At 41.1% G+C, this 72089-nt stretch overlaps 1 long non-coding RNA gene across 1 annotated transcript; it reads left to right on the top strand.

Annotated features, from left to right (window-relative positions):
• Positions 1–20551: 20551 nt before the first annotated feature.
• On the top strand, positions 20552–54169 carry LOC143261877 (uncharacterized). The gene is made up of 3 exons (XR_013035889.1): positions 20552–20716; positions 25460–25601; positions 53640–54169. It is a non-coding gene; the product is annotated as an uncharacterized LOC143261877 (long non-coding RNA).
• The last annotated feature ends 17920 nt before the right edge of the window (positions 54170–72089 follow it).

Here is a 72089-nt window from a genome sequence, read left to right on the forward strand (position 1 = left end):
CTCTCCAGTTTCGTGTTTCATTGATATCATATACACGTCGCGCTTGTCCTTCCACCTCACAGCTATCAAATTATTGCAACATCTTCATATACATTCTCCTTTCTTCAAAATATGCTTTTGATTGGCGTTTGGCATATTTTTCTTGTTCTTGCGCACTGTCTCGATTACGTTTGCCTTTTTCTGGTGTAATTTTTAAAAACAGATTTGGTGAAGAGTACCAGTTATCCACAGACAAAGTATATTCCTCGTTTATTATAAATTATGACAGCTCTATCACAACGTTCTCTAACGCACTATCATTTCGATCAATTTTGTACTGGCCAGTATATATTTTAAATCCGTGACAGAAACCGGTACTTGCCTCGTACAATTTGTAAATTTTTAATACAAATCAGGCTCTTTTGGATGGATTGAATTGTTTGTACGCTAAACGCTCTTTATATTTCATTAAGGATTCGTCTATACTGACATATTCATTGGGTGTGTAAATTTCTTTAAATTTTTCATTCCAAAGGTTGATGATAGCTTTTATCTTTAGAAGTCGGTGATTACTATCAGCAGTTTCATTATCAGAGAGATGTAAAAATCTCGAAATTTGCCGAAATCTCTTAAAAGGCATCGTTTGTCTAAATATTGGCGTTTCTACTACAGCTCTTCTAGTTCAATACAGTTAAATATTTGATTTTTTTCACTTGACCCATCAAAATTCACAGTGCATAATGGGCCTTTATTTCATCTAAGATAACAGGATACCAAGTGTCGTCCACATGCCGTCTTTTCGCTCGTCGTGAATTGTCTGATGTGCGAAGCGATTTGTTTTCATGGTCAGCATTTCCCGAAACTTGTTATCAAATGTAATAAAAAATAGGTCTAACATTGTTGGATTCTCGCTTAAATTATTTAAAATAGACGCTTTTTTTCCATGATGTTCAGAATACTTCCAAACTATTGGTGTGTTTTTTACTTTCTGGCAAATCCATGATTGTCGTACCTTTCTCTTCACTACTCCCAACTATAATCATACGCCTTACACGCTTTGTGATTGGCGCAAACACATTACTATCACTGGATTCGTTATGATTGCTTTTATCTAACACTTTTGTATTTTGCATTTTGTAGGGATTTCTTAAATTTTAATAACTAAACTGCTTTGTAACAACAATTATAAGAATCGCGACTAACTCTCGTTCGCGAGCCTGGCTCGTGATATTCATTTTTGATAAGCGATGGTAATATACAACGAATTTGTACAAGAAAACTGTTGTGGAAAAGACCAAGAATCTTTTTTTCAGGTTTAACGTCGCATCGACCTTCATGTCATTAGCGACGGTTTATTGTCCTGTTTCTTGTTTTTATTTCTTGGGAGATGTTGGTTTCCTTTAGGAATTTTACGACGGGTAGTATCTTGTATTTTTGTCTTGATATTTCGTATTTTCTGCATTCGAAAAGGACGTGGTTGGTCGACATAGTTTGGTTGCACGTGTTGCAAAAGGGTGGTTCTGTTCGTTTGATTAATCTTTTTTTAATGTTATTGTAGCAGAGATCTTGAAATTCAAGTCGCTAATTTTATTGGGTTGATATGACTTTCTTCTGATGTTATAGATAGCGGTCTCTTATTCTCCGTTTTGTTTGTGTTGGATTCTTCTGGCTCTATTTCCATTGTATTTGTCCTGCCTTCTTGATATTCGACAATACGTAGACCGATATGAATATATCATTGATGATTGATACGTTAATGCGGGGGGAGGGGATTTATATTCGGATCGGTTTGGGAACCGTTTTCGTTCGTGTTTGTATTGTTAGGACATTGCTTATAGCTTGATTGATTACATTTGAAGCAGATCTGTTTCTCTGAAGTGGTGAATATTCAGAGACTTGTTATAAACAAGTTTGTAGACTTGTCTTCTTCTGAAACTTAATATGTTTGCAAAATCTGGGTCTGTGATTACTGCTTTCAAGTACAGTGACTCGCATTAATATTCGGACACGATATTATTATAAAAATTATTACTCCCTTTTATTATTTATGATAGTATTATTGAATCAATAGTTTTCTCATATAATAAAGCACTTCTTATAGTTAGTAGAAACATAAATTTTTTGTTTATTTATTGCGCATATTCTTTTGTATAATAAGCAAATCTGTTTGTCAGTAGAGGCACAAATTCTGTGTAGGGTATCGTCAAAATTAATTAAGAATGTGCTTGGAAATTTGTTCAGGACGTCGATATCGACGTATACTTGACGTCTGAAGCTGCACAAATTCAGGGTCAGATATCTCTGCTCTGATCGGTTATTCTTGAGCAGAGTTTGATGTTATTGGTTCTAAATGCATCTTCAATTACTGAATTTGGGATGATCGATGCTACATTTGACAGCTCGATACGTTGGGTCGGCGAAATCATAGGACGGATTTCAATATTTGTGTTGCTGATGGTAATTGATTTAAATATTGCTGTTATGTTGCTGACAGTTTCTTTGTTATCTAGGTATGTGCATACCCTACCGTTTGAAATTCTCGATATGTATTTGATAGATCTGGGGCCTATTATCTTTCCTATGGCTAATGCATAGTCCCTGACGGTAATACCATCTACAGCATGCAGTATTATGGCTTGGTCCTTGGTTGGGGCGTATTCTCGTTTGGCATTTTCGTAGGAGGTGACTGATATAGTTTTGTTTTTGGCTCGGTTTCTTGAACTATTGGGGAGTTGGGAAGGATTCCTGTAGTCAGGATCTCATCCCAGATCTGGTCGCTCTACATTTGTATCATGATACTGTAGGAAATGAATCGGCAAATTTATTATTCTGAGTCGAAGTTTTAAATTGTTTATTTCACAAAGGCTCGGCTCGAATAAACATCGTAATGTATTAAACAATCTTCTTATCGATCGCATCTCACAGCTAACACGATTCATTCTACAGTTCAGCCAATCCTGAACTGTAGAATGACCATCCATGGTCACCAAAGAATCACAACTTTATTTCCAAGAGTTAGATCTTCAAAAATATACAATTCATATTACACAAAACGTAAATAAGAAATAATAAAAATAAGTCTTACGGAATGCAACAAATACGCATACAAACACACACAAACTTAAACTTATTCACAATCCGGTATCGTTTTAGTTTTCGAACAATCTGACACAATGCTTCATTTCAAACTCTGTCAAATTTCGAATCACTTATTCAGATCTTGTCGATCTACAAGCAAACAGTTTAACGAATTTGGTATAAACCCATCCACTACTGCCAAAACATATATAAAACCTTTTCCACACTTCTCCGTAATGATCCACATGAATTGTCTGAAATGGTAGGTCACCTTTAGGTAAACTATGCAAAAACCTCTCCTGTCTACCACTAATTAGCTAAAATTCAATACATTTCAAACAATTGTTAATATATTGTTTAATCTTTTGTCGCATTTCCGGAAACCAGTATATTTGTCTTATGTCATCGATGACTTTGTCAATACTTACATGCCCCAAATTGTCATGAGCCTAATAATTTATATATATTTATATATATTTATATAATATATATATATATATATATATATATATATATATATTGTCATTAGTCTAATAATATTATTTTCTAAACACGCGGGTACGTAAAATAACAATTTATCATTATTAATTTTTCTATTTTCCTATAAACTAACCGTCCCTTAATTCATAATGTTTTTCCTCGCTTGTTTCCAATCTATTTCTTAATCCACGAATCGTATGGTCTTGATATTGTTTAATTGACAATGTCTCTTCTAAAGTATTAGGTTCCAATACTGCGTCAAGATATCTTAGCTCGCAACTCATTTGAGTCGCTCGAACGTCCCGGTGAAATGTCGGGACGCACATTGTTGTTGTTAATCCTGAGCTCCTTAAACCGGTGGAACATGCAAACGTTCGTGAGTAATATCCTATCACTAAGCTTGTTCGACCACGGACCGTAAGTCCACAATGTTGAATCCTTCGGCGATGATGGATCGTGCACGTGATTTCTTCTGCATCCCTGCCTCGATGATGAAATGCTTTCTGACAATGAATATGGGTTTGAGATTTTTCGAGCATTTCTTGCATAATCTTCATTTCGTCGACTCCTGCGTTGCGCATCATTTTTGATCCTACAGCTTGTTTACTTCTGAAAAAATACAAACATGCAAAATATATAAACATGTGCTAGAAAAGAACGATGTATTGCGTAGCAATTTTTAAAAAATGCGGATCTATCAGGGACGGTGGTGGATTGTTGTTATACTAATTGACCGCGAACTAATTCGTAGCACACGATCCATTTTTTTATTCGATTGGATTTCACACCTCGTACCCAATTCATAATCGATTCGATTTCATCAAAATTCAATTCATGGCCGATATAGGTGTACTCTATTATTATCACTTTTCTTTTACTCATTATATCATTACCAAGTGTATTCAGAGTTAATAGTACATATATTTATTAAAAGGACAACCAATAGTAGTAGTAGTAGTAGTAGTAGTAATAGTTGTAATCTAAAATTGTTGAAGAAGTAACTGTAGCCTCGGACAAAAATTAATTTATACTTTGCTTGGGACTGAAGTTCGAAATTATCAGATTTCATTGCGCCGGTTTCTTAAGCGCGCACAGGCGGTAATATAAACTGTAATTTATAAATACACACCGCGATACACACCCATTATCGCCGGTGTCGTTAGAGCACACCAGCGGTAGCATACAATGTAAAACGCGATAAATGACCGTCTTTAATTGGTGGAGAGGATCACATCAAAAAGGTATATACGCGGACGAAATTCAGTCGCGGTCTGTTAGTTGAAATTGGGCAATCAGTCGTTCGTGCATAACGTACATATATCTTCTTAAAAATAAAAATTATAATAAAAGTTTTAGTAAAACTTTGTACAGTAAATAAATAATCCAAGCCATAATCCCAATAAAAATAAATAATTAAATAATTAATTTTTAAAAACAAAGTTACAATTTTCTTCCTCTGTCATAATTCTTCGTCATCCTTATTATACAATAAATAATCATCTTTTCAAAAAATTTGTGTTTCCTCCTCCTCTAACATAACCCAGCTTCATCCCTTCCATGTGTTATTCATTTCTGTTCGGGGCTGGAACTATCCCAGAATGGGAGACTGTTAGTCGGAATGGTTGAACCTAAATAAACGATTAAATACATGTAAACACGTCGAGTCTTTATTACAGAATCGCAGACGCGATCAACAAATAAATGGTTTTAAGTATACTTGATGAGAAAAATTCTCGGTCTACGTGGATGGCACAAGGTGGAAAAAAACAATTGGTCCCAAATGGTAGTAGCTACTTTAGCATAAACGAAGTACATATAGGGGAGGGGGAGGATACTGGCCTAATTATTGGCACACGTGTATTGTGCTGTGATCAGCGAATTATGCCTCGTATTTGCATGTTACTTGCGCGGTTTTATTCAGTAATTTACGTATGTTAGCCGTGGCGTAATAATACAGAGCTAATAAGTAAGGTAAGGAATGTATTATGCTTGATTACCAATGAACGACTGTTTTATTACTCTTTTATACCTTTTGTCATTGTGGCGTACGTGATCGAATGCATGTACAATTATAACGGCGTACATGATAGCGCAGGTAAAAGGGATCGGATGTCCGAAAGATAGGCTGGTCGAATGCGTCTCAGGTGGGCTCGCCTGGCACTCTACCCGAACGAATTTTCCTGCGTCATGAATCGAATTCCCGAATATCGTGCATTATGTCGGGTGGTCTGCCTAGGAGCCTGTAAAATCCCGGAGTTGGCCTCATTTTCCAGCTTGACCACCGGTCAAAACGGGGACAACGTCAAAGCATTTTTGTTCCATATTTAAAGTGCCTTATCATTTCGTCCACACAAAATTTCACTTTTTTGCATAAATAACAAATGAATCGAACGATTTATTTCATTTCTTCATGTATTACGTCAAAAATACTACCATATTGTGACGTGTATTCATTTTCCATGTATATGAACAAATAGGTGTTCATCCTCAGAAATATTGAGGTTCCTTATCATTGTCCGCCGGAGTATTTGTAGGATTGGGATGGGCGTATTCGAAGTATAACTTTAATGACGAAATAATTTAATAAAAATGTAAAAATGTTTCGGGTAGGGTCTGTTCGTAATTAATAGTACTCTCGCGTGCGGTGGTAGAAAGTTCTTTTTATTTCGCGGACTATGTCTGTGGACGAGTCGTGATACAGTGATCGAGTTTGATTCTTCGTTTCGCCGTTTGCTCTGGTAAAATTCTTGAACAACCCTGATTGGTCAACCCCACGCGTTGGGCCTTTCCAATCAGCGTTGCTCATTTTGTCCTTTTTACCGCCCGCCCCTTACGCTCTTTGCGTATTTTCGGGATGGCTCGGTAATCGGAGGGGATGATGAGTTGTACGTGACAACGTGTGGAAATTTTCCTCCGGGTCACCCACGTCGGACCACATGGCCTTTGGGTCGCTGGGCCCGCTTCGAGTACCCTTCGGAAACTCTCCTAATTTATGACGGTTTCTTTAGCTATTGAGGAATTTCTTAAAAAGATTCTACTGTGCAAACATGTGCTATCAAGTGGTGAGCTTGTCTTCTCAAAAATAGCTTCTTCGAAGGAGTGTCATAAATTACGTTGGCCGTTTGCACGAGGACTGAAGATCTTATTGTGCGCACGACTGGTCGCTACAAATGTAAAGATATAAAAATGGTACAATGGTCATGTGTACATTCACGATCGAAATTGATACATATCTGCGGTGTCTCCGCGATCTTCTTTTATTTCTTCCTGGACACGTTCCTGGAATGCTGGAGAATGATCGCGACGTTCTGTTTCTTTCAGTTCAATATTTCGGAAGCTCTCGATCCTCCGGGATGCTTCGTTGCAGCATCGGTATCGCCGGTCTCGTTAGCCAATATCAGCCGATTACGATGCATCTGAAACAATAGTGTAAGAATGCCCGTAAGGATGCCAAATGAAAGGTAACGTAACGACCTTTGAGGTCCATTTATACAAACGTCACCGCGGGTACATCGTAAAACTCACACCAACAGATCAGTACGGTCCACAGACATGGCCTCGCCGTAAGACGGCCGGGCTGACGGAAAAGTGTTGTTCTGAACTACATCTGACCGTTACCAGACCGGATGACGAGGTCCTAACCTCGCTATTAAACTAAAAGAAGAATGGATTCTACTCAGCTACATCGGAAGCTAGGCTAATCCTCACGACTTGTTTTTATTGTTGTTGACAATCGACGACTATAATTCCGTATCGGTACACGGCTGGCGACGTTTTCATCAGCGAAGTTTGCTGTACACGTGAAAATAGTAAAAGAATAAAGTCATTTCCAGGCTTATAAACATCAGGGAAGATATTTCTCACCTAATCCATGACATCTGAAAGCAGACAGTTCGAATGGATATTTGATCGCCGACCGTGTGTCGCTGCAAGGCATTCCTGTTTCTTATAAGTTTCTTGATAAACTATTTTTCGCTTGTAAACATTTAAATTACAGACAGGCTGTGAATATTATTTCTCACAAACCAGGTATGTATTGTGAAAGGGATGACTGATATGCTATTTTTGAATGTATTACTTTACGAATGGAATGGAGCCGTTCTTCATTGAATAAGAATTTAATTCGCAGAAGTTGACGTTCCCATTACGACAATTCTAGGTACTAAGTATTTTTTTACAATAGCAGTTAATGGTTGCTGTATCATATGATTCTAGGTAACTCATATTTAACAGACAGTTATTTTTATATTTTTAGGTCAATAACTCGCAGGGTACCTTATCACTTTAACAGCTATCCTAACAGTTACCTGCGATGAATGCTCAGTCAAGTGTTTCAGTGCATTGTATAATAATTAAATGTAGAGCTCGAAATGTCGGCTAAAAAGTCGCTTATATGTTAAGTGGCCACGACATTTTGAAGTCGGAAACGATTGTCCTCGTTACTGCAACATGGCTACTTTGGGGTACTGCCGATCTTACGATAATTTCTTGTGTTTATTCTCAATTGATCTAATATATTCAAGATATAACAGAATGCTTCAGGAAACATAGTGTCACAGAACGAAAACCATTTTATTTGACTAGTTCCCTTCACCTGTAATTTTCACAACCGAATCAAAAGTTTAACATCCTAAGATTTATGAAATGCAGAAACTAACTTCTTAAATTTCTAATAATGGTTTGACGTCATTTTGCCCTATGAATCAGGTTGCAAATAAAGACGAAAAAGATACAAAAATCATGCTTTCCAAAACAAAAGAATAAACTATTATATCTATAAAACTCGACAAAATTACAGAAAAATAATAATTAATCCACTGCCTAGATATATTTGCGTCTTGTTTTAAGTTTTCATGTCTTTTTTTATGTGTGCGTTGTGATTACAGAGCCCTCTTATGACAAACTGCGTATTGCATTTAACGTTAATTTCTTGGTCTGTGAAATGTATGGACACTGCACGTAATTTTCTTTCCTTTTTTAAAATAATATTGCAAGTACTGAAACATGTATAATAAGTTATGATACCTAAAGCTCATACAATTTTCGAAGTTTAGTATTTACCTAGAACTGATTACATCAAATTAGATCTAATTAGATCAGTGCACAGAAATCGACACACGGTAACTAGATCAGTGATCAGAAATTGGCACATGGTAATTAGAAAAGGCTCAGTTACTGACACATAGTAATTAACCTTTCATTTTTTAAGAGCGCAGTAATTCGATCGAAAACTGATTTTTATATTAGATTTTGTTAATTATTTTGTGTTCTTTATATATTTCGGTTATCATAAAATTTGTGTATTTATATTATATAATAGACATCAATGTTAGAGGTGTGCGAGTACGGATCAGGACGGGATCTTGAAACTTTCGGGTTTTCCGAAAATGTTTAGGACTTCTTAAAATACTGGTTAAAAAATTTTGATTTCCATTGTTGCAGTTTATTTTGCAAAATTTTATATTTTCTAACAAACCAGAAAAGTAAGATATGTATAGTTTGATTTAAAATTCTCTACGTATGACAGTATGTAATAGCTTGGTTCTCTCGATTGCAACGATATTTCCAATTGTTGAAAACATCTTTTCGCTAGTCAATTCTGTACTAGGTACGGCGATGTGTCGTTTTGTAATAATTGGTAGCATAGGAAATCGAATGTTTTCAGGAATCTTGAATATTGTCGTCCCGATCTCGTCCCGACCCGATACACATCTCCTCATCCCGTTCCAAGCATCGGGTTTCGGGAAATCCCGAGTTCACGCACACCACTAATCAACATATATTTTAAATATTTTAAGAATTGCGATAAGGGTTAAGAAAACCATTTAATTTGTCGAAAACTTAGGACGACACTTTAATGAACACTGTTGCGCACGGCACAAAAAAACCGCCGGAAGTTGTGAGGAGACGACAACGATTTATTTGTTGGACTCCGCAGTCCTCGTTTACAATTCTTGGAGCACGGCTCCGTTCGACGTATAAATTGCAGCACGGCTACGAATTTGTTACGAAGTGAAGCACGGCTTCACTGAGACTATCAAATGGAAGCACGGCTTCGTATGGGCGCATGGGCGCTGAATAATACTGGTCTATAAGCGATAACGTTGTCTACCAAAAATCTCCCGTTATCAAATTTGCGGCAGTATATATAGACACCTGGCCGATGTTCAAGGAGAAGCATCGTCAGGCGTCGAAGGCCGGGTCATTGCCTCCTAAGGCAAAACGCCGCGTGTTTACAACGGCCGAGGCGAGCGTTTGACGGTCGGGCCAACGCACGTCGATCGTGTTATTGTCTTGCCGCCTCGCCGTTTATTCGACAAAAACGGCGAGACGGCGTACATCGAATGTCGAACGTGCGTTGACCCGCGGTCCGCGATTCGGCCGGAACAAACACAGTAAATAACCCACTTACCCTAGTAAATAAATATAGAAAAGAAAGAATATTGCACCGAGTGGCAGACCAAAAAAATTAACAGTACAAAAACATGAAATTCTTAGGATTATTAAAAAGAAGCCAGATATAAGTGCGTCTGAGATTGTATCAAAAGTCCAGGAACGAAATAAAAATCAAATGCATACAAGAACGATTCAGATTACATTGGGCAGGATTTAAAAGCAAAATTGTGAGGAAGCAACCGTACATCACTGAAGTGAATAAAACAAAGAGAGTGGAATTTGCGAAGCAAATCTCTCTCTGAGTCGGAGAATTAGTGTTTATAGACGAAATAATGGGTAAACACTTGAATTTTGACATATGAAAGGAAAATTAGCAAAAAAGTGCGGGTTAATTAGGAATGGGAATGACATACTATTTTTAATGGGATAACGATTCGAAACTTGCGGCTGATATGGTACGTCAATGACTTTTATGTAATACTATATGACTCCTATCGAGAGATCCATCCATGTAAATCGGGGATTGAAATTATCGAGCATGCAGCATTGTTAGTAGGCGTAGCCTCGCGCTACACTTGCGTCTACTTGAACATACTCGAACGACAGTGCTCGACAAGACATTCTGCAAGTCAGACGTTTGTTTCATGTCACCACACTCCTATATATGTATTTGTTGTTGGTAAGGAATTTATATGTTACGACCAACCTGTTCACGAAAAAGGCTACGCAAGGAGTGAGGACAAGCGACGCATGTGCGAGAGTCCCGCACAGCGACGTGGCGCGTCTAGCGGGTGAAAAAGTTATAATGTTCAAAATTATAACGTTCACGCGGTGGACGCGCCACACCGCTGTGCGGGACTCTCTTTCTTCGTCACGACCTTTACAGCGTAATTGTATAGCTTTGGAAGTTGAGTTGAGAAAGTTGAGGAACCAACGTACAGTGGATTTTCCTTAGTTGGAAAAGTACTTGAGCGATTTATGGAATGCTCTTTAGAAATTGCGGTCTTTTGCGGACAATTCATCAAATCCTTATCGATTAAGGATAAGGATCTGGCGAACATTTGAATTTCTCAAGGAATTATAATTACAAAGTAATTCAATTACAATGTAATTCGATATTGAGATCGCCATTTAATTAAAATACAAGGTGATTTGTAATTAAATAGGAGTATAATTACAAAATACTAAGTATTTCAATTACATTAATTACGAATTACAATGTACTTAATAAATAAATTAAAATATTATTAATAACTACGACGTAATTATTATTTATTGGACACGGTATACCGCATGAATAATAAATACTTAACCATTAAATGATAATTAATAAGTAACAATTGAAATCGTATTCGTAATTAATAAACAAATTTTATTATTTCAGATAATTAATAAGTAATTGTTTTCTCTTTCATTTAAACTTTCAAACAACAAATAATTATACATACATATATATTATATTGTATTTCAATTACACTCGTGATTAAAATAATTCGTAATTGAATCAATATTCTAAATACATTCGAGAGGCCAATCATTCCCACGTTATCGCGACTGTGAACACTCTCCACTCATACAGGATTGTATACGCCTATCTTGAAATGTGATTGGTTTCTTGAAAATTCGTTCAATTCCTTCTTGAGTGGTACCACTTATTACGTTTGCATAGGTCATTTTGCTTAGAACACGTAATTTTTGTTTGCATAAGTGCATGGTAGTTCTAGGTAGTTTTTCACTTACTACTGAGGGGGGTTGGGGGCTCCCCTTGACATGCCGAAAAAATTCAAAGTCGAACGAGTCACATGGATCGTAATCTAATCCGGGCTTGAATATGGGACAACAGGTACAAAATACATAATGCAAAGATGAAACATCCTTCTTTTTGTTTATTTTTAAATAAAATTTGCGTAAATGTGTTTGTAAGATTTTTCTGATTAAAATAAGAACAAACAAATTTTTTACCATAAATTATAATCAAGTAAGTATTAATATGAAAAGTATATTTATATTTTTTATAAAATTTGTAATTTTATAAGATATAATCTTACAAAAATTATATTGTATTTGATCTTAATTTAATCACAAAAACCTCACAATTACAGTGAGAAAAATCTTACAATTACCGTTAAGAAAAAATAAGAAATAAAAAAGTGTCGCATTGCATTATAATGATATCCATCCTTTATTTGCTGTCTACTTTTGTGTTTGTCGAAGTTGTATTAATATTTTTATTAATAATAAGGTAAAATAACTGGAAAATGATTAAATTAATAGATTAATCATAAACACGTCATTCGGCGCAAACCGAGCCGCATTAGAGAGCAAACGAAAAATACGTCGACGTAGTATGCAGTGATTTAACCTAAAAATTTTTAACTTCTTAACAACAGATTGCTAACCTCAAAATATGTAATTAAATATAATTACTTAAAACAGTTTCAAAGTTTTGTTCATATTTACCAACTGATGAACAATGGCATTTTAAAATTTTTAAAAAGATTTGATCCATTTTGTATAACAGGCCACATGTTAGAGAATTTTTTCAGATTTTTCGATCGTAAAATGTGATCACAAAAAATAGAGAACGTAAAAACAAAACGGAAAGTTGCAAATTTTTCGGAAATGACACATCTTGTCTTCGCCATTTTAATTCTATCGGAGGATATTGCCAAAAGCAGCAATCTCTGATGTTGTCAGCAATCTCTGCCAGATTTTTTGTGGGGGTGAAACAATATTATAAAAAATAAAAACCAAACTTTCGACATTTTCTCCATACTTAACTTGGTTAAGTATAATATTGTCCACTTAATAAGTATATTATGCAGTATTAAACGGTTTCACATTTAAAGAAACGATTACTTAACTAGGAACACGAAATTCAAGATATGAAACTATGATATGCGTGATATACAAAATCTTCGTTATGATTACAACGTCGTTGGTTGATGGAGCGAGCGAGATACGAGTCTTTTGAACGTTGTGCGAGCGCCGATGAGGCTAATTTTTTTCATAAGTATTGCTCTTTCTCGATTTTTTTCAAAATTAAGTTCTTAATGTTTTAAATATATTTCGGATAAAGATATAGGCAAAAGTAATTTTTGAGCATTTTTTATTCCATCGTTTACCCGAATGTATATACTTCTTATTACAGTTTTATTTCACATTCTTTATATTAAATAGATACACGTGACTCCCATTAATATTCGGACACGATATTATTAGAAAAATTATTGCTCCCTTTTATTGTTTATGGAAGTATTATTGAATCGTTTTCTCATATAATAAAGCACTTCTTAAAGTAAGTAGAAAAATAAATTTTGTTTAGTTATTGCACATGTTCTTTTGTATAATAAGCGATAAACAAGATTGTGACAAAATTTAACGTCGCAAAAATATTCGGACACAACATCTTAGATGCCAGAGTAAAATATTGTATTACATTGACGACGCCGCTAACACATATTGTATATAAATAAATAAAAATTCGTTGTAAGAACTCGGTACCACAGAAATTATTGGTGATATCAGACGCTTTACTTGTGAAAATGGGATGAAAAGGAAGAAATACGTCTTTTGAAATCCGACAATTGGTTATTTATCACAAGGGAATGGGATCTTTTAACAATAAAGCAAAATTAATGGAAACAATCACGAAAATATGGTCAGAAATTCCGACTGAGTTTTGTGTTCGATTAATTGAATTTATGCCACACAGATGCAATGCAGTCCTCAAATCCAAGGGTTATCCAACATCTTATTAGACTGTTATGAAAACTACAGTCAATGATACATCGCTGTTTTTCATTAAAAGTGATTATATAACTTAAGCGGCGTATGTTTCTATGCATTCGTAGGTACCGAACAATTCTATCAGAAGCTTATACTATTTCTTTCGTCCTTTCCTAATTCAATGGGATCTCGATGTTGCGAGCCATCCTTGTCCTGCTCGCCTCTAGCGTACACATGTTCGTATCTATTGTCTCGAGTCGTCTGTAAGTCATTCCTCTGACGGCTTGATTGTTCTCGTCGGAGACCCTAAACGAGAAAGCCACTTGAAGGTGCCATAAAATAGTATTCCCTGCAATTGCTGTCAAGGACGGAAGGACTGTCCTGAAACTATGCTTATCGTAAACGAGAATTTCGAAGCATTGCACAGCATATGGTGTATCTCGACGTATTTCGTTTCTTTTTTATGAAACCATTTCTAAATAAACCATAGACCTTTCCTAATATATTAAAGAATTTTGTCAGCTTCTTCTTTGTTGAAAATTGTGGTTCAAAATAATGAGGAAGAAAAATAATTGATATGTTTCTTTCTTTTTCGCAGGAATAGAGAAAAGACTGTTCCTCAATACATAATCTATTGCAATCAGTGTTTTAAATTTTTCAGATTTTCTGGTAGGGTTTGATCGTATTAGTCTACTTGGACTAAATGATATTAACGAAACTAAGGGAATCGTGAAAATAATATAAAATTTCGAGTTACTGCAGTAGCTGTGTGTGTGTGTGTGCAATGTAATTTAAGTTGTAATTTTTTCCATAATTTAAATATTTAATCTTTTTAACTTACTTCTAATAAACGAATTTTATTATGTCTGACGGTGCATTATTTTTTAATACAATATTAATCGATCTCGTAGTAATATGACTGAAACTTTTGGATCGATTAAATATATGTACTACTCGATTAAAAACATCTAGCATTTAATATTTTCAACTATTTCATCATAAATACTGTACGATATTTTTGCAGTATAATTTATGCTGAAATTCATTTGCATCTTGTAATTGCGAAACAAATGACAACCTAGCAGAGTTGTACATTATTTAGATAATAAATTATAGAAACGTTACGAAGAAAAGATATTTCTTCATCTTTATGCAATATTGTGGAGGGTCCTAATAAAATAAGTATCTTTATTCGATGTGTTTGAAATAAATAATTTTATTAGTCGAGAATTTGTCCGACAAATAAAAATACCACTTAATTATCAACACGTAACTACATTGTTCCAGAACAAAAACAAATCAATATTCATAGAATCGTTTTTCAAATAAAGATAGGAAAGTGTCGAATATGTGGATGCTTGGTCTCAAGTTTCCGATTATGCTCTCTCGTTTTCATTTCGGGGTAATACAGTATCTAACAAAAAGATAACATACTTTAAAACTAATGTAATTTTTATTTATGTAACATTACAACTAAAATACTGTTTCTATATAAATTGACAAAATACCACTATAAACATACACAAATGAAATAAAATTGCATTTCGCAAGTGTAAACAATTTTATTTAAAAAAAGAGAATTTTTATGCAAATACAGTCGGACAAAATGTTAGCACACTTAACTAAAAATTATGTATGTCAATAAATCAAGCAATAATATTGAATGCCTAATGTTTTGTGGCTTCATCTTTCCACTTATTAACAGTCGTCATTATCTACGAAGTTTCTTTATTAGTTTTTTGTTCTAATTGTTTCTTATCATCTTAAATACATTTTTATCATTCGGCAATCTTTTGAAATTATCTGCCATTTGCATAATGCATGGTTATGATTTTCGCAACAATTTTCAACGATATGATCTTGCTGATTAATCCTCGAGAAAAAAATTCGCGGCATCACCCTGTTGAAAAATATGTACAGGGTATTCCTGAAACTATATACAAGCGGTCACCGGGTTATTCTTCATAAAAAAGAAATGAAAAAGATATAGAGTGACTTCTTTTTTTTTAGGATTTCGTTTTTGAGAAAACCAGGTTTTAAACCTTGCTTTGTACATACGCTTTTCCGGCTATAAGCGATGTACAGCGCTTAGCAAATTTTCAATCTCGATTTTCTCGAAAACTAAATCCTAAACAAAAAAATATTTTATTTTACACTTTTTTCATGTTTTTTTTTATTTGGAATTACATGGAGTCGCAACATAATTCTTAGTGAAATATGCCATCATTATTTTCCACCGTATTTCCAAAAAAATTCTTTTTTTCTAAGTAAAATTGTTTTAACTGGCGTAACGTAATTTTATTTTATTTGTGTATGTTCATAACAGTAATTTACAAATCTATATAGTATTAGAATCTCGGCTATTACCTTAAATAAATCTAAATTACGTTAATTTTAAAGTGTGCTATCTATTCGTCCGGCACTGTAGCTCGTTGAGTTTCTTCTTCTTTGAGCTTCTTCACATGTCGCGAAGTAAAGATATTTTTCTATCAGAAAGTATCAGTGCACATTTCTTTTTACATCCATTTCCAATACATACATTTTTTATTCAAAGCGTATTTATTCGTGGCGTTGAATATAATTTTCATCTTTTATCTTTATCTTTATATGAAGGCTACGAATAGATTTGCGGATAACTTTTGCCAGAATTTTGAAGATTCAAACTTTTACATTCTTGAATATACCTTCATAAAGCAGAGATTGAAAACAATTATGACATCGGTTTCAGTTCGTGAAAGAATTATGGAGAATCCAAAAATTCTCATCAAACAGTTTCCATTGTTTAATGATGGAAATAAACAAAAAGCACAATACCGCGTATCCAATTAAATAATGATATTTTATTCGAAGTATGCACACGTGCTATTTTATGTCCTTTATATCCGTTTATGTAACTGCGACAGGCTGACTAGAACGCGCTGTTTGACCCATCAATTGAAACAAAAAACTCAACGCACACAAAATAACTGCCGAGTAGCGACGATGTCTTCGAGCACCAAGGAGAAATGTGATAGTTGAATGCCGACATTTAAAATCGATATTATGTATATAGGTCCATAACTGTTAATTTTCAGTTCTGTATGATAGCCAGATAGGATTAGTATGTCACTTACTGTGCCCATTAAAGTGGCGTCTGAAGTTTTCGATAAATTATATGATTTTCTATGTTGATGTCTTTTATGTTGTTGATGTCATATATGTTGATGTCTTTTACATAACTACTAATTTTATTATAATTGAAATATATAAGGAACATAAAATATTTAACAAAATATAAATAGTAGTTTTCGATCGAGTTACTGTGCCTTGTAAGAATGAAAAGTTTACTACTGCGTGCTATTTGAGCCGTTCAGTGCATACATCGATTAACTCCACTTTCTGAAAAATCTTAAATTTATGTGTCAAAGCACTTGCTATAGTCATAACTTTTTATATTTATAATAACTTCCCTGTGTAATAAAAATTAACACCATTAAACGGCAACATTTTTTTGGCCATTGAAAAATAAGTAATTTATTTCAGAAGTCATTTTGATTAACTCCATACCCTAATGTAATCGTTGCTTTATTGTCATGCATCAACGCTTTGTTTTAAACAGCCGAAGATGCTTTCCCCCCTCTCAATAATATTGGTAATAAAATCGCATCGACAAACAGATTAAAAAAAAGCGCAATGCAAACGGTAGTTAGTATAACAGTGATCTCGCACGCTGAATGTTACTGTCTACTTCACCATTACTGCACGGCCTACATATTTTCTTGGTCTTTTCATCATTACTCCCAGATTGTTTTTAAAGAAATAAATATTATACCGTTATAACCAAGATGAGTGAGACTAATAACAACGTGGATGACGAAAACAGTGATGGTTCTTCAATACGATTTATTAACAGAAAGTGTGGTTCAAGAAGACGTTTATCGTTTTCCTCGGATTCATCTGATTGCAACAGTACAAATTTCGCAACAAACACGTTGATCGGGAGGAAAAGAAGTTGTAATCCTGATAAATGGACACGAAATTTACAAAAGCATAACAGAACAAAAGGTTTGGCATATAGGAATAGGGGAGGAAATTTAATACCTGCAAAAACATTTGTCGATATAAAATGCAGATGCCGCCAAAAGTGCAACCAAAAAATTTTTTCAAATGAGAGAGAGACTGCCATGAAGGCATTTTATAGATTACATAGTCAGCTTGACCAAAATATTTTCTTAAGAGGTTGTATTAAAGTCAACGAAATAAAAAGAAGGCGCCCCACGAATGAAACTAAAGAACGAAGATCACATTCTTTTACATATTACTTTCGAAAAGACACACGTGATATTCTCGTTTGCAAAAAATATTTTAGAGACACTTATCAGGTGAGCGATGGGCGGATATACAAATGTTGTCCTAAAGAACAAGTTACATCTTTGGTTGATACCGTAGTCACTACACTAGAGCTCATAATCCAAGACGACAATATTTAGATCCTGACTTAAATATTAAGAAGATGTGTGAACTATACGTCACAGAATGTGAAAAGGAAAATGTAGTACCAGTGAAAGAAAAGTATTACTATAATGTGTTCTCTACAAAATTTAATTTACATTTTAAGCAACCATCAAAGGATACGTGTCAAAATTGTGATGCTTTGCAAATAAAAATTCAATCCTCAGACGGTGAGGCAAAGAAGATGGCAGAAATTGAAAAGGAAACTCACTTAGAAGAGGCTAAACGGGCTCGCAGCCAAATGGCTGCCGACCGAATGGCAACATCAGAAAAAGTTTTCTTATTTTCTTTCGACTTGGAAGAAGCTTTGTCCTTTCCCAAGCTGACCACATCCGTAGCTTATTATAAGCGTAATTTATGTGTTTATAATTTCGGATGTCATGAATTCATTAAAAATATAAGTCACATGTTTGTTTGGCCAGAAACTGAAGGATCTCGTGGGTCTCAAGAAATTTCATCTTGTCTAATAAAGTACATAAAGACTTACGCTACAAACTTTGAAAAAATAATAACATATTCGGATTCGTGTACCGGGCAAAACAGAAATATTAAAACTGTCTTAAGTTTATTGAAACTTGTTCAGAGTATGGAAATAAGAGCTGAGTCAATTGAAATGAAATTTTTGGTAAGTGGGCACAGCTATTTGCCTAATGACTCAGATTTTGCCATTATTGAGTCACGTGCGAAAAAAAATCAAAACATTTTTTCACCAGATGATTGGTACAATATAATCAAAACATGTAAAAAGAAAGCTCCATTTCATCTAATCCAAATGACCCACCAAGATATTTTTTCAACAAAACCTTTAGAACAATCAATCATTAACAGAAAAGTAACCGTCACAGGCTTTCCAGTAAATTGGCTTAAAATACGCTCGATAAAATTAGAAAGGTCCAAACCCCATCTCATACAATTCAAATGTGATTATAATGAAGATACAGAATTTAAAGCCATTAATTTAAGAAAATCTGTATCAGGTAGACCGCAAAGTTTGAAAAATATATATCAGCCTTTATTATATCCTAAAGGCAGAACTGTGACAAGGGAAAAATGGAGAGACATGATGGACCTGCTAAAATACATTCCTCCTGTTGAACATGATTACTATAAAAACTTGACAACAAATCGAAATGACGAATCCTCACATCCAGCTGATGAAGAAGACATTATTTATAATATTTCTGATGAATTAATTACAAATAATATAATATAACAGAACTGTGAACATTCATGTTTATGCAAAAGCTGTAATAAAAATATATAATAACTAACTTTTTCTGTAATAAAAAAACTTAAAAATTTAAAGACTGAATTTAACTTTACTACTTTTTTTCAGTTGCCAAATTGATTAACTCCACCAGTCACATAAAAGCTGTAACATTACTGACGATTATTTTTTGGCTATTCTTTCTTATTAATTTTATACAGCGTCAGATGAAAGCTATATCTGTATTTATGCACTCTACATTATATGTGTGAATCTATATTATAACAGGAATTTTAGAAAACAATGTACATCGTTTCATCGCGTTTCTCAACTTTTTCTTTTATGGAGTTAAGCGATATGTGCACTGAACGGTTCATTTACTGAGCCTTTTCTAGTTATCATCTGCACACTCATCTAATTATTATATGTCAATCTCTGTGCACTGATCTAATCACTATAAAGAGTGCTAGATAAATACTAAAGTTCGAAAATTGTATGAGCTTTGGGTATCATAATTTATTACACATGTTCAGTACAATCACGTATAGCGTATACACATTTCACGGACAAAAAAAGTAATCTTAAATGTAACACGTAGTTTGCTATAAGAGGGCTCAGTCTAGACTGTTTTTCTGCAATTTGGTAGAGTTTTTTGAATATAATAATTTATTTTTTTGTTTTGTGGAAAACATGATTTTTGTATTTTTTTTATCTTTATTTGCAAAGTGATTAGTAAGTCTTTTAACAAAATCAGGAAAGAAGGAAATTCTGCGGCTGGAAGAAAAAACACTGAATGTCACATGTTTTCACTTTCGAGATGTTTGTCCTTTAAAGTTCTTACAGAAACCAATTCCTTTCTTGGTTTTCCATTTATTGAGCTTATCGTATTTGCATAAACTGAAATTTCTTGAAATTGTAACATGTTGCGGTATTCTCTACAGTCACTGAATTATGCCGCGAGATCTAGGACGCTCGGAGCGTGGGCTGAGTCGAATGGTGCCGGCCCTGAGCAACGGCGAGTGCGCGTAGGGTTTGTGCGTCGTGCCGAGCCGCGAGTCTGGGGAGTGGGGAATGCCTCGTTTCTGGCTGAGGAAGCGATCTGCCGAGAACGAGGATCACTGTCGCGTAGACCGTAGCGTTGGGTACTTGGAAGAAATAAGTGTAACTGTGACAATTCGAGCCGATATTAATTCATACGAAATGAAGGAAGATAGCCGCTAAAGACCATAGGGCAGCAGGCGAAATAATAAAGGACAGTGCTGGCAACAACTGGCAGCGACCGTTCCAAAGATATGGCAAGACTAGTGACCGGCCAGAAGCCGCATTCGTAACTGGGAATTTCTGATCAGTTTTTCGGTAAGTCTCATTATCAGTACGAATTTCTTCATTTACATTTCAATGGCTCGGACACCTTCTCTCGGATGGGCTAATTATTCGCCAGTGCAAATTATTACACGCCACGTGCGTTACGCATATGGCGTCTCGAGAAAGCTTGCGAAACTGGAAGCACGTGTCTTCCACGTGGGCAATCGGTTCTTGCGGATATATGGCGTCGCGGCCATATTTATTTATATTAATATTCGGACAACTTTTAAAACGCCATAACTTGCTTAGAACTGGACTGAACAACTTGAATTTTGTTATTGCTTAGAATGATTAAAGAAAATAATATATGACGAAATATATATAACGATGATTTAAGAAATGCATTTCGTAGATCTCGGTAATTTATATGCATGTTGAAAATTTCAGCGGAATCGGTTGACTTTGGTATAAGCGGTAAACAATTAAAGATCGCAAAAATCGCAGTTTTGTCCTGATTTTTAATATTTCTGTCCAATAATTGTGAGAAAGTTGCTGTTTTAAAATTTGTTTAATGCTCGTAACTATGACCTTGCGTTAACTGATTTCGATGAAATTTTCGGCATGCATGTAACTTATCGAGATCTACAATTCCTAATATATTTTCTTTGCAATATGTAAGCTTATTTTCTAATAAAATGTCGCTTTATGGGCATGTCTTGTATTTATTTCTTTATTTCTAGATATCTGAAACTGTTTCTTAAGTTGTTTAATGTAAGTATTGTATAACATACTGTATAGCGTACCTGATTATACATTCACTTCAGATTGATCCTCTATAACTTGAGATATTATTTTATTGTCGTTAAGAATATGAAATCCTTTATCATTTCCATCATTTTTAATCACATTTTCTACATCGCACTCTACGCAGTGTGAAATGCACCTTGCAACATTATATATATAACTTTGTGATTACGGTTTGTTTGCTATCTGATCTTTCATGCAAAGATGAATTACTTTCACCGACTTTTAGAAGCTGTTATTCATTTTTATTCCTCTATTCGTGTTTGCTGCATCATCTTCTTTGCATTTTAATATGTTATCTTTATAATTTTTTTATGATATATACAGTAAATCTACCAATGTTATATTTACGAGACAAGAGATTAATTGTTTCTGAAGCGTCTATTAATTTCAAATTTTTCTTCAATACAAAGCACCACTCTTTTTCTCTTTTCGTTTGATTTGTGTGAAGACGTAATGAGAATATAGTTTCTGGACGAATCACATAGATACAAGTAACTGAATTAAATCGTTACTTATCTTACATTCTATGCAGGAAGACTATGCTAGAATTTCTAACTAAGAAACAAAAACAGTGTGTTGTATAATGGGTATGTCGCGTAGACTGGAGTTGGATAAGAGGAGCATCGTTCCTGACATCCAATTGTTGGTAACGGGTTACTATGTTGGATAAACACAGTCCAGATAAACGGTGTTTTACTAGTTCTTGTACTAGTTGTTCTATCATTAGTATTTATTTAAGATTGATGTCGTTTTTAAATCTCTATTTTATACGATTTTAAGATTTGTTTATAGTATGTATTTTTTTTTTTTGCAACTTGAATGTCCGAATTATATATAATATATATTATATATTATCAAATATTTCAAGATTTAATGAAAAGTATTTGTTTAATATAATGTTTTACAAGTAGTGTATAAACAAGGATTCGGACCTGGACAAACTAATCTAAATTGGAATCGAAATTGCGTAGGAACCGTATTTTATTAGGCTTCCCTCAATTTATTTTCTTTATTACATCACCGCCCAATGCTTCATCCTGTAGCAAATGATAAAATGTCATGGTTAATAGTAAATCAAAGACCTATGCATATAAACTGTGAATCGTTTAATAGAGTTCGATGATGTACCTGCGCTGTTGTCTGTTTTTGAGTTGAAGTAAATTACCTCTCAGATGTTATACCAACAGAACTTTTATGATTTTCATTATTTTTATCGGTTTCTTTGCTTTTGTTACATGCTCCACTGCCATTAGCTTTATCTGTTTTTTCCGCTTCTTCTTCATCGTTACTACTACTGACAATAACTATTATCTCGTCATTATTGAAGGGTTTTACCGGTCTATTAGCAAATAATGTTTGCATCTATAAAATAGCATGCGATTATCCAATCTGTCAAATCTGATAGTATATTATCATTTTTAAATGAGTTTGTTTGCAAGTATACATATACTTCTGTCTTTTCTTTTTGTGCTTCCTCCTTTCTCTTATCACAATAATTTTTAATTTCTTTCCTGATATTTCCAATATCTGCAGTTGTTTCAGTAGTTTCCAAACATAGCACAAGTTCTTTTATTTCACGACTATATGTAAAGAATTAATTGTAACAATACAATCGAGCTTATAATGGCAAATCAATATTTTGAAATATTACATTGTATATGCTTGACCTCTGTAGGTTATTAAAAGCGTTAGTGTTATTTTTGTTAACAAATTTACCTAATGCTTTATTTAGATCATTCACTGTTAGTATTGTTCATAGCTTTTTATTTTCTACCAAACTGGTGTCCTTTTAGTTTTGCTTGTATGTGGTTTCCACAAAACCTTAATTCTCCTAATTAAAAAACCAAACACAAATTTTACCTTCGAGCATCTTGTAGAATATCGCAATTTTTGTTTACCTCAGTATAGCTCATAATGTCAGTCGTATCCTGGAGTACTTACCGGAACTTCTTGTTTTACAGAATACAATTAATTCGTGAGAATTAGCAACTTTATCACAATATTTCTGTGCCAATCTAAAATACACATATTATTTATTTCCATTTATTAGAATCTTACCTGGTCGAATCGAACCGTTCTTTATCTTTCAAGTAAATTACTTTCAATCGAATATACGGCAAGACCGGTTGCTTCGGATGATTTGACAATTGTTCCGCGGTACTAGGAATCAATTCATTTTCTATGCGTCGGTCGACGATATTAAAAACTGATTCTGATAGCAATCTATCATTGTTACTTTTTATATTTGTATCATTAAGGACCAGAGTGTCAAACACAAATGGTCTAACGGTTTTTAATTTCAATTTCTTCAACTTAAACTTATTACCGTTTACGCTAAGTATGACAATGTGTTTGGCCTTTGATTCGCCTTCGCATAAAGAAATCGCAATCTGTAAGTGCGTTTCTTAAGCAGTAGTTTCTTATTTTTCATGCATCATAATTAATAAATAAATCTAAAAATATACCTGTTTGAGAAATGTAGTATTGTCTTTTAGAGTTAAACACGTGTGTGATACAACATTCCTGTTCCCCTCCCCACACGACAAAGTCAACAAAAGAGGGAAGGTGGGCTTCCGAAGTATATCCACGTTTAAGACATGGTGCACGTTTTTTATGTAAAACAAACAAATTAAAGCATTTCACCTATGAATGAAAATCATTTGCAATAAAAAAAAATGGAAAGACCTCTCAATACATATATGGATCTCATAAGTTCACCTTAAAATCGTTCAACATCCGTATTAATTTATCATCGTTCATGCAGCTTAAACCAAAAATTGCAACATGGGTATTACCCATTTTTATCATCAGTGGAGGAATGATCATTTTAGGGGTGGCTGTCCATTTTCCAAAATAATTTATGAAACCAGACACAGACAACAAGTCCATTTGGCCCATTTATTCCACAACCTATAATTTTGATTATAATTACTAATGGCTGAATCAATGTTGAAAAATCACTGTACTTAAACTATTGATATTATATTTCTTACTTGGATGGTCGTTTTTCCCGTGAATGGAAAATATTAGCATGTCAATATTAAAATTTGGATCCTAAAAATTTACAGTTTTAAAGGTACAGTGTGGGAATGTTAATTCTGGCTCGCTCAAAAATTGGATGTTAATTGCTCTGATGAAAAAACAATCATTAATATTTGTCGTACTTCAAATACCATCTTATATTGATATTATCATATCTTGCTAACCTGGGACCCATACAGTATTTATTTAACAATTCCATACATTTTAATTCATCAGAAGTTGTTGGTTTCGCATCGTGAAATAAATCTCCACAATGAAATATAAGGTCTACATTTTTTTCCTTGCTACATTGAAGTATTTCTTCAAAAGTATTAATGCTCTCATCCGATGACTCTTCTGCTTGTATAAATTAATTATTTGCAGTATATATGTGCGTGTGTTGCTGTCAACGGTCATGATGCTACCACTGAGTAACCACATCAATGGCCTTGCCATTTTTTAATTACTGTAATGTCTCCAGTTACATTTCGAAATATGTATTCTTCGATGCATTCTCGGCATCGACTAGCGTTTGATGTTTCCAGGATTACAGAACCATATCCTTCACAATGACAATCTGCCTCACTTCTGTGGTTTCCTGCGATGATATGCCAGCAGCCTTCAGGAAATAATTCTCTTTCTTCTGCTGCCACTCGAGAACAACATTTTTCACACAGTTTGTATTCTTCAGCTTTAAACACGAGTTGCATTTTCCTTATACATTGGCATATTAAGAGATCCTCGTGCACCTCTGGATAATCAGCGGGATTTACTTCATCCTGAAAGTGATTCCAATTTTTAATTTGTGTCGGACGAACTATCGAAGACGAAGGAGTGTTTTAATTTATCCTGATGTTTCGCGATTAGGTGTCCGGTCGCATCTGTTTTTAAAATTGCATTATTTATATCCGACATCTACTATCTCGTATGGCCCGATGTAACATGGATCGAATTTACTTGTTTCAGGTTCTTTTTACACATGGACGTATTACTCCACCATAAGTTATGTCGGATTAGCTCACTTATCGTAATTCCCGAAGATTAATTCGTGGGGTGTGAAATTCGTAGCTTCGTGGACGGAGGTATTTATATGAAATCATGGCAAATGGTAAGTAGAGGTCCCATTCTTCATATGACTCGATGTATTGTTTTAGATGTTCTGTTAATACAATATATGGCTCCTTTTTAACGATCCATCTCGGCAACATGTAGCATTAGTTTCCCAAGAAACTAGTGTTTTCATCTATCGAAATGGATTTTGGTGTCTCACGTATTGCAATGAAATGACTCGCGGACGCGTCAGCTATTATCATGGCTTTAATATCTGATAAAGCAACTGCTAACCAATACTTTTTTAAATTGTCTCGCATAGTTAAAATGTAGCGATTTCCATTGATTGTTTTTGGAAGTAGTCCAAATGTGTCGATGGCAAGTTCGTCAAAAGGTTCCAGAGATGTGTCCGTAATAATCACGGGTTGACGGGTTTTGTTCTGATAAGTGAACGAATGAATTCTTGTGAATCTTTTCTCATTTCGGGGCAGTGATATTTTTCTTTTAACCCTTTCGGTACGGAGGACCTGGCCGCGGTTATACATTCGTGGAACGAGGAAGTTTTTCGCAAGAGTGGTTGCTCTGTCCGACAGCGTAAACCGCGAAAACATGTTTTGCGGCATTCATAGAAATCTCGAGCGTGATTGACACTAAACTTTTCATTCGGACCGCGACATCGGTGACTGACGCGGAATTTAACGTGTTTGAAAAACATTTCTAAAATGTTTATACTGCTTAGTCGTAACCTAAACCAATCCTCGGCAGAAAACCGATTTCGACGGTATCTTATCTCGCCGATCAGACGGAAGGACAGACAACAAAACAGGCATGGCGCTTAACGTTTTAAAATCATATCTTTTTCTTTACAGTACATTAATTAAAGTAAATGGCATTGATATAAATAATATGGTCCAATATTACAAAATTAAAATAAATAACAAAATTAATAGTGTAACATAATAAATAATAAAACTAATAGTGAAATATAATCAACGACAAAACTAATAGTGTAACTTGGTGTGATAGTTTTCGAAACAAGGGGAAACGCGCAAGCCCACATTACATTGTTCGCACTGATACTTGGATTCACGTCTCACACCACCAGCCGCACATACAACACATCTTCGTTTTCGATCTTTTTTCCCCGACTGATATATCGAAGGAAAATGTCCCCCTGTGAGCCGATGATATTCATGATTCTTGTGTTATTTTTCTAATATTTCCTTAATCAACTGAAGGTGAAATTTCGCCATTGGGATTTGTTTTTTTGTGGTGTGCTTATATAGGCAGTATGCGTTTTGGGCTTTAGAACAATTTCATTTTTTCTTGACTTCTTAGGTACTTCTGCAAATTCTGCGGTTTGGATAGTGAAAAGCATATAAAATTTCTTTCTATCAAACCATTTCATTGCAAACAGATTTTCAGATGAGCGGAACACTGGCTTTCCTTTTTTCAATTTATCAGTTATTTTAAGCATCTCTTTCCGTCTTCTTTGCACAGTGCCACAAGCGTTCGTACTTTTTTCGTGGGGTAGGTTGAACAATATGGGACTGGAAAACCAGTTATCCAGATAAATACAATAGTCTTAGTTGCCAACCCAATGGCCTTTGTTTAGAAAAGGTTGCAAAAGCGACATTATAAAGTTCCCTGGCTTTCCAATATATTGATATTCGGTAGCTACAGTAGCACTAGCCCCACAATAAATGATTATATCTTGGATATAATCCGTCTTGCAGTCACAAAGTGGGAATGATTTTATACCAAACCTACTCCTTTTCGAGGGAATATATTGTTTAAATGAGAGACGGCCTTTGTAGAGGAGTAGACTTTCGTCTATACATAACCGCTGGTATGGCTGAAATGCATTGATAAAAAGATGTTCGTAGCATTTCCACTACTTCATTTATTTTGTATAAACGATCAGCAGTGCGACCGACTATGTCCGTAAAATGCAACACTTTCAATAATGAAAAGTAGCGATCTCTACTCATAATTTGACTGAATATATCGCTTCGGAGAAGCTTATCTTTAGACCAATATTCATTTAAGGATAGCTTTTTGGTTCGCGTCATTAATAACGACGCAGCAATAAAACAATATAATTCATCCACTTCCATCCCTTCTGAACCCTTCTGTCGACACCAGTAATTGTTTGTTTTTTCCACAATAAATTTAACTAAATCTTCAGAAAAAAGTAGTCTGAAGTAATCCAAAATTCTCGACGAACGATTTAAATTGTTCCCAACTACTCCCGAATGATGTGGCGTAACATCATGAATTTTTGGACTGAGCTTCTTTGATGTCCATTTGATGCTAGAAGGAGTATCAATTCGTACTTCAGGCTCTTCTGCTTCTTCAGATTCTGAGGTGCTAAGTACACGTGCTCGATTGTTCCTCCTTTTGCGAAATGCTAAATTATATTGATTTTCTTCATCAGAATCTCTTTTGGAATCAATGATTTCTTTTATTCATTGTTCTCCTTTCAAGCGTTTTACACTCATCCTGAAGGGAACTAAATTCAAATTGTAAGTTATACATTAAAAAAATTAACGATATAAGCAAACATTCCAATTTGTTTTTCGTAGCTTATCTATATATTATAAAACATATATAATTAAGGCACGCTGTTGACTGTTACTAATTATATATTATAATGGAACGATTAGAACAGCCGGGAATTTTAAACACAGAATAGTAAAGTAATGTGTACTATAGAGAGTAATCATACCCACATAACTTTCCGTTGGTGCTGTTCACGGTGTCCACATAAAGTGCCCACATAACTTTCCGTGGATGCCGCCAATAGGCGGCGGTAGTACCGAAAGGGTTAATTGATTTAAGGTTTCCGTTACACCCTTGTGACCTGCGATTAATCTACTGCAAGCTTCTCCTATTAATTTTCATCGAATTTCATCTGCTGGTGTGACAATGTTATTCGTGTTCGTAGGTTGTGGCAAAACTGGGCTAATATCTGGTTCGTCTCCATCAGTTGAACTGCTGTTCTCCTGGGATTTAGATTCGCAATCAGGTATAGACTAAGTTATACTTGGTTCACTGATCTTGGCAGGTGAGATTATTGGTAGATGTAATGGCGTAGATGAGGCTCCTGGGAGATTGTAGATGAGTGGTGTTTGCATCATTGTTTCTTCTAATCTTGGCTTCGCTGTTATCACAGTTTCATCTATTGAATTGCGTTTGCAAAAGATGCTTGGGTCGTCGATTTGGTTATTTGGATATTTGGACGTTTGGCTCTCATCGAGAGTGTGGGTTGTGGATGTCTTAAATGAATTTAACGCTGTCTTAAATTCCCACGTTTTCGACGTTATGTTCGACGTTCTTTTCCTGTGGCTGAATAATTATTCTTGAGCGAATTTAAAGTACGTGAAAGATAAGCTATGAAAAATATGTCAGGAATGTTCTTCGTATGTCACACTTCCAGTGAGCATTTTCTATGACTTCAATCAACTTTCTACTTGACATTATTAAAACCCCAGAGTAACCATGAGAAGAAAATAAAATAAAACATTTGTCTACAAACTCCTATTAAAATTTGGACGAAACACGCAATAGAAATTACAAAAATATTAGTTTGTATAATTGCCTAAGTATTCTCCATGTTTTTTATTATGTTGACTTATATGACTAGACATTTTCGGAATAATAGAGAATGTTACCTTTCATCTTTTGTAATACACTGGTTTACACTAACCGATGATTTTCGAAAAAGGATTTCATAATTTTGGTATTTTAAATAATGTTGTACACATAATAAATCATCTCATAGGTGTACTTTAAAAGTAGCTGAAAAAATTCTTTTTAATGATAATATAATAATTTAAATCTCTGTAGTTTCGGGAAAATACTCTTTATATTATACTATGTTGTAATACCACATAGTGTTTGTTTTAATTAGTTTTATTTAATCTGATCTTATTTTTATTAATAAATATTTAGCGTTATTTATGAAACTTACATTTATAGGATAGTAATGCATAAATGCCAGCTGAAAACGTGATCATTTTCTTATATCATTATACTCGAGGTAGGAAAGTTAATTCTTAATTCTATCAATTCAAACGAATTCTGCAGTATTTATGGAGTATTTTTTGTTTCCAATAGATCATTTTGGACATATGTTGCACAATGTAGTCATCGAGACGAGTTTTTATATTTTTTCGATCGGATGTATAATTTACACATTTTTGTCCCGATGTCGCGTTCAGTTATGGTTCGTGAAAGAAATTATTCGTAATAAGACTTAATTCTGTTTGTACTATGCACAGTATTGAACTATAAGAATTATACATATATCTGTTTGAACTGTTCAAACGAACACGGTAACATACAGTGTATTTGTATGTATGATAATAAGTTTGCTCGAAAAAATTTGAACGCAAATTGTTATATTAATTTTAATGTACAATTCATAACTCCTACTATCGTATAGTTTAAAGCTAACGAGAAGACTTTTGCGACGAACATGCCCGCGCTGTTTATAGTCATCTCCTCGTCAAATCTGAATAGTGCATATAGCGGCTTGAGTACGAATCATGCATAATTAAAGTGTGGATAGTAAAGTATTATTATACTACTTTCATGCTTACTATAGCGAAGACAACCTGCAAAATTGACATCACTTTTTTCATCACTTTTTTAAATCGTGGGTTTAAACATCAATGTAGAGTATTATCAGAATCTGAATCATAATGTTTTATGTGAAATATTATATAATAGAATGAACCATCTACATCTCACAGTTGTATGTATTTACGTAACCGGAGGATGAAGTTTTGGAAATATGTAGTACCCGGGAAGGCTCATAAAGTGCAGAAATAAGTTAAATGTTCGACAATTTCCAAAATTACTAGTTTATTATTCTTCTCAAATTTCCAAATATGTTGCAAATGTATCTTTTCGTTGGGAAGGATGAATTGGAGGAAGGATTGGAAGGATGAATTGGATAGTGGACTGTATGGTAAAAAACGCTGGTGTAATAACGCTAAATATGTTTTAACCAATAAGATTCGTACAGAGGAGGTTATAGATGATATACAATAGAATGATGAAATGTGACGATGTGTCGTGAAGGTCATGAATGATACGATTAAGCGATCAATTTATGGCTACAAAGCTGTATCGAAATTTGCAAGCGCAATCGGTTGTAGCAAAGCTAGGCTGCAAGCGCAAAAGTATTACAAGCGTAACGTGAATCGCGTGCACAATAGCAGAGAAGAATTACAAGCGTAACTATATGTATCTACGTAACAGTAGCTGCTAACTCATGACAAATGAAAACTAACCACGGTCGCGGTGTGAGGGCCTATTTATTTCGTTGTGAATATTGAAAACTAAGCAGAACTGAATGTTCGTTACAGTGTACGATGGCAATGCCCTAACGAACAACGTTGCATGGGAAATGACGGAAAATAAATAATGGTCGCGCTAGAATTCTTATGCATCGATCCAAGTGATACCAGTAAAGAGGAGGTAATCGGCTGGCGATTTAAAATTGATCGATTTGATTTTAGACACACGAGACTATTTTCTTCAGCGTACTGGATCTGTATTGGAAAATTTATAGTTGGGTCGGGTTGTTGCTTGACAAATTTCCAATATTCGGAATCAGCAACGGAATCGCCAACATCTAATTTCACCACAAATGAAGAGTTGCATTAAATGGAACATTCAGATTGAGAATACTCCATTTTTTATTACTGCAGAGCTGTGCATTCTTGGTAGTTTGCAGGTCATTTCTTGTACTCTACGCGCCCGAAATAACTAAATGAGTTTCTGTAGTGGTTATGATATAGAGGAAGAAAAGCAGTGCAACACCCACTCTTATGTTATTCATCGAAACCAAATTATTCGAAATGCATTAATGATACTACTGCAGCTTGGTTTCAGTAGTCGAAGAAAACTATGGCTGGGCTATTAATTATCTCATATCTTTCGATATTGGAGCGATGCTTCCCTAAGTATTAATTATAGGTAAATATAGCCATTTTCAAAGCATGTTCACAACTATCAATCTCAATTTCCAAAGTATTTGGAAATTTGGTTCCATAATTTCAAATAGTGTGATATACATAACCAGAAATGTAACTTGCAGTGGATACATTCTCAATAAACGGGCAACAAATATTAATCACATAATGAAAAATACCAAGATTGCACGATTCCTACTAAACATTCAAGTGGAAATTTAGAAAGCAGGAATTTGTTTGCTTGAAGATTTACGGCTTTAATCGTCACCAAAAACCGATTGGATCAATATGGAGATTGAGTGATGCAGTTTTCATGTCAAGATTCACGTCAGTGTTCAGCAGATATCTAGAAGACTGGTTCTTCTGCTTGAGACTTTGTATGGCGCGATTGCGGAAGTAATCAACAAGAAAAGGAAGACTACATTGATCTGAATTTCGATGTACTTTTGGAGCAAGGATTTGAGATTTGATGTTGGATCTTTCATACCGAACTTTCCTGAATTTGGTTAACAGTCTGAAACATTTACTTCTCGGGGTGAACAGGATCGGAAGTGATTGTGCGAAGTCGTGTATATTATCTATGAATCAAATTGTGCAGTAATGGCACTAAACGTCATGTAGAAGCAAACTTGAAATCTGAATCGGTAATTTTTATTTACACGTCATTATTTGCTGTTGCTTTCCATTAGTTAAAAACTTGCAACCATGTTTGGATAACAAGCAATACAGCTTCAGAGGATTGATTGCCTTGCTACTTATTTCTACATTCAAATCCTACTGTCACTAGAGATATTGCTTTCTTGAGTACGTTGATCAATTTACCGTCTGCTTCCGATTCTGACACGATTAAATCAAATACTCTAGATTTATAAAAATCCATGTTTATATGATCAATTTGGAACATTCATTCGATGAAATTGATAATGCAGATTTTCTAGTTGTAGCAAATTTTGCGAGGATATAACCTTGTTGTCTATTAAGTAAGCTAGAGTAGGTATGTCGAATCTTTTCGAGCAAACTCAAGCATTTATAGTATTACAGAGTTAATGCAATTAATAAACTTATTCCTGAGGTTTTTCATAGTAGTGTTATTGGTTTAAATAGGTCTATGATTTATATCGAACAGTATTTATCGCAGTTATTCCTGTGAAATGGAATCGCGTTGTATATTATGTGTTTGAGTACGAACGCTGTGTATTTCGAACCTGCAATTTGGTACTATCACTGATTGTGAGACACTGCATTGGTTTAGGTTGAAGTACGGAAAAGACTCGGTCAGGAAAGTAATTTTTCATTCTTATTGGAGGTTTTGTAAACGTTTTTAAAAAAGACAGAAATGGTAAATGTTTATTGTTTACATAACAGTGCAATAGATTTCTCGCAATATTTTGGGTCGTAACATTCCAATTTCAAAAAATCCTTCTCGCTAACATTGTTTCTATGTGAAATGAAGTTATTTGCATAATTTGGGCTTGATCGAGTTTCGGAAATGCGTTCGAGACTAGTTTCGGAATGACAATATTTTTTAAGTAATTTTGACATTTTCGAATTTTGTGAACCTCATAGATTATTTAAAACATTATATTTTATTTAGGACAGTAATTTAAATTGTTAGAATATTCAAAAATCTTATTTCTCTATAATCAAAAATAATAAATTATCTTTGATATAATTAATCAAGTTAATGCGAATGAACTCCTGGGGCGAATTTTACTTCTCTATTATATCGTATTCTATAGATGCTATTTTTATCGTTGCTATATAGGATGCTCTTTTCTACTGGTACGTTTCGAAATGTGGTTCTGATGTTTTCATGACACTCAACAACTATCTGCTACCATCACGGAAGTTGTCGAGTCGTCTCATCGGATACAGATAACGGCTTTGATTGTGGTAGGCTTCAGCGAGGTTCGTCGTGATTTGGTAGAATGACATCATCCATTGGTTCGTTGAATTCCAAGAAATTTCTGAGAATTTACCTTGTCTTGGTACTGGAATTTTAAAGTCTAATGAACATTCGTTGATACGTAATACATATGTGGCATTATTGTTAATTGTACCGTTATTTGTTAATTAAATTTAGATCTTACATGTGCAATTTTCAATTTGTTAGTGTGTACTATACGTAGATTACCTCCAATTAGTATTTCTATTCGGCAAGATTTCTACAACTTTGTGTGGACTACTATATTGGTTACAAAATTTTCCTATTTTAGACTCTTTCATAAGTTAAATTAAATCTAATGGTTCATAAACTTCTTTAATTTGCAAATTTGAATTTTGTCGTCGTTTTCTATTTAACATTTCATCATGATTTTTAGGACTAGAATTTATTATATCGTTCGTCGATAATTGTTCGACAGGGATTTCAGGTTGTGACGGTGCTTCTTGAGCTTCGGGAGTTGGGATGCGTAGATTATCTTCTCTTTGAAGATAATCAATATTATCGTTTTGATAATCTTGAGAAGACAGATCGACATCGAAAGTTAATGGTTCGCTATTGTGTTCGTCGCGGCCTAAATCATTTTGCGGGATATTTTCGGAGGGAACGTTCTTTACGGCAGACTTTTGAATGTCGTTCGCGCTGAAATTTTCGAGGAACTTTACATCGCGCGCGATTTCTACCCGTTTTGCATCCTTATTTCATATTCGATATCCCTTCGAACATTCGGAATACCCGACGAAAGTCCCCTTTCGCGAAGGTGGTTCAAACTTCCCTTTATTCGGATCGTTATTTAGAAAATAGACGTCGCATCCGAAATCGCGAAAGTGTTTAACGACGGGCAGCTTCCCGTAAAGCCTCTCAAAAGGAGATTTTCTGGCTGTAGCTCTTGACGGACATCGATTACGAATATGATTCGCCGTCGATATGGCTTCTGCCCAATAAGATCGCGGTAGACCGGATTGCGCGATTAGACATCTCGCCGTTTCTACTATCGTCCGATTCTTCCACTCGGCTACCCCGTTTTGCTGTGGATTGTATGCGACCGATAACCTACGTTTAATCACGTTATCGCTTAAGAACTTATCAAACCGCGAATTTATATACTCCTTCCCATTATCCGATTGTAGGAATTTCATCTTGCGACCGGTCTGATTTTATATATAGTTCTTGAATTCTCGGAACGCATCAAATACTTGGTCCTTTGACCTTATAAACCGAACTTCGCACCACCTAGAATAATCGTCAATGAACGTGACGAAATATCTGTTACCTGCGTGTGAGTGCGTTCGCATGGGGCCGCAGACATCGCTGTGAATTATTTCTAAGACTTCCGTCGCACGCTTCGATTGTTCCGGAAACGGCGTTTGCGTCATCTTATTTTCGATACAAATTTCGCAACACAATGTCCGTTTAAAATCTTCAACGTTGCCACTCGGTATGATGCACTTCCGCCTCGCTTCCAGTAGATCCTGTTGATTTAAATGTCCAAGCCGCCTGTGCCATATCTCGAGCTCGTTGTTCCGTTGCGACTTCGCTGCGTCCTCGTCTGCTGCCATGGCCCTGTGTGTGGACCTTTTTTCGTCACGTAATATAGGCCATTTTTACGAATGGCGGTCAAATTGTTATTGCCTTTACCATCGATGACTTTGGCTTGATCTTTTGTGAAAAGCACTCTGTATCCACGATCCGTTATTTTCCCGACCGATAACAGGTTTGTTCTTAGGTCCGGTACTTGCAGAGCGTCTTCTAGCGTCAAGTTCTTTTCTGAACCCCTTTCATCGATAACTACGCGCAAAGTTCCACTCGCGTTAATGTTTGTCGACGCATTGTTTGCAAGATTTAATTTTCCATGCAGCCTTTTGTCGATATATTCGAAGCTATTTAGATCCTTGCACAGGTGAGGCGTGCTGCCACTGTCCGTCGCTCACCCCGTTATTCACTCGTGTTATTTCGCATTTTTGCCCGAATTCCGACGTTGTGTAGAAGGAGATATCGCTGCTAGCACCTTTAGCCGAGTGTCTCGTGTTTCTACCCTTGCGGCACTCGGATGCTATATGGCCGAATTTCCGACATCGAAAACATTTCGGTTTTGAGCGGTCGTCATCGGTATATTATCCGCAGCTCTGTTATAATTATTTTTCCCATAATTTGGTCTTACACGTCTTCCGGCAACCATAGCGTTAGGCACTGTGTCACACGATTCATTTTTGCGTGCGTCGCTTTCTTCGATGATCTTAATTCGAAGAGTATCGGGAGGTGGCAACTCATCACGCGACTCAATTGCACAGCGTAAAATTTCGAAACTCTGTGGCAAACTATACAGCAACAAAATTGCCAGCAAATCTGCGTTGATATCCACGTCCATTTCGTGTAGTTTGTCGACAGTATCAAAGAATTTCCTGAGGTGTTCGCGAACATCTTCGCCCTCGTTCATGCGCGTAGCTTTACGCGCAGGCCCCCGTGATTGATAGATCTGCTCGAGTTTCCGCCATACCTCGTTCGATGTTCTACAATCCTTTATTTGTTTTAATTCCGACGGATTGATCGACAGTATTATATCAGATTTTGTCTTTTTTTTTTTTTTTTAAAGTAAGTTTATTTTTCTCATTTCAGTCATAATATACAGAAAATAATCCTACTCAAAAATACTTTTAACATTAATAATAAAAATTTTGATAGCCATTAGTTATCAATTTGGATAAACTCTATAGCTAGCTATGGTAATATGATATGTTTTAGGCACGTTATTAGGGCGAGAGATTTATATGCTATCAGTCTTGTATCGTTAGTTGTTAGTAAAAGAAAAGGAAGAGTCTTAAAAAAACTTTTACCATCTATCTTAAATATGACTTAGGCTAATTAAAACATAAATAAATAAGGCAGTAGGTGTGGGGTGAGGAGTTGGGATGGGTGGGTTAGGGTTCGGAGGATCTATTTACAAGGGAACTTAAAACTAATGTTGCTGTTAAGCATTTTGCGCTATTTAAGGATTGTATACAGGTCTTAAGACAATCACTGATAATAACTAATGACCTTTGTTTTTCCGGAACTTAGTCTATTTTTTCACTTTTTACGGGTTCTTCTGCGGAGTTCGTCAATGTGCTTGGCGTCGTTAGCTAGCTAGGAGTAATCTTTGTTTAGTCTATCCCTGTCCATTTTGTCCTTGATAGAGAGTGCTGTTGAGTAGTTGGATTGTTATCGTATGTATTTGTTGTCGTCTGGATTGATTTTCTTATTAGCGGAGTGTCTATTCCTATGGTAGATTATGGGTAAGTTATGTTGATCTTGGATTATTCCATTATGGTCACAGAAGAGGAACAGCTCTGGGGTATGTAACCTGAGCTTAACTTGTTGGGGGTCGTCTCTTCTTCCGTTTTCATTGTGTCTATTATTATTTGATTTTTGGTGTGGCCAATCCTGCTGAAGTAATTTCGGATGAGTTTTAAGTTGAAGCAGTCTATTCTTGGTATATCAGCTTTTGTGTATATTTTAATGTTACTGATTCTTTTGGTGTAATTTGATTCAGCTGTTCTATATCGGCCGAGGCATGTTCTTAAGCATGATCTTTCAAATCTTCTTATTTTTTCTATAATTGTTGGCCCGGTGTTCCAGAATATGGGTGCGGCATACGTTAATATGGGTCTAACTAATAGCTGGTAGCAAATAAGTTTGGCTTTGGTGGAAAGATTTTTGTTGTAGAAAAGTCTAGAGTTAGCTTTGAAGGTTCTTCTGGCTTTGTCCAGTTGCGTAATGTGGTGTTTGTTCAGTCTTAGTAGATGATCCAGTTGTACTCCTAGATATTTTACTAGCTTTTTGGGGGGGATTTCAACAGTTTCGTTAGTGTGAATGTTTTTAGCTGTGATTGTTGCTTTTTCTATCTTTACTACGTTTGAGTATTTGATTTGTTTTACCGGTCTGCGGAAGAATATTAGCTCACTTTTGGTGGGATTAATTTTCAAGTTCCAGTTTTTATAGTAGTCAGTGATGTGGTTTAATGTCATTTGTAGTGAGTTTTTGATTTGTCCTACGTCCGTGTCAGCTTTGTAGATTATTAAGTCGTCCGCGTAGGCAATCGAGTGTAGTCTGTCTACGGTGTTGAGTCCGAATTCGTTTATAACTTCGCTATTATAAATGTTGAAGAGTATTGGTGATGTTACTGTTCCTTGTTGTAGGCCTTCTGAGATTTTGAATGTGGTGGTAGACATTTTCGTTCCGTCCCATATGCGGAACGTTTTTCCTTTGGTCATATTTGCTATTAGTAGGATTAGTCCTGCTGGAAATTGGTATTTGTCTAGTTTATGAATTAGCCCATTATGCCAAACTGAATAGAATGCTTTTTCAAGGTCTAGCAATATTGCCCCCACTGTCAGTCCGTTGTGTAGGTAATTGTTGAGGTCAGAAGTTAATTTGTGAATTGCGTGTGTGGTAGAAAGTTTATTCTTAAATCCGAATTGGTTATCTGGTATAATATTGTGTTCAAATGTTCGTAGTGAGACTAATGGGTCTGTAGCTTTGTGGCTCTTCTGGGTTTTTACCTTTTTTTAGTATCGGTAGGATTTTAGCTTGTTTCCATCTGTTTGGGTAATAGGCGTGGTCAATTGCATTATTAAAGAGTATCGTGTATTCTATTATGATGGTTGTCGGTAGATTTTTGATGGCAATTGATGGGATGTTGTCCAGCCCTGACGAAGTCTTATTATTTAGCTTTTTGATAATTTCGCTTACTTCACTGCAAGAAATGAAATGATTGGTTTCTTTATCCAGGTGTACTGGCCTGTATGCTGGGTTAGCGTCTGTGAATGTTGTAAAAGTTGCCTTTGTATCTGTCATTCTTTTTGCTATTTTGCTGTATTTGTCTGTTGTTTCGTCGTATCTTGGTGAATTTATTCTTTCCAGATACTTTCCTATTATCTCGAGTTTAGTAATCGGATCTGTAATGTAAAGTTCGTTGTTGTCGGTCCTGTCTGGTAAAGTTTTCGCTACTTCTTTGTTAAATTCGTTTTTGTTAATATTAAGTCTGAGGTTTTCGATGCTAATGTGTTTTTGTGGTCTCAGTATCCTGTTAATGGTCGGGAAAAATTCATTGGCGTTCTTGAAGTTTATATTTTTAATGATGGAGGCCCAGTATGCGGTTGCAGCTTTAGAGATTTCAATGTGGAGTTTTTTATTGAGTATTTTTATTGTCCGTTTAATTCTGTTTGTCTCTTGTCTGCTGTGCTTGCTCGAGCTTTGGTACCTGATGAAATACAACTTTGATACTAGGCATGACTTTGCCGCGTGTAGTTTTTTTTAGTGTTATTGCTAATGTATTTTTGACAATAATTTGTATTGCTAGGTTTATTTGTTGAGACTATTTCTTTAATTGTTTTTGTGATAAGCAGTTCGAGGTAGCTGATACCTTCGTCTATTTCATTTATCGCGAGATTCCTATTATCCGGTAGTTTATTTTTTAGGTACTTATCGGCCCGTTTGGCGTATTTTCGCCAATTAGTTTTTTTATAGTTGAATGAGTGGGGTTTAGGAGGAGTTGGTGTTATTCCTTGGAACAGTGTGGTTGGTTCTATTGCGAATGTTAGTGCATTATGATCGCTATCGTATGGGTTTGTCCTTATTTTGTTGTTGTTGAGGTTCAGTATTTCCAATCTGCTGTCTGTTATGCAGTAATCCAGGAAAGAGTTTGCTTTGGTGTACGTAGGGTTGGCAGCTGCGTAGATTGTTGTTTTACGTGATATACTGTTGTCGACCTCCCATTGTAGTAATCGTCTGCCCCCGTCATTCGTGTTTGAATCACCCCATTGTGTATTTCTGGCGTTTATGTCGCCGGCTATGATGAAGAAACTATTTTCGTTGTCCAGATGAAAGTCTTTGTAAAGTTGTTCGAACTCGATTATGAATGTGTTTTTTGTGGATTGTGGGGCGTATATGCTGAAGATGAGTAATGTTTTTTTTGAGTTTACTATTATTTTTATCACTGTGTATTCTATGATTCTATTTTTCTTTGAGTTTGGGTATGGGACCATGGTGTAATTGATGTTGTTTTTTATAACTATTGCAGTACCTCCGCCTCTCGAGTTTGGAGCTCTGTCTGTCCTAATTATGTCGTAGTTGTTTAATTTCAGTTTGTGTTTGTTGTTAAGTTTGGCTTCTGAGATCAGTATAATGTCGTGTTTGTAAGCTTCAATATATTTTTGTAAGTCTAGTCTTTTCTTAATTGTGCACAGTGAATTTACATTTATCGCTGATATTTTGATTGGGTTGCTGGTGGTTGTGTGAGCCATTACTCGATTGACCATTGTGCTAAGTAATCGATTCTCAGTGTATTTTGGGTGATTTTATTATTGAAATCGACTAGTTGCTCTTTGATTTCGTCTAAGCTACTTCTGAATATATCAAGTATTTGGCTTATATTTATGTTGTTGCGGTTATTATTGTCCGTTACTTGAAATTGTGTTCTTTCGTTGCTGTTGGTCAGAATTCTTGGGGTAGGGGGGTTGGGGTGGGGGGGGGGGGGGGTGAGCCTTTCGTTTCTCGTGTGTGTTTCGGGTTGTGCCATATGTTGTGTGTATGGAATTCTATTGTTTTTTGTGATGTTTGCGTATGAAATACTCGGGTCAATTTGTCTGTGAATTTTTTGTGTTTTTTCGAAAGCTTTTCTGTTTTTGTTTTCGTGTTCTTGCTTCTTCATGTTCATTATCATAAACATATATGGGCAGCCCAGGTAAGAGGCCGGGTGCCCATTTTCCCCGCAGTTAGCACATTTTAGCACGTTTTTATTACCTGATTTCTCGATTTTGCATTTTCCCGGTTTATGGCTTTGTGCGCATTTGACGCACCTGTACTCCATGTTGCAGTTAGACCTGGCGTGACCTACTCTTTGGCAGTTTTTGCATTGGAAAATTTTAGGCTTTCTAAGCCTTTCCCATCTTATTGATTGGCTTAGCAGTTTTTTGATTTTGAGTAGCTCCGGATGATTGCTATTTTTGTCTATTTGCACTATAAAATGGTATTTATTGCTATTTGTGCGGTCAAATTGTAGTTTGTTAATTTTGGTTATGCTTATGTTATTGATTTTGAGTTCTAATGCAGCCATTACCTCAGCTTCATTGAAGCCCCCTCGAATGCCCTTAAGGACGAATGATTTGTTTTTAAGATGGCTTGGGGTGAAGGAGTGGAATTGGAGGTTATTTTCCTTCAGGATTTCCATGCTTTTAACCACTTGCGGTGCAAAGAAATTCTCGGTTGCGCGTGCCAGAACAATCGAGCGGGAATCACTTCGCGGCGCGTTCAGCGGGTGAGTTCCAGAAGAGAATATAAAGAGGCAGAAGGATAAAATTACATCTGTATCAATACTAAATTTATTTATTAATAATCTTGTAGGGTGTGATACTTTTCAAAACAACTTGGAATGTGTAACGCTACAAGACATGTTTTACACTCCCATGTAGTTTCACTCCGTTTTTTATGTTTAGCGCATACTACGCACCTCCGTTGTGGATTTTTTTTTGGCGTTTGTAGGTGGTATATTTCTTGGGAAATGTCCCCATTGCTTCGCTTGTAAGCGACTCGGAGCATTTCCAGCAGACATCCTTCCACGTCTTTGGTAATCAGGAAGACATACTGTTTCTAAAATCTGTTCGGCTATATCGATTCGAAACTTCGAAAAAGAATACTTTTTACATTTTGGTATTTCCATTTTTTTGCAATATAAAATATATGAATTGAGCAGTGCCATATCTGCTATGTAAAAAAATATTTTTTTATAAGTTTTAACGTATTTTCTCATTAATTTAAAAGATGATAAATAACTATCTTGCAGATCCACTCCACCCATACCCTCATTGTATTCCAAAACGATGTTAGGCTTTGTTGTAAGGCTATTATTATTTTTCCACCTCTTTTTTTCCACTTCGACCATCTCAATTTTTGTATGTTTCGTGGACATTACATATATGTCTTTTTTGTCTTTCCATTTTGCAACCAAAATTCCATTACAGGAGCGCGATATCACGTCAGAACGTTTTAGTTTTGCAGCTGCGAGTTCTTTAGGCATATTCTTCCTATTGCATCTCACTGTTCCTGTGGCATTAATTTTTCTAGACTGTAACTTTTGAAATAGGCTTGGCGAAGAATACCAATTGTCCAAAAATAGAGTATGCCCGTAACCAGTTAGTACTGTGGACATAAGCATTGTGACGCTTTCGGAGACACCTACATTCGCATTTCTGTCTAAATCTTGACCAGTGTAGATTTTGAATTTAATGCAATAACCCGACTTGGATTCACATAACTTATAAAATTTCACTCCAAAACGTGCTCTTTTGGACGGATTATACTGTTTGTACGAGATCCGACCCGTGTACTTCATTAGCGACTCATCTAACGAAATGTATTCCGCGGGAGTGCAAATATTTTGAAATTTCTCATTAAAGTAATCGATTACACTCCGCACTTTACATAAACGATCGTCATTATCGTTTACAACTTCGTTATCAGTAAAGTGCAAAAAGCGTGAAATTTGTGCAAATCTCCAATAGGGCATTGTTTTTCGAAATATTGGTGTCTCGATTACGCTTCTTTTAGACCAATATGACTGCACAGTAGATTTTTTGACTTGGGACATCAAAATGCACAAAGCAAAATACGCATGTACTTCATCTATATTGGTGTCCCACCAAATGTCTTCAAATTTTCGTAATTTGCGGTTTTCATTTTGTAGTGTTTGACTGGCGTAACGATTAATTTCTGTCACAATAATTTTCCAAAAGTCTTCTGCTAATACTTCTCTTGTCATTTGTAAAGCTGTGACATTTTGCCCAACAAGAATATGTATTCTAGATATTCTTGAATATTCCCATACTTGCGTTATATTTTCCGCGTCTTTCCAAATCCATTCCTGGGATGAAACATTCCTTTCTCTATTCTCATTCTGAACATCTTCCTCGTCGTCAGATATAATTCTACGCCGATTCCGACGTGGAAAAACAATTTGTTCTAAATCACTGTCAGATTCTACATTGTCTTGTCTTCTCCGTTTATTTATAGAAATAACATCACTGGCTTCGCTATCACTTTCCATTTTACAGTCTGGGGTCAATATTAATAACTTTACACGATGAAGAGCAAGCAGAAACTGTGCCTCGGTAAAGAATTTTATTGAACAGTGGACATGCCACGCACGTCATTTATCTTCCTGTAACAATAGCCCAACGACGTGCGTAACACGTCGCTGGCGTTCCGGTAACAAAAGCATGTTGACGTGCGTGGCACGTCTTTCCACCACAAGTGGTTAAAGTGAGCAGACTCATCACTGGCGTTGAGCCTCACAGTATCTTCGTCTAGTTGTTTTACCATAAATGACTCTGTGTTAAGTTTATTTTCTGAAATCAATGCTATTATAGCTTTTATCTTTGATTTTGTTATATATATTGGTGGCATTCTGCCCTTCCCTTTTGGTGTGGTGACATTTTCGGGAGTCCCCTGCGTTTCTTTGTTCTCAGCGCACTCTGCCGCGAGGAGATTGTAAAGGGTGTCCCAAAATTCACGCAAGAAATAATTTTGATAGAAAACACAGGTTTATAATTAAAAATTGTAAATTTTTTATTGATTTATATAGTATACAGGGTTATGTATGGAATAGCATATCGGGTAAATGGCCTCCACGACTTTGCTGGCACATACGCACTCTTTTGTTGAAATTTTCCATGATTGTTTTGCATAAATGTGGCTGAATTTCGTTGATACAGCGCTCAATTTCCTCCTTCAAGGCGTGGGTGGTCGTGGGCTTGTTGACATAAACCTTAGACTTCAAAAAACCCCAAAGAAAAAGATCCAACGGCGTTAAATCGCATGATCTGGGCGGCCAATTCTGATCACCAAAACGGGAAATTACACGACCAGGAAATGACTCATGCAGTAATTGAATTGTTTCTCGGGCTGTATGGCATGTTGCACCGTCTTGTTGAAACCACATGCCGTCCACATCCATGTCTTGCAATTTTGGCACAAGAAACTGCATTATCATGTCGCGATAGCGAGCACCATTAACCGTTATTGTCTGACCAGCTGCATTTTCGAAGAAGAATGGTCCGATGATGCCTCCAACCCAAAATCCGCACCAAACAGTGACACGTTGTGGATGCATTTGTTTCTCAACAATCACTTGTGGATTTTCTGAACCCCAAATGCGACAATATTGTCGATTAACAAAGCCATCCAGATGAAAATGAGCCTCATCGCTGAAGATGATTTTGTTCGAAAAATCAGCATCCACTTTTTGTTGTTCCATAATCCATTCAACGAACTCTCTTCGCTGTGCGTGGTCAGTAGGCTTCAGTTCTTGAGTCAATTGAACTTTGTAAGCATGAAGATGCAATTCTTGACCACGGCGCCGAATTGATGTTCCTGGACTCTCAGCAACACTCTCTCGAACTGCTTCAATGTTTTGTGTTGAACGGCTTGTTGAAGGACGGCCAGACTGTTTAACCCTTTCGCGGCGGAGCGCTCTGAAATGAGTTGCGCTCTAAGCAGCCGATGCCAGATCGACCGCGCGGACAAAATACGCGAGTCGTTCCGAACGCGGTGTGCGGAGCTGATTTTGCTGGTCATTTCTCTAACGCGGCTGGCCGGCACGCCGATCAAACAATAATATTAATAATAATAACAATTTTAGTAATGTTTAACAATCTTTAATAATCTTAGATAATTTTTAATAATATTTCTTTGTATGGTACAATCTAAAGCAGGGTTCAATACATAAACCAACTTTACAGTCTTTACATTCAAATCGTGTTTCGGTTCGCTTTTTGTGTTTGCTGCAAACCACACATTTCCGCCGACCGTTCTGCCGCTTTCCTGTGGGATTGATATATTTGGATGGAAAATGTGTTTGAACCAAACGTAACAGATTATCTTTGGATGCAGTTTGGCCTCCAGACTTATTGTTACATTGTTACGTCTCCCGACGTTTGATTAAGGACAATTACCATATAATTACTCGAATAAATATAAAATAAGTAAATATGTATTCACCTTATCATCGTAAGAATAAGATGCACACTCAGTTACATACCCACCTTCATAAGACACTACAGAACTCTACGTTAACTACACGTCTTTACCAACCACACAGAACCCACCGAACTCCACCGCACCGATAACACTAAACCGCATGAACACTAATACTTAAGTAACATTAGAACATAACTCGTGGCGTTAGACATATTCTAAGTAGCCACAATTGCGCGCGGACTGGTGTTACGTCAGTCCGCTGAACGTGGCATCCCCGCTCCGAGCGCTCCGTTGCCATGGAGACCTCCCTCCACGACGACCGAGCCTACCAAGATGGCGGCGGGATCGCAGCCGAGGAGGACCCATGCGGAGCCGAGCAGAGCAGTTCCGCATCCAACCTCTACGACTCGATTTCTGAGCTCCCAACCGGGGAGACCTTTCGGTTCCATATCCAGTCAAACTCTCCGCGATTATAACGTTAGGAATTCTATTCGTAGGAAGTAAGAACGCGCTTTGTAGTTTATATTATAATAGAATATACTATTTAGTTAGACTCAATTCAATTCATTTCCCCAACGTCCTGCATCCGGAGATCACTCCACCGAAACCCCGATCGAGCTACCAACCGCCAACGCCCAGGAAAGTCTCGACGACGCCGGGGCCTGCCAATAACCTCCCCTACACAAAATCAGGCCGAACACCGATCCAGGGGATGAGCGGAGGCAACGAGGTAAGTGCAGTGCAATCATCCCAAATAGAGCCGAGCTGACGGGTCGTGAGACCCTGTAATACGCGAACGGTACGCGTCGCGTGTGCAAAACGGTGGTTCGAAATACGTCTGTTTCCGCGGTCCGTAGAAGGGTAACATATATTTTTCGGAACGTCTACCGCGGGACGTAACAACATATATTTTTATTTGAATATTTGAGTAGAATTTCTCTAATGAGACGTAAATGAAATTTCGCAAATGTTATATTCTGTTTTGACGTAATTTTGTAAAGTATGTAAGTATTGTAAATCGAAAGGTCCACCATATGGGAAAATAATTTCTTATACCATTTTAGAGTTTTACGAATAGTATTAATGGAATTTAAAATCATATCCGTTTTATCAACTGCTCCCATAACGCGATTATAGTCTACTACGACAGTTGGTTTTAGAATTGGTCTTCCCGTTTTAATATCATTTCTTTTTGTTTCTGTATACTCAGCAGAATGATAACTTGATAACATTAGCACTTTTCTTTTGTCCATCCATTTTAGTGCTAATAATTTATCCGTAGATTGAAATGCAACTTCGCCTTTGCATAATTTATTGGATATATTAGGCATTCCACGTCTGGTTTTCTTCACGGTTCCAAATGCATGTGTCCTATTGTGATGTAAGAGAGAAAATAATGCCGGGCTTGAATACCAGTTATCGGTGACCAAAACATGACCCTTATTTAGATACGGTTCCATCAACGTCATGACAATATTTCCTGATTTTCAAATTTCTGCTAAATTATTGTTTGTTATATCCGTGCGCGCTCCACAATAGACAATAAAATCTTGGATATATCCAGTATAACAGTCACAAATAACATACGACTTGATGCCAAATCTGTTTCGTTTCGAAGGTATATATTGCTTGAAGAAACATCGTCCTTTGAAAAGCAGCAAGCTTTCGTCGATGCATAAATACTTGTACGGCTAAAATGCTCGTGAAAAAGAATTTCGCAGTCTGTCGATGATGCTCCGAATTTTTATTAGCACGTCTTGATTTGTTGTTTTATTGTTATCATGAAAGTGCAGCATTTGTAATAGAGATTTATACCTGTCTTTTGTCATTATTCTTGGAAAATTTTCCGTTCGTAATAACTCGTCGGTTGAACAATATTCTTCTATTGATACTTTACTTACTCTTGACATTAACATCGACAGAGCAAAAAATCGATATATTTCGGTAACTGTTGTATTTTTCCATGCCAACAATCGCGAGTGCCTACTGCGTACAGTTTTCGTAGTATAATAAGCATTGCTTTCTCTTACAATATGTTCAACCATATTTTCGGAAAGCCAAATTTTGTGCGCTCCAAAGAAATTGCCGCGGATCGATGTCTGGTAATTCCTCAATGTTCTCAGAATCAGATTCCGAACTACTTGGCATTAGGCGCTTTTTATTATATGCATTTGGAATTCTACCTTTCTATCCAATTTCTCTAAACATTTCAGACAGGTCAGAATCCGATGAAAATTCCATATCATCGTAGCTCATATTCGTCGTCCATTTATCCATGATTAGGGCAAAATTTGTGGATAATTATATTTGATTATGTAAAAAAAATCTTTGCACAAGAAGCGTATGCTGCTAGCACGTCAAAAACAAACGACTTAATGGACATTATTGGGCAGTTGTTGATAACAAACGAACGGTGCTTTCTTTCGAAGAGAGCGGCTCCGGATGGGCACCATCTGGCGCTGTTCGTTCGCAGCGGGTAAATTTGCCTGAGCGCCATCAGGCGCTGTTCGCTGAGAGTGAGCATCTATAGATGAGCGCCTAAAGGCGCTGTTCGCCGCGAAAGGGTTAAATCTGGGGCCGAAGTTGACGCCTAGGTATCTGACGGTCTTCTCCATTGCTATTGATCCATTCCCGATCTTGATCGTGGGAGGGCGCCTGATGTCAAGGAGTCCCTTGAGAAGGATCATTTCCGTTTTAGAGTCCGACAGATGCAGCTTGTGTTGCTTGCACCAGTCGGCTATGGTCTTCGTGGTAGCATTGCCTCTGACCTCGAGTTCCCTCCTGGAGTCGCCAGGGATCAGGACCAGGAGGTCGTCGGCATATGCTATGGTAATTATGTTGCAGCGAGCCAGAGTGTTTAGAAAACCGTCAAGCACCAGGTTCCAAAACCTCGGTCCCAGGACTGAGCCATGCGGGCAACCCTTTGTCACCCCTTTTTCTGCAATGTTATTATTGTTCTTGATCTGCACAGACCTCCCCGAGAGATAACTCTGGATAAGCCTGTACAGATTCGCCGGACAGTTGCGCTTCTTCAGGTTGTCCAGGGTTGAGGGCCACCAGACATTGTCGAATGCGCCAGCTTTGTCGAATAGTATTCCAATCACGTATCTCTCTCGGCTTTATGAAGTGATCCGCCTGACTCTCACAATTGCTTCCTCCGTGGATCTGGCTGGACGGAAGCCGAATTGCTGGTCAGAGGTATGTGGGTGATTCTCAAAGATGCCTTTTAGTCTTCCTGCTATTAGCCTCTCCAGAACCTTGCTAAGGACCGGGAGGAGGCATACAGACCTGTAGGATTTGGGGTTGGCGGGGTCCTTTTCTTCGTTCTTCAGAAGAACTTTGACGTCCCTCCGCTTCCACCTTACCGGAAATGTCGCCGATGAGAGACACGTGTTGTACATATGTGTGATTTTCGCGTGTAGGATGGGCAAGGCCCTTTGTACTACTTCCGGTTCCATTGCGTCAATGCCTGGGGCCTTCCCCCTTTTCAGTTTCCGGATGGCCGTGTCGATCTCTGAAATGGTGAATGGAGTGGTGTCAGTAGTGTTGGGCGATTCGAAAACGGTGGACCGAAGTCGCCTGTGCTGTTGCGACTCAGTGCTCGTTTCATCATCAGGTACGAGGCTGCTCAGAAGCAGTGCAGCAGTGTCTTGCCATGTCATTGTGTGTGTGTGTGCTGTTGTCTGTGAGGTTGTTGCAAGCTTTAGCGGCGTGGACTTTCCTGGTTTGTAGTCTATAGACTACTCCCCAGGGGTCTTTATTCCCCTCAGTTGTCACAACGGAGAGGAGACAGATCGGTCGGTAGGACTTCGGGGCCTTCACGTCCTTGCCCTCTCCCTTCAGGAGCATTCTGAGGGAGCCCACCTTCCTGGTGGGGGGAAAGACGCCCCAACGAAGGCACCCGTTGAATAGACGAACTAGCTGTCCTAACATTACTTTCGCGGCGGCCTTCAGCGCTCGGACCTCGATGAGGTCCGGTCCTGGTGCCTTGTCATTTCCGAATGTATGGATCGCATCCACGACCTCGTCCGGTGAAAACGGAGAGGCGTCCGCGGTGTTTGGCGCGATTCGCACGTTCTCCCTAATCTCTCGCTGCGCGGGCGTGTCGTCTTCCGGCCGGTCGTCCGGGACGTGTGCTTCCAGAAGTTTGTTGGCTGTCTCTATCGCGCTCGTGGTATTGTCGTTGACTCGCCGGACGGTGCTGAGCACCCTCTCGACACGGAGCTTGTTCGCTTGCAGCTTGTACACGAAGCCCCAAGGATCCGTGTTCCCGTACGACGATACAAAGTTTCGCCAACTCTCGAGTTTCGCCCTCTTCACCTCTCTGCTGTAGTTCCGCAACGAAGTGCGGTACTCCAGCAGTTTTTGGAGGCGTGAGGACTCATCTCTTTCCTTCTGGAAGGCACGTCTCTGTCGGTAGACAGCCTTCTTCATGACCGTAAGCCCTTTCGTCCACCACGGATTGGACTTCCTGAACCTACGCTTTCTCGGCATTGACGCGGTGCAGGCATCTGTAATGATGTCTGTGAGCGTTTCTGCCATTCCTATTGTTTCCTCCGCTGACTCCAGGCTCAGGACTTCGAGCCTCGATCGTGAAAGATCGGACAGGATCTCGGAGAATCGTTCCCAGTCGGCCCGACGAGTGTCGAACCGAGAGTTCGCGACACCGCGAACGCTACGAATCTATTCTCAACTGAGGTTTCGAGTAACCTCAGGAGACCGTCGAACATAAGGTTCCAGCACGCGGGGCCAAGGACGGAAACTTGCGGGCATCCTCTTGTCGCGCGCTTGGAGATCCTTTCTGTTCCTACCGTGAGACTGACCTTAGGGTCCTCGAAGTAATTGGAGATTACCTCGAAGACGTTGCGCGGACAGTCTCGATCCCTAAGACTACCTAACACTAGGGGCCACCAGACATTGTCGAAGGCTCCGGAAATGTCGAAGAGTAGTGCGATCACATGCCGATGTTCGGTGTCATCGACCATGCGGCGCAACTCGACAATTGCATCTTCAGTCGACTTTCCGCGCGTAAACCCGTACTGTCTGCTGGAGATGCGTCCCGTCGCCATCGCCGTCTGCTCTAGTCTGCTCTTAAGGAGCTTTTCAAATGTTTTCCCGATCACGGAGAGGAGGCATATCGGTCGGTAGGACTTTGGGTCCTTCTCGTCCTTTCCTTCGCCTTTCAGGAGGATTCTCAGAAAGCCCACCTTCCAGGCGGAGGGGAAGGCGCCCCATCGAAGGCACCCATTGAATAATCGCGCGAGTTCCCCGAGGATTGTTTTCGCGGTGACCTTCAAGACTTGTACCTCAATGAGGTCCGGTCCTGGCGCCTTTTTGTTACCGAAGGAACGAATCGCTCCGGCCACCTCCCATAAGGAGAAGGGCGGGGCGTCGGCGGTATTCGGGGCGATTCGCGCCTCTTCCCGGAGAACCCTTTGTGTCGGCGAGTCGAGTTCAGGTCGGTTGTCAGGGACGTGGGCTTCCAGAAGCTCGCTGGCGGTTTCTAAAGCACCGGTGGTACTTTTATTGTTGCGCCGGAGTGTGCTTATTACTTTCTCTACACGGAGTTTATTCGCCTGAAGCTTGTATACGATGCCCCAGGGTTCCGTGTTCCCGTTCTACGTCACGAAATTTTGCCAGCTTTCCTGTTTCGCCCTCTTCACCTCCCTGCTGTAGTTCCGCAACGAAGTACGGTACTCCTGCAGTTTTTGGAGGCAGGAGGGTTCGTCTATCGTCTTCTGGAAGGCACGCCTCTGCCTGTACACGGCCTTTTTGAGCTTAGTTAGCTCTTTTGTCCACCACGGGTTGGACTTCCTAAATTTCCTTTTTCTAGGCATTGACGCGGTGCAGGCGTCAGTGATGACGGCTGTGAGCGTCTCTGCCATTCTACCTACATCTTCCACCGACCCCAAACTCAGGACTTCGAGCCTCGACCGTGAGTGATCGGACAGGGCCACCGAGAACCGCTCCCAATCCGCTCGACGAGTGTCGAACCGAGAGTTCGCTGCTCCCTGATTTCCCGTCCCGGCCCTAGGTGCCCGCAGCCGGATGTCGATGGCGTTATGATCGCTAGTCGCCCATTCGCTTCTTATTCTCCATTCTCTGATATATGGGGCCATGGAGGGGGATGCCAAGGTAACGTCGATGTATGACGATCCTTTTGGCGTCCAGAAGGTGGGTGGTTGACTAGCGTCGCTAGCTACAGTTAATCTAAACGCGGAGACTAATCTTTCTAACTGCGCTCCCCTCTCGTCTGTGCTGTGCGGGCTCCAGAGCGAGGATTGCGCGTTCGCGTCGACTGAAATTATTATTCTCTTCCCCCTCAATGCCAGGAGTACCGTCTCCAAATGCTTGAGGTGCTTCTCTATCTCATCTTGTTGTTGGAAATAATAAGACACCGCGTAGAAGGAGAAGCCGGGGGCCAGCACTTCCGCACATGCGCAGTGCGGATTACTGAGCTGCGAGATAAAAGTGACCTCAAAGTGAGGGTTGGGGATGGCGACAGCGGCCCATGGGGAGTTGGTTTTCACCGTCGCCACCCTCACTCCGGTCCCTAATCCGTTTACCCTTTATTCTGCGCCTTGTCTGCTGACGTGTAGTTCCTGCAGGAGCAGGACGTCCAGCCGCTTTTGCGCTATAAGTTCCCTAACTTCGCCCGTTACTACAGCTGAACGTCGTATGTTCAGCTGTAGGATCCTAACTCCCGTGGTTACATTCGCGATCGCGGGGCCGCGGTTTCTCGTTGGGGCTGGGGGGACGCGGGGGTTGGTTTTCCTAATATTCCCTATATTCACAGCGTCGCACCTTACGAGGTGGACGCGGACGGCGCGAAGACCGATCCCGTCCAATTGTTTATCCGAATCTACTCCTGTTGCATTGCCTAGGTCGTTACCGATGTCCCTCCTAATCCTAGCGGTTAATTCCGACGGGAGTCCCTGTGTCCGAGGCCCTAGCTTTGTATTTTGTGTCTGGCATTAATGGTTTTTTGAAAAATAACTTCCCGCCTTCGTCCTTTCTCGTTCGTTTTCCGTTCTCATGTCCGTCTGAATAGCATTGGTTCCCGTTACTTTGCTCTTCCTCTTTTGTCTTTTGTCTTTCGCTCCTTTTATCTTTTGTCTTTCGCTCCCTTGGGCTCTTCCGACCTTTCGAACCCTTTGTTTTCTTCTGGGTGTTATTACCCAGTCGGGGCACTACTCCCCTTTTGTTTGGGTGTTACTTCCCTTTTTTTTCTTTTATGGGCTCCACCCTGCCCATGGGCTCCCTCAGGCCCGATATCACCTGGCCTAGGCCCTACAAACACTTTTGGCTCTGGAAGGTGAGGTTGCCGACCGTCAAGCGTAGACACACAGTCAGGCCCCAGTCCTTTCGCAGCGACAGCATTGGTTTCCCCGAAGTAGTAGCTAGAAGGTGGAATATTCCTTTTTTTTTGTTTGCTACGTCCTTCGGGGTACTCATAGCAGGAACCACGGGGAGGTCGCTGCTTGTTAGCCATGCGCCTCTAACCCATTAACGCCCAAAATGAAACTGCAGTATATTTTTCTATTGTTTTTCTATTTATTAGTCCATAAGGGATAAACTATGCTATATAAGAAGATAAAATGAAAAAAATATATTTACATATCAAGTTTTAGGGGTGTACTCAGCCGTGTACAATGGGCGCTTTAGGAGTGAAATTGTTTGAAACAAGGTCGTTCAACACATAGCGTTTTCAAACATATTTCGCAACGCCAGCGAATTCTTTGGTGACAGATAACACATCGCAATGGGTTTTCCATCCGTTCAGGATTATGACCATTATTGTTCCGACCCCCTAGTGCCGCTGAGGATGACGGACGGCTCTTAGTTTTCGTTGGACGTAAATAAGTCCGTGCAATAATTCGTCTGAAAGATAACTGGTCCATGTAAGTTATCTCTTGTTTAGTTTTACTGAGCAAAACATGTAGTCGCCAAGCATTTGATATCGCCATATCTAACAAATAGGTAAATATAACCCACCACCACTTTTTTCCTTTTATTGAAATCCGATAAAGGCTGATAGACTGATCCATTTGGTCAACTCCACCCATTCCTTTATTATAGTTGACAAACATTTTAGGTATATTTACGTCAACCTTTTGCTTTCTGATGTTACACCATCGTTTGACTTTGCCCAGAGGCTCTATGTCATCAAAATTAGTTCCCATTGTAACGACATTATTGTCCTTCCAACGTACCATAGTTATCTCATTCTTTGTATCAAAACTATAATCATATTCCGCCCTAGGCTTCTTCTTCATATTTTTTACTGTGATCAGGGGACATTTCTTCGTCCGATTCTCTCGAACGGTTCCAGTACTTCTAAAACCTAGTCTACCCAAATCGAGCAACAATTGATGATTGGTAAAAAAATTATCGAAATATACGATATGCTCTTTAGGAACTACAGGCATTTTAGCCAATAAAGATTTCACGACTCTCGCACCAAGGGTATCATTAGAAGGTTCTGTGGATTTTCCACAATAAACATCAAACGCGTAGCAATAACCATCTGAACCTGTCGCAGCCCAATTGCGATAACCAAATCTTACAGGCTTTCCTTGTATAAATTGTTTTGATGGATGACGCCCAAAATATTTGATCATGGACTCGTCCACAGACAAGCTTTCATGAAATACACCCCACTGACTAGAGTTTCGCTGAATCAAATCGCATAATGATCTGAGTTTGATCATTTTATCTTTCGAACCATCTATTAGACCGTTATCCACAAAATGAAGATTTCTTTTTATCTCCAAAAACCTATTGCGTGACATACAATTAGCAATCAATGGAACACCAAGGTCTTCATCCAAACTCCAGTAAGCACGTTCAGATGGCAATTCATGGTAACCGGTCAGTATCAGTACACCAAAAAATTTTTTCAAACATGCACTATCAAGTTCAAAACCATGCCTATTATTTTGATTAGCGTACAAGACACTGTTAGTTGTTATCAAATCCATTACGTCCTGATCAAATATTTTTTCAAACAACATTACGGGATTGCAGTCTGCTAAGCTTTCAACAACGTATTTTTGTCTCTTTTGTATGATATCGGTAATTTCATAAGTAGAACTATAGGTTGGCTGAGTTTTCCTCCATACAGGTAAATGTACATCACATTTTTTGGCACGTTTTGCAGGAATAGGTCTTAGCGGCTCATCATCACTGTCGCTCAATTCCGAAACATCGTAGTCAGGATGACGCCGACCTACCTCAATAGTCCCTGGAACGTCCATAGGGAATCTTGAAGCCGCCAAATTATCTTCATTACCTTCTTCCTCATCACTCACCACAGCCGGATCTGGTGGCACTAATACCATATCGTACTCTTCATCATTGCTTTCATCAGCCATAATTGATTCCAAGGCTTCCTCCAGTCTCTTATAGCTGGTAAATACGTTCCGATTGGCCATTTCAACTTATAAGTAATACTGTAAACAAAACGAAATTTTAGTACGAATCTGCCCGCTGTACCCGCCTGTGTACAGCAAATGAAACAAACCCTACTTTACAAGTTTTGTAATAACCTTTAATTCTTATGTTATTATTACCAACACAAATAAATAGACTCCATAAAACTAAAAAAAGAAGTTGAAATATTTCACTATTTTTGATAAAAACCAACAAAATAATCTTACCTTGTATGTCGTGTCTGGACTCCGTATTTTATTACACAATAAGTGAAATTTGTTTTCGCGACACCGCCTATTTTTATTTATTATATGGTAACTAGTGTCATCTAGATTTGTAATTTCTAACTACTTTCAACACTTACCACAGATAAAATACATAATTTATCGATTAAGTAGTTGTACCTGTGCAGGTACAGAGGGCGGTAATGGGCTAATCCGGCCGACACAATCCTGCACTTTTTGGCGTTCGTAATCGGCCCAGAAAAGAGATAGCACCTCAGGCGGTCGCCGACTGGTCGCACCCGCCTGAGAGATACATTAGCAACTCCCGCCAGTAGATAGGGACATTTAATTGTCTACTTTTATTTCGAGCGATAAGGCTTACTCCGGTTCAGGCCATACCGAAGCTGCCGAATGCAGCTTATACTGGCGAAGTAGATAGGGACATCTAATGTCTACAGTAATTGAGCAACAGGGCCGAGGCCGGCTCTGGCCGGGCGAAGCAGCGCTTGCTTATGCCAGTCGATGTTATGCAGCTGAGACCACTGCGAAGGGAGAGGTCCGCATCCGGAAACTGCGAACGTCGTGCTCGGAAAAACCCCTTCCTCACCATTTACGGTTCATCGGAGAGGAAGATCGTCCCACAAAGGGGGTAACTCACTTAGCCATTCCCCCGGCGGCTCGGCCCCGAGGGGGGTCGAGTCGCCGGGAGAATGTTTCCAGCGGGGGCCATGTGGAGGCGGAGTTACCAGCGTAACGCTCGATCTCTTACAGGTTCTCCATTTGAGAGATTTGCGGCGGCCGTCGTCGCGACTCGCTGGGGAGCGGCTCGCGAGGACATTCTCCGCGGGTTACCCCGGAACACCGTTGTCTAGGACATTAAGTCTCTAGTGATTTAACGTGCAGCTCCTGCCCAAAGGCTTATCCACACGGCCCCCGGGCGCGGGATTGGGATATCGCCCAATCAGCGGGTCCTCGAGGGACTACCGGTATACTCCCAAGATGTAGGTCCTGTGAGCAGACAACCGGTGGTGCCGAGCGACTTTCCACGCTCTACCGTCTCTGGAGGACGGTGCCCGAGCTATACCATGCGCAGCTCACCCGCCGAAGCCCCCGGAAAGGAGCCTCTGACCAGCATTCAGCCTTACCACTGCCCCCGCGATGGTCCTACCCATGACCGGGCCGAGGCAAGCCTCGGGGGCGCCCGGTCCCCGCGGTACCAGTCGTGATCACTGGTTGGATCTTTCGTAGCAAAGCTACTACCAATTTGGGAGGCCTACACTCCCGGCATTGGTCGGCCAGCGCTTCGGGTTCGTGGTGTCGCTACTCACCAAAGGTCCTTACAGGAATCAGCCGGCAGGACCCGACAAGTCGTATCCTACCGACCTTTCAACCTGCAGGGAACCCCCCTGCGCCTCGGATACGCCAGGCTTCACCCGTCCACCGTTTCGGCAACCTTCATCCTTTTCCTCGCAAACATATTCTTAGCCATCTCACTAAAACATTCATATGTTGCCCTATCACCCAACACACTCGCCACATCCACACTTCCATCCTCACACACTTTCACACCGCTTTCATTCAACCTTCGGAGGTCGTCGTACCATTTACACCTAACCAAAACGTGCTTCCAGTCCTCATTTCCTTCATTACATCCACACATCCTAGTTTCACACAATCCACGTTCCCATAAAAAGTCATTCATACTTCCATGCCCAGTCATCATGAAACATACATACAAACTCGGTTCAAACTCAACATTCTTCCATGCAAAATGCACATTCTTTATATATTCATACGTTACCCGTCCTTTCTCACTTGCATGCCATCTTCGCTGCCACACCTCTCTCATTCTTTCATTCATAAATTTTTCTTTCTCACTCTCATCCATTCCAGCCATTTCATTATCACTCAATAACTCATTCTCTCCTACATTCACATCATGCTTCACTTTCCATATCATGCCTCTCCTTCCACACTCCAGGTCCCAGGGGAGTGTACCCATGAGGACCTGCATGGCTTCGGTCGAGACAGTCCTGCACACATTCAAACAGGCATACAAAACTATTCTTTGACATTTATTCATAATTTCTCTTGCATACTTGTGTCTCATCATATCTGCCGTAGAGACCTAGAGATCGAGGGTCAACGAGTTGTTGACCTGATCCTAGGTTGGTGCAGATCAGCAAAGCTAGAGATCTCCGAAAATAAATCCGAGGCGATTGTCCTGCGCAGCGGATATATCGAGAGAGATAGAATAGGCCGACGGGGAGGATCGCGCCCAGACCGAAAACGAACGGCAGTCCGCGCTTCCAAGTTAGACTTAGTCAAAAGGCCACCGACCATTCGGATCGGAAATAAGTCCTTGAAATTCAAACCCTTCGTCAAGTACCTCGGCGTCCACTTTGATAGGGGCATGGGTGTTCGAACCCACTGCAACTATATAAGTGACAAGGTCGGCTCGCTCTTCGCGAAGCTGGGTAGAATGGCAAGGCGTGAATGAGGGCTCCGCTTCGGGGCGCTCTCCGCCGTGTACCGTGGGGTTTTCATCCCGGTGGCAACGTACGCTGCCGCCGGGTGGGCCGACCGGTGCACGGAGGGGGAGCTCAAGGTACTGAGAGCTGTACAGCGCCGTGCTCTCATCGCGATGACCGGCGCATATCGCCGGGCATCGTGGGACAGCATGTGCGTGGTGGCCGGTGCTATACCCATTGACGTTAAGCTCAGGCAAACCAAAGCCTTGTACGAGACGCGCAAAGGTAAAGACGCCAGACTAGGTAGCATCGTCGTTCCGGCGGGGGCCGACGATGCAAAACATAGGTTAGCGGTCGAGGCGTACAAGGTGTGGCAATCCATGTGGAATTCTTCCCACAAGGGCCGCACCACCTACGCCTTCTTCAAAAACATAGAGGAGAGAGTGGCGGCCAAGTGGACGAAACCGAACCACTACACCACGCAAGTCCTCACCGGCCACGGAAACTTCCAGGCGCGCCTACGCGCGTACGGAGTTTCCGACGGTGAGGAGTGCGCGTGTGGTCACGGATCGGACACGGTCGATCACTTCCTCCTCGACTGTCCTAATTTCGACCCGCAAAGAGAAGCCCTCCGCGAGGTAGTACCAGCCGGAGACTGGAAATGGCCGGAAGCAGCACAACACTTCGTGTCGTCTCCAGAGGCATTCCAGGTCTTCTCCGACTTCTGTAGGGAAGCCCTTTGGCTAAAGGGCTTCATGTAGGCAACCCCGAACACCTGTACTCCCCAGGACCCGGAAGGGGACGACTTATGTCCCCATCAACAACAACCCCAAACCCCTACCCATCCCTCCCAACTCCCATCCTTCCTCCTAGGTCTTCGCTTAGTGGACGCGAGGCGTCGCGTCACGAGTTCGCCTCCCCGTGGTTCCCCGTGGGCGCTAGCGAGAGGAGGGTAAAACCAGAATCTCGCTAGCGGCTAAAGAACTCGTCCATTGCAAACGGCTCAATGGCACGTGCGGATTTTTCCTTGGCCCCTCTCCTTGACAGTGGTTGGACTGGGGGTAGATGGCCGCTTAGCTGTGTATGCCCGTAAGGGCGAGGTAACATATCCGCGTCACCCTCGCGGTGACCGGATTCACACTAGATGTCTCATCATATCACACCATACACTTGCACCATACATCACACACGCTTCAAACAGACCTTTGTATATCACTCTCATGCCTTTCTTCCTCATTTTCCCAACCACTTTCGTTATCTTTTCCTTCAAATGGTTCAAATGTTTTTTAAATTGCATTCTCTCGCTCATCCATATACCCAAATATTTTACACATTCAACTCGCTTCATAGCTTTCTCATTCATACGCACATTCGGACTTCTTGTATATGCCAAATTCCCTTTCATCATCATCATTACACTCTTACTTTCAGTCACATTCACTCCCACATGTTTTCCCCATTCACAAACAATTTTCATCCATTCTGTTCCCTTCCTTTCCAGTTCCACTCGATTACGTCCTTCAACCATCAATACTAAATCATCCGCATACGCAACGCACTTACATCCTTCCATATTCAGTTTCGTCAGAAAATCATCCATCATAAGGTTCCATATAAACGGTCCACCTATGGAGCCCTGTGGACATCCACGCTCTACATGCTTCCATACTATTTCATTCACTCCAGTCATACAAACCATTCGATCCTTAAAGTACTCCTTCCATAACCCAATCTCATCACATTCAATCTGTCTTAACTTTCCAATCACGCGACTCCATTCTAAATTATCAAACGCTCCTTTAAAATCAATAAACATTCCCAGTACATACTTACAGTTACTCTGATGCACACATTCTTTCACTTTCAGCCACGCAGTTTCAGTCGATCTTCCTTTCATAAATCCCTGTTGCGCTTCATTCATTCTTCCACTCATCTTTTGTTCTAACCTTTTAACCATCATTTTTTCTAGTATTTTCCCTAGTACTGATAATAAGCATATCGGCCTATAAGAACCAGGATCACTCTTGACTTTATCGGGAGACTTTAGTAACACAATCAGACGCGCTTTCTTCCATTCACTCGGAAATGTATCCGCTCTCAGGCACAAATCATACATACTTTTGATCCGTTCCGGAATCGCTCGTCACACTTTCCTCATCATTTCCGCATTTATACCATCGAGTCCAGGTGCCTTTCCCAGTCTCATTTCTCCTATTCCTCTCTCTATTTCATTCCATTCAAATTTTTTCTCATTCTCTTCATTCACATCATCATTCACTACACTAGTGTTATCACTCATTACTTCATCCCTACCATTCATTTCCGATGCCGGGAAGAGATGGTCCATTATCGCACTTGCACTTTCACTCCATGTTGCAGTCATTGTTCCATTTACATACACATTATTCAAACATTCATTTCGATCTTTCCCGCGACATACTCGGTAAACGGGGCCCCACGGGTCCTCGTTACTCCATTTACTCACAAATTGCTTCCAACTTTCTTCCTTCACTCTGCAGATCTCCTTCTTGTACTCATTCACGCCTCTCTTATACTCCAACACTTTTTCATTCACATTCTCTCCTCGTCGTCGAGCAATCTGCATTTTCTTTCGCATATTCCTTACATTCTTCTTCATTCTCTCTAACTTTTCCGTCCACCACATAATCTTTCTCTTCCTTTCTTTCTGATGTGTCTTCAACCACTTATCATTCGCACTATAAATCCACTGCAACATTTCGGCCACCAACTCATCCGCACTTTTTCCATTCGTCGTATTTAGTTCACTCATAATCGCACTTTCTCTTAGATCACTCATAATCGCACTTTCTCTTAGATCATTCATATACCCTTGCCAATCAACGTTCTTACAAGTCCACCTCCTCCCAGCATCGAAACGTTCCATTCGCTCTTCATCACTTGTCATTTTAATACTCACAACATTATGGTCACTTATTCCCCATCCACATTCCACTTTCCATTCAAACTGACACCTGGCACACGAATCACTCACAACAGTCACGTCTATATCACTCTGTCCATTTGGGCCTGAGAACGTGTACCACTCACTCGGCTCGTTTATCACTTGCATTCCATTCGCTATCACCCATTCTTCTAGTTCTCGTCCACGCATTTCATTTTCTCTCGAGCGGCCAGCTCCCTTACTGTACCATAAGGGAGACACAGCATTCGCATCCATGCCAAACACAATCTTTCTTCCTCGTAAACACACACACACTGCGTCCATGTATCTAAGATACCCCTCTATATCTTCACCATATCTACAATACACGGACACCACATACAGCTCACCAAAGTCTCCCTTCAGCCATACACACACTCCATATTCATTTGTACATTCATTCACACAAACAGCTTCTATACATACGTCATTTACAACTATAGCTGATCCAACCCGTTCACTCTTGTTCATAAACACTTTCATACTACCTGGCAATCCTTTCACACACCCATCTGTAAACACATATGGCTCTTGTAGCATTGCCACACTTATCCTTTTTTCATTCATGCTCACACCCAGATCACACATCACCGTATACGCCCGCTGACAGTTACACTGTATCATACTCAAACTGCCTCTACTCGTAACTAATTCTCATTCTCTCTCATTCAGCCACACGCAGATATTCCGGACACTGTTCAGACATAACCGAGTGGTCGCACTCATTCCCTTTCAAACGACAATTACGACATACATACTTATCTCTTTCGCAATTCATTCTCACATGCCCTTTTTCACAACATTTCTGACATAAATTCTCCTTTTCTTTACATTCTTTGGCAATATGCCCAAACCCACAACATTTGAAACACCTCATTACACTCACATTTTCTTTAAACTTACATGCTCTCCATTTCACATACACGCGTCCTTCTTCAAATAATTTATTCATCATTTTCACATTCATTTCCACTATTACGCTTCCTACACTCACATCCTTTTTACTCCTCCTACTTACTACTCGTACTTTTTCCTGAAACTCATCCATACTCATACAGTCCTTCAAATTTTTCTCATACAACTCATTCATAAAATCTTCTCCTGCCATTTCGTTTGGGACATCGAATATCATGATCTTCGGCCCAATTTTTCTCGGCATCTCGACCTTCAACCCCACTTTGGAAAACTTCTCACAGTCTCGCACTTTCTTTAACTCATCCATACTGACTGTCTCGATAGCCAATCCACCGCTTCTAATATTTCGTACCGCTTTCACCCTCACATTCAGTTCCTTACTTACTTCAATCATCACCTTCTCTCTCACTTGCTCACTGGTCATTTTTACCTTGTCATCTTTTGGTTTCACAATTACCGCATACTTCTTCTCTTTTGTTTCATTCACTCTACTTTTTTCCTTCTGCCTTATCACATTCACTCCAGCAACATTTGCATACGTCTTACTTGATGTAACAGGCACACTTGCGTTTTTCACACATTCTTCTAATCTTCCTTTTAGTCTCTCATTCTCGCATATCAGCCTCATCATGCATTCTTCATACTCACTCACACAGTTCAATACGAGTTCACTCACACCTTTCGACACGCGATTTGATTCATTAAATATGCATTTCCTCAATTTCTCACCCACTGTTCTCATACACATCATCTCATTCGCTTCCGCATCCCGGACATTCGTTGTTTCACACACACTCATATTTGACCTCATACTTCTTTCATCCTCATCACTCGACTCATTCTCTGCTATTTTTCGCCTCTTGCTCAGACTCCTACTGGTACTTCCTCTTCCCGTTTCAGAATTTCTTCCTCTTTCAGCACTTCCCGGCTCCCTATTGCTACTTTCTCCTACCTCCTCACTCCTTCCCTACCCCAAAATAGTCTCTAAGTTAATTTTTGAATTTTTTTTTCTCATAATGTTCCCACGAGTATGGGGGATATACGGTCAACCTGGGCAGAGCCCCCTATGCCCAGGCAAGGCTATGTACAACTAAACTTCGCCCGGCGTTCAGAGGTTGGTCGCTAGTGGCTGGTGCACCCACCAGTCACACCCCGATGCCATCGATCGGGGTGTACCCCATCGCCGCGCACCATAGCTTAGGGTTAGGGATTTTTTAGAGAGGTTGTCATCCTTGCGGTCCGGCCGGTTAAGGCAAGACCCCCGGGCCCGTGAAACATGACCACGGGCTTACGGTATGAGGTTCAATTTTAGTCTGGCCTCTCACCTCAAGCCACTCCGGTTAGGTTAGATCTGCCAGGGAATCAAGTTCCCCGCCGGCACAGCCTTGTGGATCATCGAGGCTCGCAAGCCCCCCCACCACGACAAGGTACGAACCACGGGGGGGGGGGGGTGTTGTCTAGGACAGTTGGTACCTGCGATTCCGGCGGTAGCCTGGTGGGTGTTTGGGGGGGGGGTTAGTCTTAGGTGGATGGCTGGGGCGGTCTAGCCCTTTTACCAGTGAGGTTTTTGCTCTGGTCCTCCACACATAACTCCTTCTGGCTCTTGTGGTTGTCTGCGCGGGGTCCGGGGGCGGGCAGCTTGATGGCTGCCTACCACTGCGGGTGCTGGGACCTGGGGGCGGGGGTCGGGGGGGTGACGGGGGTCTGGCGTCGATAATGAGGTCATCTCTGAGCTTCATCACTTTGACCGCGAAACTGGCAAAGTGTGGAAAGTTACTTTTGCTGGCTAGCTCATAGAGATGACATGGCCAGGGGGTGTTGTTTGCTCGCAATTTGAGTGCGAGCTCCACCCTGTGGTCGTGGACGGAGGAGCATTCGAAGATAATGTGTCTGACAGTGTCGGTGGCACCGCAGGCACACGCGTCGTCTGACGATATCCTGAGGGAGTGTAGCTTCTTTTTAATGCGTCCATGCCCCGTGAGGAGCTGGATCACATAGAAGTTGATGGCTTTAAGGTGCACTCTTTCGTGCGTGCTGCTGAAGAAGTCGTGGGTGATACGACCGTTGGTCGACTCATCCGACTCCTTCTGCCAAGTAGCCAGGGTTTGTTCTTTGATAGAACTAGCTATTTCTGAGATTATTGTGGGGGATGTATTCGGTTGGTGGGGGGTATGGTGTAGCTCGCCAATGGTGATGGGTTGGTTATTCCTGAGATGGAAGAGGGCTTTGCGCTCCCTAAGAATTAGGTCTAGGGGGAGGGGGGGGCTCCGGCAACGATGGACAGGGCGTCGAGTGAGGTGGTGCGATAGGCGCGGGTGGTACGGATAAGGACGAATCTCTGTGATTGTCTCAGCTTCCTGACATGCCATTTGTTGAGCCTATCGGCCCAACTGGCGGCTGCGTAAGATACGATGGGGACGTGGAGGCCTTTGTAGAGGGTCCTCATGCTATTCTGGTTAAGACCTCAGTGGGTCTTGGTTATGCGAGAGAGCTGGTTAAATATGGTCTTGCTTCTGCCCGCCACGTAGTTAACGTGCGGGGTGATGTTGAAGCGGGGGCCGAAATGTACACCCAGATACCGGATTGAAGCCGGCATCTTGAGTGAGCAGTTATCTATTCGAATGGTAGGGGGTCTGCGGGTGTCAAGGAAGCCTTTCGCGAGGAAGATTACGGACTTGGCTTTTGACAGCTCAAGTTTGTTCCGTCGATACCATGCGGATATGATGTCTGTGATAACGGCGGATCTGGACTCTATTTCTTTTCTACTGTTGCCGGAAACGGTGACTGCAAGGTCGTCGGCGTAGGCCGTTGCGTCGTAGCAGCAACGGTGGATGGCGGTGAGGAGGTCGTCGAAAACAACATTCCATAGATAGGGACCGAGGACTGAGCCTTGCGGGCAGCCCTTGGCGACCCTCTTGGAGACTACGGAGCTGTTTGAGGAGATAATGGCTGATCTGTTAGACAGGTAGTCTTGTATTAACCTGTAGAGATTGCTAGGGCAGCTTCTCGCTTTGAGCTGCTGGAGGATGGCGGGCCACCAGACGTTGTCAAAAGCGCCGCTGATGTCGAATAGGAGGGCGACCGCGTATTTTTCGTTGCTGTTCTGGGTGGACTCGCGTAGTTGGAGGATGGCGTGCTCGGTGGAGAGCCCAGTTTTGAACCCGAACTGAGAGGTGGAAGCTAGGGGATGACTGTTGAAGAGGTTCGACAGTCTGTCGGCGATGAGCCTTTCAAGGGTTTTGCTAATGATAGGTAGGAGGCAGATAGGCCCGTACGATTTTGGGTCAGTTCTGGGCTTCTCGGTGCTCTTTAGAAGGTCCTTTACGACTCCTGTCTTCCAGATGCTGGGGAATTTGCCATGGGCGAGACAGCTGTTGAACAAGAGAGTGATTTCCTGATGGAGGTGGCGCCAGGCACGCTTGAGGGTGACTGCCTCCATCGGGTCCTGGCCGGGGTCTTTATTATTTTTGATGCGTTTGATAGCGCTTGAGACCTCCTCCATCTCGAAGAAGGGGGCGTTGGGGGTGTCGGGGGTGGTGTTCGCGAGTTGGCGGACTTCCGCGTGGAAGGCGGAGTCCGTCTGAGGGGTGTCATCGGGCATCAGAGCGTGGAGGAGAGCCCTACTCGATTCCTTCCAGGAGGTGGTTTGGCCGTTTTCGGTGGAGATGGAGACCGGGAAGTCCTCGGCGCGGACTTTGCCCGTGACCGTTTTATATGGGATGCCCCAAGGGTTGGCATTGCCCTGTTCCGTTACGAAATCTCTCCAGCTTTGGAGTTTGGATTTGCGGATGGTGGCGGTGTACCTGTTTCTGAGTTGCCTGTACTGGGCCTTCAGGATTTCTTTACGAGCGGAGTTGGGTTCTGTTTGGTAGATTCTTTTCGTGTGGCGGACCTCGGATCTGAGGGTTGTGAACTGGGGAGTCCACCACGGGACTGATCTCGGGAATCTGGTCTTCTTTGGGATCGCGGAATTGGAGGCTGAAGAGATTATTTGATGGACGTCCGCGCTAAGGATATCGGGGTCAACTGCATAGTGGTCGTCTGGGAGGGGGGGGGGGGGTATTCCGCTGTGAGAGCTGGGATAATTCTATCGAAATCCTCCCAGTTGGCTCTCTTGGTGTTGTATCGGGATTGGGGGGGGGCGGTGGCAGTGGGCATGGGGGCACAGATCAGGAAAGTGATCAGATTGTGATCGCTTGTTGACCTGTCTAGGTGAACAGTCCACGAAGAGACGTGGCTGAAGAGGCTGTGTGTGGCGAGCGTGAGGTCGATATTGGATCGACTGTGGGCGTTATCGAAAGTGGGGGTGTTGGCGGGTTCGTTGACTATCCCTAGTCGGGATTGGGCAATGAAGTCCTCCATGATTTCGCCTCTCTCGTCAGAGGATGGGTTATGCCAGAGTGGCGATTTGGCGTTGCAGTCTGCGAGGATCAGGACGTTACGGTTTTGGATGGTATGTAGGATGGTTTCGAGGTGGTGAAGGAAGGGCTGGATGTCGTCACTGTACTGGAAGTACATGTTGACGACGATGAGTTTCAGATCGTGAAATGTGATTTCTGCGCATATGCAATGTGTGTTGCTCAGCGCTTCTATTTCGAGAACGGTTAGGAAGGGGTTTCTGACTACAAGCGCCGCCTTGGGAAGGTCGGGAACCGAGAGGCTGGAGAACCTTTTGCGGTCGGTGATTATCCGGGAGTTCGGTCCGAAGCTACTGAGGGCGTTATTGAAGGAGTAGGGCTCCTGGATCGTGAGAATGTCGATTCCTTCCTCGAAGGCGCAGACTTTTAACTACTCGAGAGCCGATCTGGAGTTCTGCGCGTTGACCTGGCCTATCCTAATTACGGGCTTAGATTGGGGGGGGGGTGAGGTTTACAAACCATAATCCGTACGTGAGAGTACCTGATTTATGGCCGCAACGTAGGCTGGGCATTGCCTGTCGGTGACCGAGTGGGTGGAGGGTTTGCCGGTTTTGTGGCAATTGTGACAGCGGGCTGGTTTGGGCTTGTTGGGGCAGGTCTTAAATGAGTGGCCCTGCTCGGCGCAGTGGCCACAGATGTCTTTCTCGGCGCGACAGAATTTGGTGGTGTGACCGAAACTGTGGCACTTATAACACCGGGTGGCCGCGATGTAGTCGTTGACCCGGCAACAACTCCATCCGACATATACGCGTTCTTTTTTGATAAGGAAGTCGCGGGCCTGCTTGGATACCTCGAGTATCCAGTTGCTCTTATCTTTAGTCCTGTCTCCGGACTTGAACGCGAGCTTGATCTGCTGGGAGAGAGCTTTTTCCGGGACGTCTAAATTCTGGCTGACAATGGCTCGAAGGGTGGCCTCGTCACTTTCCAGCTGAGGGACGTCATAAAGGATGATCCTGGGGTTACGTCTGAGGGGGGCGCCGACTATGAGGCCTGCAGCTTTGAGCTGGGCGTTGTTGCGGAGGGTGTTGAGGTCAGAGTCTTTCGGGGACTCGACCAGGATGCCGTTCCCCTGGATTTTTCTGATGCTCTTAATCTGGAGCTTACAATCCGCGGGGGAGACCAGCTTGAGGACCGTTTCTTTTGTCTTGTCGCTAGACTCAAAGGACTTAGGGTCCTGCGGGAGGATGGTGATGGCGCTGGGGGGGGGGGGGGGGGTTCTGCCTCAGGTTCGAGAGAGCGGCCGTCTTTGATCGGACCCCGACTCTCTGGGCGTAAGTAGTGGGCCCAGAGGGTTCTTTCGGGGCTTGACAGTTCTCTGTGACAGACACGAGGGTTTTTCTCTGCTGTCTGTTCTCGGACCTGATGGCTTTTATTTGGCCTTCCAGGTTGCTGCAGCGGAGCAGGGACTCGCCGAGTATGCTCTGCAACTTAGCAACCTTGGAGGCAATGAACTGGGACGCGTCTGGGTATAGGCCGTTATCCTGGTCCATAAGGAACCGCATAAGGGCCATAGTGATCTTTTCGGACTTAAGCCGTGGGTCGTTAGCGGTGGGGTCGGGTACGGGGGCGGCTTTGGTCGGGTTGTCGCTGCACGGGGCAGGATTTGGGGCGGGAAGACCGGGGGTGGGGAGGGAGCAACGGATCTTTTCGCGGCCTTGTTGGGTTTGCGGGGGAGGACTGCTGCGAGGGGGGGTATCGGAGTCATTGTCCGACTGTATGCGGCGCTTACTTTTCCGGTTCCGGCTGATCTCCTTCTGGTCTCCCTCGGAGTCCGACGCCTCTGTGTCCATCATGCTGATGGACGATGGCGGGCGGGGGTGGGGCGGGGTGGCGGTTCCTGAGCTGGCCTCCGGCCTGGGGAGGCTAGTAGATAGGGACAGCTAGTGTCTATTAATGAGAGCATTCATGAGGCCGTAGCCTGCTCTGACGGTACGAAGTGTGATATCACTTATGACCGTCGATGGAAAAGTAGCGGTGAACAGCTGCGAAGGAACCGGGACTTAGATCCATCGCGCCCTCGCTGTTTAAGTTCATTGGACCGGGGAGTCAGAAGACCCGGTCTTAACTCTCTGTCGGCTGCAAGGAGTTGTATGTCTGCTTTAAGTATTTCGCCGGCGATAATAATATGAAAGTAGTGAATGGTCGATCTGCTAGGCGACCGCGTTGGCGGGTGCTCGGCACCGCACGCCAACCGCTACAACGGCTTTCTTGCCGCGTTGTCACCCCCAAAGTGCCACACGACAGTAATAGTACAGCGTGTTAGGCCAGCGGGTGGCTATTTACGTATTTGCTTCTGTATAATTTATAGAGCTGACTGCTGAACCCAACACAGCCAGCTCGTGTCATAAAAGTAGTTTGGCACCGCTCGACAAACCAAAGGGCTGCGGATGCATTCTACCCAGACAAATCTAACTAATATTTCCAGTATTTTGCATGTAGCAGGAGCTAATGCTGCAAAAGCTTTTAAAGATTTATATGACTCTTGGTTTGATGCAAGAGGAAATCAAACACAGCGTTTAAAACATTTTATTGAAGGCGAAGTTGAGGGAAGTAACTTTACGTTGCATAACTTGTCTAGCATATTAAGTAGAGCAGGAGGCAAGGCTAAAGGTGCTTTTCAAGAGTTGCACAGCGTTTGTTTTAATAGCAAAGGACAGAGAACAGAGCTTTTAGAGGACTTCTACAACGCAGGTTTTAGACCAAGTAACTTATCCTCTATACTATGTGGGAGCTCATGCTTCTTTTACTTTGAAACAACTTTTTTTTTTATTATCGTGGGGGAAATCTGCTGGTCAGACACCCCCGTCACGCCCGAAGGGCGGGGCGGGGGTAGTGCGGGGTTCGACCCGCTAAAACCCCCACGGCGGCCTAGGGCGCTGGCGATTAGCGGGGGAGCCACGGGAACTCTCAAGAACACGACCGCGGCTCCCCCTCGCCTGGCCGGCCACCAGGATGGAGCGGTGGCCGGCCGCGTCCCGGGGGGAGATTAATCCTCCCCCCAGGAACATCTTGATTCGGCGGAGCGGGGGACCGCACCCCACACCGCCTCGTCATGACGGCCGCACCGGCGGCCGTCGGGGGCGACGACTTTATTTCGTCGCCTCCACTTCGAAAAGGACATCCTCGGTTGGCGGGCGGCGGGCAATTAAACCAGAGATCTGGTACACCCGCCGCCCGCCTATTCTCAGCTGCTCGGGGGGGGGGGGCTCTAGGCGTGGGCGCACACGCCGCACCCCCCGCTCACGGCGACCCCGCTCGGCAGCCTCCTTCTGCAACATTACCTGTTCGCAGAAGGCTATGGTTGCCGCCCATTTTGTCGGGCTCTCCAGCATGGCCCCAACTAAGCTGGAGAGAGCGAGGTCGCGACCAACTTCCCTTCTTAGGACTCGGCGCAGCACTGAAAAGGCGGGGCATACCTCCAGTGTATGCTGCGCCGAGTCCTCCTCAGCGCCACAGTGGTGGCACACCGTCGTCGCTTCCCGACCGATGCGACACAGGTAAACACCGTAGCAGCCATGCCCGGTGAACACCTGCGTCGCACGGTAGGAGAGCCTGCCAAACCGCCTCTCCCGCCACGAGGTGAAGTGTGGCAGGAGAGCCCCAGGGACACGCTCGCCGGCATGGGAGCAAAGCTCCGCATGCCATCTGGCGAGCGCTAATCCCCGGGCCTGGAGCTCGAAGCACTCGACCGCCTCCCGCTCCGGCGGGTCCCGCCGAGCCCGCTCCGGCGGGTCCCGCCGAGCCCGGCCGGCGATGCATAGGCGCGCATCGCCGCCTGCAGCTCGAAGGGAATTTCTCCCGCCAGAACAAGCGCCGCCACAGTAGACGTGGTGCGGTAACCCCTTACGAGGTGAAGGGCCGTTTGCCTCTGAAGCCGGCGCAACAACAATGTGTTGCGCCGGCTTGCCCTCGCGTATGGCGCCCAAATCGGGGCGCCGTATAATGCCATGGACCGCACCACGCCTAGGTATAGGCGATGCACCATATCGCCCGGTCCCCCGAGATTGGGCAACAGGCGGCCTAACGCAGCCGCCGCCCTCTCAACTCGGGGGACGAGGCGGCCGAAATGTGCTCCGAACCTGCAGTGGCTGTCGAGGATCAGTCCGAGATACTTGACCTCGGATTTCACCTCGACGCAGGCTCCTCCAACCCAGATCCACGATCCGGCCGGTGGCCTCGACCGAGGCCGTCCAAACCAGACGGCCTCGGGCTTCTCCGGGGCCATCTTCAGCCCCAGATCGTGGATCCTCGCGACGACGGCTGCCACCGCAACCTCCGCTCGTCGGATGGTCCTCTCGAAGGTGTCCCCAACGGCGACCACTAATGTGTCGTCTGCATAGCGGACGAGAGTGGCACCGTCGGGCAGGGAGGCCTTCAGGACTGCGTTATATCCCAGGTCCCACAGGAGTGGTCCCAACACGGACCCCTGCGGGACCCCGCAGTCCACTTCCCTCCGTAACGTCTCGTACCGGCCCGGGTATTCCACCCACCTGTCCCGCAGGTAGGCCCCGATCACCCGCCTCAGATAGGGAGGCACCTGGTGTTCCACCAGGGCCTCCCTAATGGCGGACCAGGGCAGGGTGTTAAACGCATTGACGATGTCGATCGACACCGCCAAGCACACCCCGCCCCGTGCCACGGCATTGTCCGAGAGGGACTTTAGATCGCCCCTCCCGGAAGCCGAACTGGCAGTCCGCCAGATCGGGGCCAACGCGGGTCAGGTGCCTGGCGAGGCGGGCAGCAATGATCTTTTCAAAGATCTTGCCCACCTCGTTCAGGAGGCAAATGGGCCGGTACGCGGAGGGAGAATCCGCAGGCCTCCCATCCTTCCTTAAGAGGACCATCCGACTTCTCCTCCAGAGGTCCGGGACTTTGAAACAACTGCATAATATTTCTTTTAATAAGAAAAGAAAGAAAACACAGCTTTTAAAGGATTTTTACAATGTGGGTTTTAGGCCGTGCGATTTATGTGGTATATTGAGTGCAGCAGCGAATAGTTTAAAAGAATTTCATGATTTTTGTTTTATAAACGAAAGAAAAAAGTATTTGAATCGTTTCATAATTGAGAAGAAAGGTTGTACACCAAGAAATTTATCTAAAATATTGCATGGAGCAGCAATTTAGATTTGTTCTGCTTTAAAAGATTTTCATGATATTTGTTTTGATGAGAATGGAAACAATACACAACTTTTAAGTGATTTCCATAAAGCAGGCTTTATGCCATGCAATTTATCGAACATATTATCCATGACAGGAGATAATGCTACTTCCATTTTGAGAAATTTCCATAAATCTTGTTTTAATAAAGAAAATTTTTTAAATCATTTCTTAGCTGAGAAAGACCTTTTTATGCCAATGGATTTATCCAAGATTTTATATGGAGGAGGACTTGGTACTTGCCATACTTTTGAAAAGTTGCATGATCTTTGCTTTGATAAGGCAGGAAATAAAACAGATTATTTAAATAATCTTATAAAAAATAGCTCGGCGAATACGATACTTAATATACTATATAAAAAAGTAAATAAAATTAAAAAAGCTCCTATATTGGTGTAGAAGATAAAGTAACCAATCTAAGCCATTTATCTGATTAGCATATCTAGTAGAAACGGGCCAAAGACAAGATTGGGATAGTTCACAACGAAATGATCCTAAGAGAAAAACCCGGAAGTGTACTAGTAATCAGAGTAAGAGCAAAGGAGGTAGTAAAAATAGCAACAAGCTCTCTCTCTTTTTTTTTTTTTTATTAACGTGGGGGAAATCTGCTGGTCAGACACCCCCGCCCCGCCCGAAGGACGGGACGGGGGTAGTGCGGGGTTTGACCCGCTAAAACCCCCACGGCGGTCTAGGGCGCTGGCGCTTAGCGGGGGAGCCACGGGAACTCTCAAAGAACCAGGATGGAATGGCGGTGGCCGGCCGCGTCCCGGGGGGAGATTTATCCTCCCCCCATGAATCATCTTGATTCGGCGGTGCGGGGGACCGCACCCCACACCGCCTCGTTACTCCCAATATGGGGAGGACATCTTCAGTCGGCGGGCGGCGGGAAATTAAATCAGCATAATCTGGTACACCCGCCGCCCGCCTATTCTCAGCTGTTCGGGGTTTCTTTTTTCCAATGGAGGGGGAAATGCTTTACGCACACCATAGCGATGGTAGTGTGGGGCTGGCCGAGGTAGTGCAATCGGTATACCCACTAAAACCTAAACCTCCCTTCAGCCATGATGTAGGATCCCCCCTCAATGGTATCCGCCGTATAGCATTGCTTCGTGAGGGGGGCGGCTGGAATCACGTTTCTTAGAACCACCTACATTTGAGTCCTGGTTCTAGCTGTGAAATTCGGTCTCTCCTTCCTCTGGAGGTCATTGAGGGCAGCCTCCTTCCTCTTGAGGCAGCCGTCAATAAACTTTTTAAAAGTCGGGTGCCCTCCTGTCCAGATCCGTTGTTTTCACGAAGATACGCCTCCTTTCGTTTGCCACCAAATCGAAAGGGGGAAAACCCGCAAGGACGCAAGAGGCGTCGAGCGCGGTGGTACGATATGCTCTAACCACCCTCGCCAGGATCGTCCTTTGCGCAGCGTTGAGGCGCTTTCTGTTGTTGGACACATTGACCGCAGGAGCCCATATTGGAGCCGCATACATGCATACTGACTGCACTACGCGGTAATATAAGGAACGTGCCCAATAACCGCCACCCCCGATGTTGGGCAGTATCCTGCACAACATTCCTGCATACTTAGTGGCCTTTTCACAGGCACCAAGTATGTGCTTCCGAAACATTTGATTGGCCTCAATGACCACACCAAGGTAACGTGTAGCTGTACATGCCTTAAGAGTATTATTACCAATCCTCAGGTCAATGGACCGCTTGGTCTTCCTGCATGTGAGGTGAAGGACCTCACATTTTTCCTCCGCAAGTTCTAAGTGATTTTGGTCAAACCAAGTCTTGACTGATTTCAAGGCGGCGGTAACCTTGTTTCTGGCTGCCTCAATATCCCTGGCAGATATGACGAGTGCAGCGTCGTCGGCGAAGCCTAATAGGCTGCAGTTAGTGTTGTCGTCTCAACTGCGGTCTCTGAGAGACGGCCCGTACCTAAGTCCTTGGTGGACCATACCGGCCGCTCTTGCGACTTATGCCTGATGTTCGGGCTCTACCCTCGTTCACTATCGTATCAGGGGAAGACAGCGTGCT

Source organism: Megalopta genalis, unplaced genomic scaffold, assembly GCF_051020955.1.
Source record: "Megalopta genalis isolate 19385.01 unplaced genomic scaffold, iyMegGena1_principal scaffold0071, whole genome shotgun sequence".
Classification (NCBI taxonomy): domain Eukaryota; kingdom Metazoa; phylum Arthropoda; class Insecta; order Hymenoptera; family Halictidae; genus Megalopta; species Megalopta genalis.